Raw genomic sequence first — 67,426 nt, forward strand, 5'->3', positions numbered from 1 at the left:
GAGCATTGTGCGAGCCTGGCGTGAACAGCGGGCGGGAGTGTTTGCAAACAGGACTTTGGAGGCAGCCGTGGAGGTCTTCCAGAGGGAGAGGGCCGGTTGTGCTCAGAGGCCACACAGGCCAGGGGCAGGACCCAGCATGTCCCCTGCCCCTGGCCAGCCTTGCCCAGACCGTCCTGGCCTCCGGGGGTACTGCCCCACCAAGGGGCAGGCTGCGGGGACTGGGTCCAGACATGCCTGGGCGCCTCCCCAGGCTCATCCCCGCTGGTGCCTTTCCCCTGGGCATAGGCCTTGGTTGATGCCTCCGTGGAGAGGAGGTTGCTGGCAGGGGCTGTCTCCACACTGCAAGGTGCTGGAGCTCAGAGGGCCTCGTCAGCGGGAAGGGACCAGCAAGGGGCTGGATGCCCAAGACCTCTTTGGCCCAGCAGCCTCAGGGCAGCAGGGAGAGCAAGAGGCCCAACTTGCCCCTAGGTCGGCTCTGCCCCTTCCCACACAGGCAGCCAACCCAGCAGCTGCCTGATAGACTCTGGCTCCCCCGAGCTCTCTGCCGGTTCAGGGGTCAGGAACAGACGTGTGCATGTGGTTCTGCCTTGGTCTGGGAGTGTGGACCCACTGCCTGGACCCCAGGCTCAGGGGCAAGGGCCCGAAGAGACCACCACCCCGAAGCGCTTTTCTCCCGGGCTTGGGAGCATTGTGCGCGCCTGGCAGGAACAGTGGGCGGGAGTGCTTGCAAACCGGCCTTTGGAGGCAGCCGGGGAGGTCTTCCAGTGGGAGAGGGCCGGTTGTGCTCAGAGGCCCCACAGGCCAGGGGCAGGACCCAGCAGGTCCCCTGCCCCTGGCCAGCCTTGCCCAGACCTTCCTGGCCTCCGGGGGTACTGCCCCACCAAGGGGCAGGCTGCGGGGACAGGGTCCAGACATGCACGGGCGCCTCCCCTGTCTCAACCCCGCTGGTGCCTTTCCCCTGGGCCTAGGCCTCGGTTGAGGCCTCCTTGGAGAGGAGATTGCTGGCAGGGGCTGTCTCCACACTGCAAGGTGCTGGAGCTCAGAGGGCCTCGTCAGAGGGAAGGGACCAGCAAGGGGGTGGATGCCCAAGACCTCTTTGGCACAGCAGCCTCAGGGCAGCAGGGAGAGCAAGAGGCCCAACTTGCCCCTAGGTCGGCTCTGCCCCTTCCCACACAGGCGGCCAGCCCAGCAGCTGCCTGACAGACTCTGGCTCCCCCGAACTCTCTGCCGGTGCAGGGGTCAGGAACAGACGTGTGCATGTGGTTCTGCCTTGGTCTGGGAGTGTGGACCAACTGCCTGGCCCCCAGGCTCAGGGGCAAGGGCCCGAGGAGAGCACCACCCTGGAGCGCTTTTCTCCCGGGCTTGGGAGCATTGTGCGTGCCTGGCGGGAACAGCGGGCGGGAGTGTTGGCAAACTGGCCTTTGGAGGGAGCCGGGGAGTTCTTCCAGTGGGAGAGGGCCGGTTGTGCTCAGAGGCCCCACAGGCCAGGGGCAGGACCCAGCAGGGCCCCTGCCCCATGCCAGCCTTGCCCAGACCTTCCTGGCCTCCGGGGGTACTGCCCCACCAAGGGGCAGGCTGCGGGGACTGGGTCCAGACATGCCCGGGCGCCTCCCCAGGCTCATCCCCGCTGGTGCCTTTCCCCTGGGCCTAGGCCTCGGTTGAGGCCTCCTTGGAGAGGAGGTTGCTGGCAGGGGCTGTCTCCACACTGCAAGGTGCTGGAGCTCAGAGGGCCTCGTCAGAGGGAAGGGACCAGCAAGGGGCTGGATGCCCAAGACCTCTATGGCCCAGCAGCCTCAGGGCAGCAGGGAGAGCAAGAGGCCCAACTTGCCCCTAGGTCGGCTCTGCCACTTCCCACACAGGCGGCCAGCCCAGCAGCTGCCTGACAGACTCTGGCTCCCCCGAGCTCTCTGCCGGTGCAGGGGGCAGATCAGACGTGTGCATGTGGTTCTGCCTTGGCCTGGGAGTGTGGACACCCTGCCTTGCCCCCAGGCTCAGGGGCAAGGGCCCAGAGAGAGCACCACCCTGAAGCGCTTTTCTTCCGGGCTTAGGAGCATTGTGCCCGCCTGCTGGTAACAGTGGGCGGGAGCGCTTGCAAACCGGCCTTTGGAGGCAGCCGGGGAGGTCTTCCAGTGGGAGAGGGCCGGTTGTGCTCAGAGGCCCCACAGGCCAGGGGCAGGACCCAGCAGGGCCCCTGCCCCTGGCCAGCCTTACCCAGACCTTCCTGGCCTCCGGGGGTACTGCCCCACCAAGGGGCAGGCTGCGGGGACTGGGTCCAGACATGCTCGGGCGCCTCCCCTGGCTCATCCCCGCTGGTGCCTTTCCCCTGGGCCTAGGCCTCGGTTGAGGCCTCCTTGGAGAGGAGGTTGCTGGCAGGGGCTGTCTCCACACTGCAAGGTGCTGGAGCTCAGAGGGCCTCGTCAGAGGGAAGGGACCAGTAAGGGGCTGGATGCCCAAGACGTCTTTGGCCCAGCAGCCTCAGGGCAGCAGGGAGAGCAAGAGGCCCAACTTGCCCCTAGGGCGGCTCTGCCCCTTCCCACACAGGCGGCCAACCCAGCAGCTGCCTGACAGACTCTGGCTCCCCCAAGCTCTCTGCCGGTGCAGGGGACAGGAACAGACGTGGGCATGTGGTTCTGCCTTGGCCTGGGAGTGTGTTCCCCATGCCTTGCCCCCAGGCTCAGGGGCAAGGGCCCGGAGAGAGCACCACCCCGAAGCGCTTTTCTCCCGGGCTTGGGAGCATTGTGCAAGTCTGGCGTGAACAGCGGGTGGGAGTGTTGGCAAACAGAACTTTGGAGGCATCCGGGGAGGTCTTCCAGTGGGAGAGGGCCGGTTGTGCTCAGAGGCCCCACAGGCCAGGGGCAGGACCCAGCAGGTCCCCTGCCCCTGGCCAGCCTTTCCCAGACCTTCCTGGCCTCCGGGGGTACTGCCCCACCAAGGGGCAGGCTGCGGGGACTGGGTCCAGACATGCCCGGGCGCCTCCCCAGGCTCATCCCCGCTGGTGCCTTTCCCCTGGTCCTAGGTCTCGGTTGAGGCCTCCTTGGAGAGGAGGTTGCTGGCAGGGGCTGTCTCCACACTGCAAGGTGCTGGAGCTCAGAGGGCCTCGTCAGAGGGAAGGGACAAGCAAAGGGCTGGATGCCCAAGACCTCTTTGGCCCAGCAGCCTCAGGGCAGCAGGGAGAGCAAGAGGCCCAACTTGCCCCTAGGTCGGCTCTGCCCCTTCCCACAAAGGCGGCCAGCCCAGCAGCTGCCTGACAGACTCTGGCTCCCCCCAGCTCTCTGCCGGTGGAGGGGGCAGGAACAGACGTGTGCATGTGGTTCTGCCTTGGCCTGGGACTGTGGATCCCCTGCCTGGCCCCCAGGCTCAGGGGCAGGGGCCCGGAGAGACCACCACCCCGAAGCGCTTTTCTCCCGGGCTTGGGAGCATTGTGCGTGCCTGGCGGGAACAGTGGGCGGGAGTGCTTGCAAACCGGCCTTTGGAGGCAGCCGGGGAGGTCTTCCAGTGGGAGAGGGCCGGTTGTGCTCAGAGGCCCCACAGGCCAGGGGCAGGACCCAGCAGGGCCCCTGCCCCTGGCCAGCCTTGCCCAGACCTTCCTGGCCTCCGGGGGTACTGCCCCACCAAGGGGCAGGCTGCGGGGACAGGGTCCAGACATGCCCGGGCGCCTCCCCTGGATCAACCCCGCTGGTGCCTTTTCCCTGGGCCTAGGCCTCAGTTGAGGCCTCCTTGGAGAGGAGATTGCTGGCAGGTGCTGTCTCCACACTGCAAGGTGCTGGAGCTCAGAGGGCCTCGTCAGAGGGAAGGGACCAGTTAGGGGCTGGATGCCCAAGACCTCTTTGGCCCAGCAGCCTCAGGGCAGCAGGGAGAGCAAGAGGCCCAACTTGCCCCTAGGTCGGCTCTGCCCCTTCCCACACAGGCGGCCAGCCCAGCACCTGCCTGAGAGACTCTGGCTCCCCCGAGCTCTCTGCCGGTGCAGGGGACAGGAAGAGACGTGTGCATGTGGTTCTGCCTTGGTCTGGGAGTGTGTTCCCCCTGCCTTGCCCACAGGCTCAGGGGCAAGGGCCCGGAGAGAGCACCACCCTGAAGCGCTTTTCTCCTGGGCTTGGGAGCATTGTGCGTGCCTGGCGGGATCAGCGGGCAGGAGTGTTGGTAAACTAGCCTTTGGAGGCAGCCGGGGAGGTCTTCCAGCGGGAGAGGCCCGGTTGTGCTCAGAGGCCCTACAGGCCAGGGGCAGGACCCAGCAGGGCCCCTGCCCCTGGCCAGCCTTGCCCAGACCTTCCTGGCCTCCGGGGGTAATGCCCCACCAAGGGGCAGGCTGCGGGGACTGGGTCCAGACATGGCCGTGCGCCTCCACTGGTTCATCCCCGCTGGTGTCTTTCCCCTAGGCCTAGGCCTCGGTTGAGGCCTCCTTGGAGAGGAGGTTCCTGGCAGGGGCTGTCTCCATACTGCAAGGTGCTGGAGCTCAGAGGGCCTCATCAGAGGGAAGGGACCCGCAAGGGGCTGGATGCCCAAGACCTCTTTGGCCCAGCAGCCTCAGGGCAGCAGGGAGAGCAAGAGGCCCAACTTGCCCCTAGTTCGGCTCGGCCCCTTTCCACACAGGCCGCCAGCCCAGCAGCTGCCTGGCATACTCTGGCTCCCTCGAGCTCTCTGCCGGTGCAGGGACCAGGAACAGACGTGTGCATGTGGTTCTGCCTTGGCCTGGGAGTGTGTTCCCCCTGCATTGCCCCCAGGCTCAGGGGCAAGGGTCCGGTGAGAGCACCACCCCGAAGCGCTTTTTTCCCGGGCTTGGGAGCATTGTGCGTGCCTGGCGGGAACAGCGGGCGCGAGTGTTGGCAAATCGGCCTTTGGAGGCAGCCGGGGAGGTCTTCCAGCGGGAGAGGGCCGCTCATGCTCAGAGGCCCCACCGGCCAGGGGCAGGACCCAGCAGGGCCCCTGCCCCAGGCCAGCCTTGCCCAGACCTTCCTGGCCTCCGGAGGTACTGCCCCACCAAGGGGCAGGCTGCGGGGACTGGGTCCAGACATTCCCGGGCGCCTCCCCAGGTTCATCCCCGCTGGTGCCTTTCCCTGGGACTAGGCCTCGGTTGAGGCCTCCTTGGAGAGGAGGTTGCTGGCCGGGGCTGTCTCCACACTGCAAGGTGCTGGAGCTCAGAGGGCCTCCTCAGATGGAAGGGACCAGCAAGGGGCTGGATGTCCAAGACCTCTTTGGCCCAGCAGCCTCAGGGCAGCAGGGAGAGCAAGAGGCCCAACTTGCCCCTAGGTCGGCTCTGCCCCTTCCCACACAGGCGGCCAGCCCAGCAGCTGCCTGACAGACTCTGGCTCCCCCGAGCTCTCTTCCGGTGCAGGGGACAGGAACAGACGTGTGCATGTGGTTCTGACTTTGCCTGGGAGTGTGGACCCCCTGCCTGGCCCCGAGGCACAGGGGCAAGGGCCCGGAGAGAGCACCACCCCAAAATGTTTTTCTCCCGGGCTTGGGAGCATTTGCGTGGCTGTCGGGAACAGCTAGAGGGAATGCTTGCAAACCGGCCTTTGGGGGCAGCCGGGGAGGTCCTCCATGGGCCCGGAGAGAACACCACCCCGATGCGCTTTTCTCCCGGGCTTGGGAGCAGTGTGCGCGTGTGGCGGGAACAGCAGGCAGGAGTGCTTGCAAACCGGCCTTTGGAGGCAGGCGCGGAGGTCTTCCAAGGGCAAGGAGTGAGCACCACCAGAAAATGCTTTTCTCCCGTGCTTGGGAGCATTGTGCATAGCTGGTGGGAACAGCGGGCATGAGTGCTTGCATACCGCCCATTGGAGGCAGCCGGGGAGGTCTTCCAAGGGCCCGGAGAGAGCACCACCCCGAAGCGCTTTTCTCCCGGGCTTGGGAACATTGTGCGCGGCTGGCGGGAACAGCAGGCAGGACTGCTTGCAAACTGGCCTTTGGAGGCAGCCGGGGAGGTCTTCCAAGGGCCCGGAGTGAGCACCACCCCAAAATGCTTTTCTCCCGGGCTTGGGAGCATTGTGCGCGGCTGGTGGGAACAACGGGCATGAGTGCTTGCAAACCGGCCTTTGGAGGCAGCCGGGGATGTCTTCCAAGGGCCCGGAGAGAGCAGCACCCCGAAGCGCTTTTCTCCCGGGCTTGGGAGCATTGTGCGCGGCTGGCGGGAACAGCAGGCAGGACTGCTTGCAAACTGGCCTTTGGAGGCAGCCGGGGAGGTCTTCCAAGGGCCCGGAGTGAGCACCACCCCAAAATGCTTTTCTCCCGGGCTTGGGAGCATTGTGCGTGGCTGGCGGGAACAGCAGGAAGGAGTCCTTGCAAACGGGCCTTTGGAGGCAGCCGGGGAGGTCTTCCAAGGGCCTGTAGAGAGCACCACCCCGAAGCGCTTTTCTCCCGGGCTTGGGAGCATTGTGCGCGGGTGGCGGGAACAGCAGGCAGGAGTGCTTGAAAACCGTCCTTTGGAGGCAGCCGGGGAGGTCTTCCAGGGCCCGGTGTGAGCACCACCCCAAAATGCTTTTCTCCCGGGCTTGGGAGCATTGTGCGCGGATGGCGGGAACAGCAGGAAGGAGTCCTTGCAAACCGGCCTTTGGAGGCAGCCTGGGAGGTCTTCCAAGGGCCTGTAGAGAGCACCACCCCGAAGCGCTTTTCTCCCGGGCTTGGGAGCATTGTGCGCGGGTGGCGGGAACAGCAGGCAGGAGTGCTTGAAAACCGTCCTTTGGAGGCAGCCGGGGAGGTCTTCCAGGGCCCGGTGTGAGCACCACCCCAAAATGCTTTTCTCCCGGGCTTGGGGGCATTGTGCGTGGATGGCGGGAACAGCGAGTGGGAGTGCTTCCAAACCGGCCTTTGGGGGCACCCCGGGAGGTCTTCCATGGGCACGGAGAGAACACCACCCCGAAGCGCTTTTCTCCGGGGTTTTGGAGGATTGTGCGTGGCTGGCGGGAACAGCGAGTGGGAGTGCTTGCAAACCGGCCTTTGGGGGCAGCCAGGGAGGTCCTCCATTGGCACGGAGAGAACACCACCCCGAAGCGCTTTTCTCCCGGTCTTGGGAGCATTGTGCGAGGCTGGCGGGAACAGCGGGCGGGAGTGCTTGCAAACCGGCCTTTGGAGGCAGCTTGGGAGGTCTTCCAAGGGCCCGGAGAGAGCACCATCCCGAAGCACTTTTCTCACGGAATTGGGAGCATTGTTCGCGGCTGTCGGGAACAGAGGACATGAGTGCTTGCAAACCGGCCTTTAGAGGCAGCCGGGGAGTCTTCCAAGGGCCCGGAGAGAGACCACCCCAAAATGCTTTTCTCCCGGGCTTGGGAGCATTGTGTGTGGCTGGCGCGTCAGCGGGAGGGAGTTCTTGAAAACCAGCCTTTGGAGGCAGCCGGGGAGGTCTTCCAAGGGCCGGGAGAGAGCACCACCCCGAAGCGCTTTTCTCCCGGGCTTGGGAGCATTGTGCGCGGCTGGCGGGAACAGCGGGATTGAGTGCTTGCAAACCGGCCTTTGGAGGCAGCCGGGGAGGTCTTCCAAGGGCCGGGAGAGAGCACCACCCCGAAGCGCTTTTCTCCTAGGCTTGGGAGCATTGTGCGCGGCTGGCGGGAACAGCGGGCATGAGTGCTTGCAAACCGGCCTTTGGAGACAAACGGGGAGGTCTTCCAAGGGCCCGTAGAGAGCACCACCCCGAAGCGCTTTTCTCCCGTGATTGGGAGCATTGTGTGCGGCTGGCGGGACAGCGGGAGGGAGTACTTGAAATCCAGCCTTTGGAGGCAGCCGGGGAGGTCTTCCAAGGGCCGGGAGAGAGCACCACCCTGAAGGGCTTTTCTCCTGGGCTTGGAGCATTTGCACGGATGGCGGGAACAGCGAGTGGGAGTGCTTGCAAACCGGCATTTGGGGGCAGCCCGGGAGGTCTTTCTTGGGCCCAGAGAGAACACCACCCCGAAACGCTTTTCTCCCGGGCTTGGGAGCATTGTGCGCGGGTGGCGGGAACAGCAGGCAGAAGTGCTTGCAAACCGGCCTTGGAGGCAGCCGGGGAGGTCTTCCAAAGCCCGGAGTGAGCACCACCCCAAAATGCTTTTCTCCCGGGCTTGGGAGCATTGTGCGCAGCTGGCGTGAACAGCGGGATTGAGTGCTTGCAAACCAGCCTTTGGAGGCAGCCGGGGAGGTCTTCCAGCGGGAGAGTGCCAGTTGTTCTCAGAGGCCCCACAGGCCAGGGGCAGGACCCAGCAGTGTCCCTGCCTCTGGCAGCCTTGCCCAGACCTTCCTGGCCTCCGGGGGTACTACCCCACCAAGGGGCAGGCTGCGGGGCCTGGGTCCAGACATGCCCGGGCGCCTCCCCAGGCTCATCCCCGCTGGTGCCTTTCCCCTGGGCCTAGGCCTCGGTTGAGGCCTCCTTGGAGAGGAGGTTGCCGGCAGGGGCTGTCTGCACACTGCAAGGTGCTGGAGCTCAGAGGGCCTCGTCAGAGGGAAAGGACAGGCAAAGGGCTGGATGCCCAAGACCTCTCTGACCCAGCAGCCTCAGGGCAGCAGGGAGAGCAAGAGGCCCAACTTGCCCCTAGGTCGGCTCTACCCCGTCCCACACAGGCAGCCAGCCCAGCAGCACCCTGGCAGTCTCTGGCTCCCCCGAACTCTCTGCCGGTGTAGGGGGCAGGAACAGACGTGTGCATGTCATTCTGCCTTGGCCTGGGAGTGTGTTCCCCCTGCCTGTCCCCCAGGCTCAGGGGCAAGGGCCCGGAGAGAGCACCACCCCGAAGCGCTTTTCTCCCGGGCTTGGGAGCATTGTGCGTGCCTGGCGAGAACAGCGGGCGGGAGTGCTTGCAAACCGGCCTTTGGAGGCAGCCGGGGAGGTCTTCCAGCGGGAGAGTGCCGGTTGTGCTCAGACGCCCCACAGGCCAGGGGCAGGACCCAGCAGTGTTCCTGCCCCTGGCAGCCTTCCCCAGACCCTCCTGGCCTCCGGGGGTACTGCCCCACCAAGGGGCAGGCTGCGGGGACTGGGTCCAGACATGGCCGGGCGCCTCCCCAGGCTCATCCCCGCTGGTGCCTTTCCCCTGGGCCTAGGCCTCGGTTGAGGCCTCCTTGGAGAGGAGGTTGCTGGCAGGGGCTGTCTCCACACTGCAAGGTGCTGGAGCTCAGAGGGCCTCGTCAGAGGGAAGGGACCAGCAAGGGGCTGGATGCCCAAGACCTCTTTGGCCCAGCAGCCTCAGGGCAGCAGGGAGAGGAAGAGGCCCAACTTGCCCCTAGGTCGGCTCTGCCCCTTCCCACACAGGCGGCCAGCCCAGCAGCTGCCTGACAGACTCTGGCTCCCCCGAGCTCTCTGCCGGTGCAGGGGTCAGAAACAGACGTGTGCATGTGGTTCTGCGTTGGTCTGGGAGTGTGGTCCCACTGCCTCGCCCCCACACTCAGGGGCAAGGGCCCGGAGAGAGCAACACCCCGAATCGCTTTTCTCCCGGGCTTGGGAGAATTGTGCGTGCCTGGCGGGAACAGCGGGCGGGAGTGTTGGCAAACCGGCCTTTGGAGGCAGCCGGGGAAGTCTTCCAGTGGGAGAGGGCCGGTTGTGCTCAGAGGCCCCACAGGCCAGGGGCAGGACCCAGCAGGGCCCCTGCCCGTGGCCAGCCTTGCCCAGACCTTCCTGGCCTCCGGGGGTACTGCCCCACCAAGGGGCAGGCTGCGGGGACTGGGTCCAGACATGCCCGGGCGCCTCCCCAGGCTCATCCCCGCTGGTGCCTTTCCCCTGGGCCTAGGCCTCGGTTGAGGCCTCCTTGGAGAGGAGGTTGCTGGCAGGGGCTGTCTCCACACTGCAAGGTGCTGGAGCTCAGAGGGCCTCGTCAGAGGGAAGGGACAAGCAAGGGGCTGGATGCCCAAGATCTCTTTGGCCCAGCAGCCTCAGGGCAGCAGGGAGAGCAAGAGGCCCAACTTGCCCCTAGGTCGGCTCTGCCCCTTCCCACACAGGCGGCCAGCCCAGCAGCTGCCTGACAGACTCTGGCTCCCCCGAGCTCTCTGCCGGTGCATGGGGCAGGAACAGACGTGTGCATGTCGTTCTGCCTTGGCCTGGGAGTGTGGACCCCCTTCCTGGCCCCCAGGCTCAGGGGAAAGGGCCCGGAGAGAGCACCACCCCGAGGCGATTTTCTCCCGGGCTTGGGAGCGTTGTGCGCCCTTGGTTGGAACAGTGGGCGGGAGTGCTTGCAAACCGGCCTTTCGAGGCAGCCGGGGACGTCTTCCAGTGGGAGAGAGCCGGTTGTGCTCAGAGGCCCCACAGGCCAGGGGCAGGACCCAGCAGGGCCCCAGCCCCTGGCCAGACTTGCCCAGACCTTCCTGGCTTCCGGGGGTACTGCCCCACCAAGGGGCAGGCTGCGGAGACTGGGTCCAGACATGTCCGTGCGCCTCCCCAGGATCATCCCCGCTGGTGCCTTTCCCCTGGGTTTAGTCCTCGGTTGAGGCCTCTTTGGAGAGGAGGTTGCTGGCAGGGGCTGTCTCCACACTGCAAGGTGCTGGAGCTCAGAGGGCCTCGTCAGAGGGAAGGCACCAGCAAAGGGCTGGATGCCCAAGACCTCTTTGACCCAGCAGCCTCAGGGCAGCAGGGAGAGCAAGAGGCCCAACTTGCCCCTAGGTCGGCTCTGCCCCGTCCCACACAGGCAGCCAGCCCAGCAGCAGCCTGGCAGTCTCTGGCTCCCCCGAGCTCTCTGCCGGTGTAGGGGGCAGATCAGACGTGTGCATGTGGTTCTGCCTTGTCCTGGGAGTGTGGACACCCTGCCTTGCCCCCAGGCTCAGGGGCAAGGGCCCGGAGAGAGCACCACCCTGAAGCGCTTTTCTCCCGGGCTTGGGAGCATTGTGCACGCCTGCTGGGAACAGTGGGCGGGAGCGCTTGCAAACCGGCCTTTGGAGGCAGCCGGGGAGGTCTTCCAGTGGGAGAGGGCCGGTTGTGCTCAGAGGCCCCACAGGCCAGGGGCAGGACGCAGCAGGGCCCCTGCCCCTGGCCAGCCTTGCCCAGACCTTCCTGGCCTCCGGGGGTACTGCCCCACCAAGGGGCAGGCTGCGGGGCCTGGGTCCAGACATGCCCGGGCGCCTCCCCAGGCTCATCCCCGCTGGTGCCTTTCCCCTGGGCCTAGGCCTCGGTTGAGGCCTCCTTGGAGAGGAGGTTGCTGGCAGGGGCTGTCTCCACACTGCAAGGTGCTGGAGCTCAGAGGGCCTCGTCAGAGGGAAGGGACCAGTAAGGGGCTGGATGCCCAAGACGTCTTTGGCCCAGCAGCCTCAGGGCAGCAGGGAGAGCAAGAGGCCCAACTTGCCCCTAGGGCGGCTCTGCCCCTTCCCACACAGGCGGCCAACCCAGCAGCTGCCTGACAGACTCTGGCTCCCCCAAGCTCTCTGCCGGTGCAGGGGACAGGAACAGACGTGGGCATGTGGTTCTGCCTTGGCCTGGGAGTGTGTTCCCCCTGCCTTGCCCCCAGGCTCAGGGGCAAGGGCCCGGAGAGAGCACCACCCCAATGCGCTTTTCTCCCGGGCTTGGGAGCATTGTGCGAGCCTGGCGTGAACAGCGGGCGGGAGTGTTTGCAAACAGGACTTTGGAGGCAGCCTCGGAGGTCTACCAGTGGGAGAGGGCCGGTTGTGCTCAGAGGCCCCACAGGCCAGGGGCAGGACCCAGCAGGGCCCCTGCCCCTGGCCAGCCTTGCCCAGACCTTCCTGGCCTCCGGGGGTACTGCCCCACCAAGGGGCAGGCTGCGGGGACAGGGTCCAGACATGCCCGGGCGCCTCCCCTGGCTCAACCCCGCTGGTGCCTTTCCCCTGGGCCTAGGCCTCGGTTGAGGCCTCCTTGGAGAGGAGATTGCTGGCAGGGGCTGTCTCCACACTGCAAGGTGCTGGAGCTCAGAGGGCCTCGTCAGAGGGAAGGGACCAGTAAGGGGCTGGAGGCCCAAGACGTCTTTGGCCCTGCAGCCTCAGGGCAGCAGGGAGAGCAAGAGGCCCAACTTGCCCCTAGGTCGGCTCTGCCCCTTCCCACACAGGCGGCCAGCCCAGCACCTGCCTGAGAGACTCTGGCTCCCCCGAGCTCTCTGCCGGTGCCGGGGACAGGACCAGACGTGTGCATGTGTTTCTGCCTTGGTCTGGGAGTGTGTTCCCCCTGCCTTGCCCACAGGCTCAGGGGCAAGGGCCCGGAGAGAGCACCACCACGAAGCGCTTTTCTCCCGGGCTTGGGAGCATTGTGCGTGCCTGGCGGGAAGAGCGGGCAGGAGTGTTGGCAAACTGGCCTTTGGAGGCAGCCGGGGAGGTCTTCCAGTGGGAGAGGGCCGGTTGTGCTCAGAGGCCCCACAGGCCATGGGGAGGACCCAGCAGTGCCCCTGCCCCTGGCCAGCCTTGCCCAGACCTTCCTGGCCTCCGGGGGTACTGCCCCACCAAGGGGCAGGCTGCGGGGACTGGGTCCAGACATGCCCGGGCGCCTCCCCTGGCTCATCCCCGCTGGTGCCTTTCCCCTGGGCCTAGGCCTCGGTTGAGGCCTCCTTGGAGAGGAGGTTGCTGGCAGGGGCTGTCTCCACACTGCAAGGTGCTGGAGCTCAGAGGGCCTCGTCAGAGGGAAGGGACCAGCAAGGGGCTGGATGCCCAAGACCTCTTTGGCCCAGCAGCCTCAGGGCAGCAGGGAGAGCAAGAGGCCCAACTTGCCCCTAGGTCGGCTCTGCCCCTTCCCACACAGGCGGCCAGCCCAGCAGCTGCCTGACAGACTCTGGCTCCCCCGAGCTCTCTGCCGGTGCAGGGGGCAGATCAGACGTGTGCATGTGGTTCTGCCTTGGCCTGGGAGTGTGTTCCCCATGCCTTGCCCCCAGGCTCAGGGGCAAGGGCCCGGAGAGAGCACCACCCCGAAGCGCTTTTCTCCCGGGCTTGGGAGCATTGTGCAAGTCTGGCGTGAACAGCGGGTGGGAGTGTTGGCAAACAGGACTTTGGAGGCAGCTGGGGAGGTCTTCCAGTGGGAGAGGGCCGGGTGTGCTCAGAGGCCCCACAGCCCAGGGGCAGGACCCAGCAGGTCCCCTGCCCCTGGCCAGCATTTCCCAGACCTTCCTGGCCTCCGGGGGTACTGCCCCACCAAGGGGCAGGCTGCGGGGACTGGGTCCAGACATGCCCGGGCGCCTCCCCAGGCTCATCCCCGCTGGTGCCTTTCCCCTGGTCCTAGGTCTCGGTTGAGGCCTCCTTGGAGAGGAGGTTGCTGGCAGGGGCTGTCTCCACACTGCAAGGTGCTGGAGCTCAGAGGGTCTCGTCAGAGGGAAGGGACAAGCAAAGGGCTGGATGCCCAAGACCTCTTTGGCCCAGCAGCCTCAGGGCAGCAGGGAGAGCAAGAGGCCCAACTTGCCCCTAGGGCGGCTCTGCCCCTTCCCACAAAGGCGGCCAGCCCAGCAGCTGCCTGACAGACTCTGGCTCCCCCAAGCTCTCTGCCGGTGCAGGGGACAGGAACAGACGTGGGCATGTGGTTCTGCCTTGGCCTGGGAGTGTGTTCCCTCTGCCTTGCCCCCAGGCTCAGGGGCAAGGGCCCGGAGAGAGCACCACCCCGAAGCGCTTTTCTCCCGGGCTTGGGAGCATTGTGCGAGCCTGGCGTGAACAGCGGGCGGGAGTGTTTGCAAACAGGACTTTGGAGGCAGCCGTGGAGGTCTTCCAGTGGGAGAGGGCCGGTTGTGCTCAGAGGCCACACAGGCCAGGGGCAGGACCCAGCATGTCCCCTGCCCCTGGCCAGCCTTGCCCAGACCTTCCTGGCCTCCGGGGGTACTGCCCCACCAAGGGGCAGGCTGCGGGGACTGGGTCCAGACATGCCTGGGCGCCTCCCCAGGCTCATCCCCGCTGGTGCCTTTCCCCTGGGCATAGGCCTCGGTTGATGCCTCCTTGGAGAGGAGGTTGCTGGCAGGGGCTGTCTCCACACTGCAAGGTGCTGGAGCTCAGAGGGCCTCGTCAGCGGGAAGGGACCAGCAAGGGGCTGGATGCCCAAGACCTCTTTGGCCCAGCAGCCTCAGGGCAGCAGGGAGAGCAAGAGGCCCAACTTGCCCCTAGGTCGGCTCTGCCCCTTCCCACACAGGCAGCCAACCCAGCAGCTGCCTGATAGACTCTGGCTCCCCCGAGCTCTCTGCCGGTTCAGGGGTCAGGAACAGACGTGTGCATGTGTTTCTGCCTTGGTCTGGGAGTGTGGACCCACTGCCTGGACCCCAGGCTCAGGGGCAAGGGCCCGAAGAGACCACCACCCCGAAGCGCTTTTCTCCCGGGCTTGGGAGCATTGTGCGCGCCTGGCAGGAACAGTGGGCGGGAGTGCTTGCAAACCGGCCTTTGGAGGCAGCCGGGGAGGTCTTCCAGTGGGAGAGGGCCGGTTGTGCTCAGAGGCCCCACAGGCCAGGGGCAGGACCCAGCAGGTCCCCTGCCCCTGGCCAGCCTTGCCCAGACCTTCCTGGCCTCCGGGGGTACTGCCCCACCAAGGGGCAGGCTGCGGGGACAGGGTCCAGACATGCACGGGCGCCTCCCCTGGCTCAACCCCGCTGGTGCCTTTCCCCTGGGCCTAGGCCTCGGTTGCGGCCTCCTTGGAGAGGAGATTGCTGGCAGGGGCTGTCTCCACACTGCAAGGTGCTGGAGCTCAGAGGGCCTCGTCAGAGGGAAGGGACCAGCAAGGGGGTGGATGCCCAAGACCTCTTTGGCACAGCAGCCTCAGGGCAGCAGGGAGAGCAAGAGGCCCAACTTGCCCCTAGGTCGGCTCTGCCCCTTCCCACACAGGCGGCCAGCCCAGCAGCTGCCTGACAGACTCTGGCTCCCCCGAACTCTCTGCCGGTGCAGGGGTCAGTAACAGACGTGTGCATGTGGTTCTGCCTTGGTCTGGGAGTGTGGACCAACTGCCTGGCACCCAGGCTCAGGGGCAAGGGCCCGAGGAGAGCACCACCCTGGAGCGCTTTTCTCCCGGGCTTGGGAGCATTGTGCGTGCCTGGCGGGAACAGCGGGCGGGAGTGTTGGCAAACTGGCCTTTGGAGGGAGCCGGGGAGTTCTTCCAGTGGGAGAGGGCCGGTTGTGCTCAGAGGCCCCACAGGCCAGGGGCAGGACCCAGCAGGGCCCCTGCCCCTGGCCAGCCTTGCCCAGACCTTCCTGGCCTCCGGGGGTACTGCCCCACCAAGGGGCAGGCTGCGGGGACTGGGTCCAGACATGCCCGGGCGCCTCCCCAGGCTCATCCCCGCTGGTGCCTTTCCCCTGGGCCTAGGCCTCGGTTGAGGCCTCCTTGGAGAGGAGGTTGCTGGCAGGGGCTGTCTCCACACTGCAAGGTGCTGGAGCTCAGAGGGCCTCGTCAGAGGGAAGGGACCAGCAAGGGGCTGGATGCCCAAGACCTCTATGGCCCAGCAGCCTCAGGGCAGCAGGGAGAGCAAGAGGCCCAACTTGCCCCTAGGTCGGCTCTGCCACTTCCCACACAGGCGGCCAGCCCAGCAGCTGCCTGACAGACTCTGGCTCCCCCGAGCTCTCTGCCGGTGCAGGGGGCAGATCAGACGTGTGCATGTGGTTCTGCCTTGGCCTGGGAGTGTGGACACCCTGCCTTGCCCCCAGGCTCAGGGGCAAGGGCCCAGAGAGAGCACCACCCTGAAGCGCTTTTCTTCCGGGCTTAGGAGCATTGTGCCCGCCTGCTGGTAACAGTGGGCGGGAGCGCTTGCAAACCGGCCTTTGGAGGCAGCCGGGGAGGTCTTCCAGTGGGAGAGGGCCGGTTGTGCTCAGAGGCCCCACAGGCCAGGGGCAGGACCCAGCGCTGTCCCTGCCCCTGGCCAGCCTTTCCCAGACCTTCCTGGCCTCCGGGGGTACTGCCCCACCAAGGGGCAGGCTGCGGGGACTGGGTCCAGACATGCCCGGGCGCCTCCCCAGGCTCATCCCCGCTGGTGCCTTTCCCCTGGTCCTAGGTCTCGGTTGAGGCCTCCTTGGAGAGGAGGTTGCTGGCAGGGGCTGTCTCCACACTGCAAGGTGCTGGAGCTCAGAGGGCCTCGTCAGAGGGAAGGGACAAGCAAAGGGCTGGATGCCCAAGACCTCTTTGGCCCAGCAGCCTCAGGGCAGCAGGGAGAGCAAGAGGCCCAACTTGCCCCTAGGTCGGCTCTGCCCCTTCCCACAAAGGCGGCCAGCCCAGCAGCTGCCTGACAGACTCTGGCTCCCCCGAGCTCTCTGCCGGTGCAGGGGTCAGGAACAGACGTGTGCATGTGGTTCTGCCTTGGCCTGGGACAGTGGACCTCCTGCCTGGCCCCCAGGCTCAGGGGCAAGGGCCCGGAGAGAGCACCACCCCGAAGCGCTTTTCTCCCGGGCTTGGGAGCATTGTGCGCGCTTGGTGGGAAGAGTGGGCGGGAGTGCGTGCAAAACGGCCTTTGGAGGCAGCCGGGGAGGTCTTCCAGTGGGAGAGGGCCGGTTGTGCTCAGAGGCCCCACAGGCCAGGGGCAGGACCCAGCAGGTCCCCTGCCCCTGGTCAGCCTTGCCCAGACCTTCCCTGCCTCCAGGGGTACTGCCCCACCAAGGGGCAGGCTACGGGGACTGGGTCCAGACATGCCCGGGCGCCTCCCCAGGCTCATCCCCGCTGGTGCCTTTCCCCTGGGCCTAGGCCTCGGTTGAGGCCTCCTTGGAGAGGAGATTGCTGGCAGGGGCTGTCTCCACACTGCAAGGTGCTGGAGCTCAGAGGGCCTCGTCAGAGGGAAGGGACCAGCAAAGGGCTGGATGCCCAAGACTTCTTTGGCCCAGCAGCCTCAGGGCAGCAGGGAGAGCAAGAGGTCCAACTTGCCCCTAGGTCGGCTCTGCCCCGTCCCACACAGGCGGCCAGCCCAGCAGCAGCCTGGCAGTCTCTGGCTCCCCCGAGCTCTCTGCCGGTGTACGGGGCAGGAACAGACCTGTGCATGTCGTTCTGCCTTGGCCTGGGAGTGTGTTCCCCCTGCCTGGCCCCCAGGCTCAGGGGCAAGGGCCCGGTGAGAGCACCACCCCGAAGCGCTTTTCTCCCGGGCATGGGAGCATTGTGCGTGCCTGGCGGGAACAGCGGGAGGGAGTGCTTGCAAACCGGCCTTTCGAGGCAGACGGGGAGGTCGTCCAGCGGGAGAGTGCCGGTTGTGCTCAGACGCCCCACAGGCCAGGGGCAGGACCCAGCAGTGTCCCTGCCCCTGGCAGCCTTGCCCAGACCTTCCTGGCCTCCGGGGGTACTGCCCCACCAAGGGGCAGGCTGCGGGGACTGGGTCCAGACATGCCCGGGCGCCTCCCCAGGCTCATCCCCGCTGGTGCCTTTCCCCTGGGCCTAGGCCTCGGTTGAGGCCTCCTTGGAGAGGAGGTTGCTGGCAGGGGCTGTTTCCACACTGCAAGGTGCTGGAGCTCAGAGGGCCTCGTCAGAGGGAAGGGACCAGCAAGGGGCTGGATGCCCAAGACCTCTTTGGCCCAGCAGCCTCAGGGCAGCAGGGAGAGCAAGAGGCCCAACTTGCCCCTAGGTCGGCTCTGCCCCTTCCCACACAGGCGGCCAGCCCAGCAGCTGCCTGACAGACTCTGGCTCCCCCGAGCTCTCTGCCGGTGCAGGGGTCAGGAACAGACGTGTGCATGTGGTTCTGCCTTGGTCTGGGAGTGTGGACCCCCTTCCTGGCCCCCAGGCTCAGGGGCAAGGGCCCGGAGAGAGCACCACCCCGAAGCGCTTTTCTCCCGGGCTTGGGAGCATTGTGCGCGCTTGGTGGGAACAGTGGGCGGAGGTGCGTGCAAAACGGCCTTTGGAGGCAGCCGGGGAGGTCTTCCAGTGGGAGAGGGCCGGTTGTGCTCAGAGGCCCCACAGGCCAGGGGCAGGACCCAGCAGGTCCCCTGCCCCTGGTCAGCCTTGCCCAGACCTTCCTGGCCTCCAGGGGTACTGCCCCACCAAGGGGCAGGCTGCGGGGACTGGGTCCAGACATGCCCGGGCGCCTCCCCAGGCTCATCCCCGCTGGTGCCTTTCCCCTGGGCCTAGGCCTCGGTTGAGGCCTCCTTGGAGAGGAGGTTGCTGGCAGGGGCTGTCTCCACACTGCAAGGTGCTGGAGCTCAGAGGGCCTCGTCAGAGGGAAGGGACCAGTTAGGGGCTGGATGCCCAAGACCTCTTTGGCCCAGCAGCCTCAGGGCAGCAGGGAGAGGAAGAGGCCCAACTTGCCCCTAGGTCGGCTCTGCCCCTTCCCACACAGGCGGCCAGCCCAGCACCTGCCTGAGAGACTCTGGCTCCCCCGAGCTCTCTGCCGGTGCAGGGGACAGGAACAGACGTGGGCATGTGGTTCTGCCTTGGCCAGGGAGTGTGTTCCCCGTGCCTTGCCCCCAGGCTCAGGGGCAAGGGCCCGGAGAGAGAACCACCCCAATGCGCTTTTCTCCCGGGCTTGGGAGCATTGTGCGAGCCTGGCGTGAACAGCGGGCGGGAGTGTTTGCAAACAGGACTTTGGAGGCAGCCGGGGAGGTCTTCCAGTGGGAGAGGGCCGGTTGTGCTCAGAGGCCCCACAGGCCAGGGGCAGGACCCAGCAGGGCCCCTGACCCTGGCCAGCCTTCCCCAGATCTTCCTGGCCTCCGGGGGTACTGCCCCACCAAGGGGCAGGCTGCGGGGACTGGGTCCAGACATGCCCGGGCGCCTCCCCAGGCTCATCCCCGCTGGTGCCTTTCCCCTGGGCCTAGGCCTCGGTTGAGGCCTCCTTGGAGAGGAGGTTGCTGGCAGGGGCTGTCTCCACACTGCAAGGTGCTGGAGCTCAGAGGGCCTCGTCAGAGGGAAGGGACCAGCAAGGGGCTGGATGCCCAAGACGTCTTTGGCCCAGCAGCCTCAGGGCAGCAGGGAGAGGAAGAGGCCCAACTTGCCCCTAGGTCGGCTCTGCCCCTTCCCACACAGGCAGCCAACCCAGCAGCTGCCTGACAGACTCTGGCTCCCCCGAGCTCTCTGCCGGTGCAGGGGTCAGGAACAGACGTGTGCATGTGGTTCTGCCTTGGTCTGGGAGTGTGGACCCACTGCCTGGACACCAGGCTCAGGGGCAAGGGCCCGGAGAGGGCAACACCCTGAAGCGCTTTTCTCCCGGGTTTGGGAGCATTGTGCGTGCCTGGCGGGAACAGCGGGCGGGAGTGCTTGCAAACCGGCCTTTCGAGGCAGACTGGGTGGTCTTCCAGCGGGAGAGTGCCGGTTGTGCTCAGACGCCCCACAGGCCAGGGGCAGGACCCAGCAGTGTCCCTGCCCCTGGCAGCCTTGCCCAGACCTTCCTGGCCTCCGGGGGTACTGCCCCACCAAGGGGCAGGCTGCGGGGACTGGGTCCAGACATTCCCGGGCGCCTCCCCAGGCTCATCCCCGCTGGTGCCTTTCCCCTGGGCCTAGGCCTCGGTTGAGGCCTCCTTGGAGAGGAGGTTGCTGGCAGGGGCTGTCTCCACACTGCAAGGTGCTGGAGCTCAGAGGGCCTCGTCAGAGGGAAGGGACCAGCAAGGGGCTGGATGCCCAAGACCTCTTTGGCCCAGCAGCCTCAGGGCAGCAGGGAGAGCAAGAGGCCCAACTTGCCCCTAGGTCGGCTCTGCCCTTCCCACACAGGCGGCCAGCCCAGCAGCTGCCTGACAGACTCTGGCTCCCCCGAGCTCTCTGCCGGTGCAGGGGGCAGATCAGACGTGTGCATGTGGTTCTGCCTTTGTCTGGGAGTGTGGACCCACTGCCTTGCCCCCAGGCTCAGGGGCAAGGGCCCGGAGAGAGCACCACCCTGAAGCGCTTTTCTCCCGGGCTTGGGAGCATTGTGCACGCCTGCTGGGAACAGTGGGCGGGAGCGCTTGCAAACCGGCCTTTGGAGGCAGCCGGGGAGGTCTTCCAGTGGGAGAGGGCCGGTTGTGCTCAGAGGACCCACAGGCCAGGGGCAGGACGCAGCAGGGCCCCTGCCCCTGGCCAGCCTTGCCCAGACCTTCCTGGCCTCCGGGGGTACTGCCCCACCAAGGGGCAGGCTGCGGGGCCTGGGTCCAGACATGCCCGGGCGCCTCCCCAGGCTCATCCCCGCTGGTGCCTTTCCCCTGGGCCTAGGCCTCGGTTGAGGCCTCCTTGGAGAGGAGGTTGCTGGCAGGGGCTGTCTCCACACTGCAAGGTGCTGGAGCTCAGAGGGCCTCGTCAGAGGGAAGGGACCAGTAAGGGGCTGGATGCCCAAGACGTCTTTGGCCCAGCAGCCTCAGGGCAGCAGGGAGAGCAAGAGGCCCAACTTGCCCCTAGGGCGGCTCTGCCCCTTCCCACACAGGCGGCCAACCCAGCAGCTGCCTGACAGACTCTGGCTCCCCCAAGCTCTCTGCCGGTGCAGGGGACAGGAACAGACGTGGGCATGTGGTTCTGCCTTGGCCTGGGAGTGTTTTCCCCCTGCCTTGCCCCCAGGCTCAGGGGCAAGGGCCCGGAGAGAGCACCACCCCAATGCGCTTTTCTCCCGGGCTTGGGAGCATTGTGCGAGCCTGGCGTGAACAGCGGGCGGGAGTGTTTGCAAACAGGACTTTGGAGGCAGCCGTGGAGGTCTACCAGTGGGAGAGGGCCGGTTGTGCTCAGAGGCCTCACAGGCCAGGGGCAGGACCCAGCAGGTCCCCTGCCCCTGGCCAGCCTTGCCCAGACCTTCCTGGCCTCCGGGGGTACTGCCCCACCAAGGGGCAGGCTGCGGGGACTGGGTCCAGACATGCCTGGGCGCCTCCCCAGGCTCATCCCCGCTGGTGCCTTTCCCCTGGGCATAGGCCTCGGTTGATGCCTCCTTGGAGAGGAGGTGGCTGGCAGGGGCTGTCTCCACACTGCAAGGTGCTGGAGCTCAGAGGGCCTCGTCAGCGGGAAGGGACCAGCAAGGGGCTGGATGCCCAAGACCTCTTTGGCCCAGCAGCCTCAGGGCAGCAGGGAGAGCAAGAGGCCCAACTTGCCCCTAGGTCGGCTCTGCCCCTTCCCACACAGGCAGCCAACCCAGCAGCTGCCTGACAGACTCTGGCTCCCCCGAGCTCTCTGCCGGTGCAGGGGTCAGGAACAGACGTGTGCATGTGGTTCTGCCTTGGTCTGGGAGTGTGGACCCCCTTCCTGGCCCCCAGGCTCAGGGGCAAGGGCCCGGAGAGAGCACCACCCCGAAGCGCTTTTCTCCCGGGCTTGGGAGCATTGTGCGCGCCTGGCAGGAACAGTGGGCGGGAGTGCTTGCAAACCGGCCTTTGGAGGCAGCCGGGGAGGTTTTCCAGTGGGAGAGGGCCGGTTGTGCTCAGAGGCCCCACAGGCCAGGGGCAGGACCCAGCAGGTCCCCTGCCCCTGGCCAGCCTTGCCCAGACCTTCCTGGCCTCCGGGGGTACTGCCCCACCAAGGGGCAGGCTGCGGGGACAGGGTCCAGACATGCACGGGCGCCTCCCCTGGCTCAACCCCGCTGGTGCCTTTCCCCTGGGCCTAGGCCTCGGTTGCGGCCTCCTTGGAGAGGAGATTGCTGGCAGGGGCTGTCTCCACACTGCAAGGTGCTGGAGCTCAGAGGGCCTCGTCAGAGGGAAGGGACCAGCAAGGGGGTGGATGCCCAAGACCTCTTTGGCACAGCAGCCTCAGGGCAGCAGGGAGAGCAAGAGGCCCAACTTGCCCCTAGGTCGGCTCTGCCCCTTCCCACACAGGCGGCCAGCCCAGCAGCTGCCTGACAGACTCTGGCTCCCCCGAACTCTCTGCCGGTGCAGGGGTCAGTAACAGACGTGTGCATGTGGTTCTGCCTTGGTCTGGGAGTGTGGACCAACTGCCTGGCACCCAGGCTCAGGGGCAAGGGCCCGAGGAGAGCACCACCCTGGAGCGCTTTTCTCCCGGGCTTGGGAGCATTGTGCGTGCCTGGCGGGAACAGCGGGCGGGAGTGTTGGCAAACTGGCCTTTGGAGGGAGCCGGGGAGTTCTTCCAGTGGGAGAGGGCCGGTTGTGCTCAGAGGCCCCACAGGCCAGGGGCAGGACCCAGCAGGGCCCCTGCCCCTGGCCAGCCTTGCCCAGACCTTCCTGGCCTCCGGGGGTACTGCCCCACCAAGGGGCAGGCTGCGGGGACTGGGTCCAGACATGCCCGGGCGCCTCCCCAGGCTCATCCCCGCTGGTGCCTTTCCCCTGGGCCTAGGCCTCGGTTGAGGCCTCCTTGGAGAGGAGGTTGCTGGCAGGGGCTGTCTCCACACTGCAAGGTGCTGGAGCTCAGAGGGCCTCGTCAGAGGGAAGGGACCAGCAAGGGGCTGGATGCCCAAGACCTCTATGGCCCAGCAGCCTCAGGGCAGCAGGGAGAGCAAGAGGCCCAACTTGCCCCTAGGTCGGCTCTGCCACTTCCCACACAGGCGGCCAGCCCAGCAGCTGCCTGACAGACTCTGGCTCCCCCGAGCTCTCTGCCGGTGCAGGGGGCAGATCAGACGTGTGCATGTGGTTCTGCCTTGGCCTGGGAGTGTGGACACCCTGCCTTGCCCCCAGGCTCAGGGGCAAGGGCCCAGAGAGAGCACCACCCTGAAGCGCTTTTCTTCCGGGCTTAGGAGCATTGTGCCCGCCTGCTGGTAACAGTGGGCGGGAGCGCTTGCAAACCGGCCTTTGGAGGCAGCCGGGGAGGTCTTCCAGTGGGAGAGGGCCGGTTGTGCTCAGAGGCCCCACAGGCCAGGGGCAGGACCCAGCAGGTCCCCTGCCCCTGGCCAGCCTTTCCCAGACCTTCCTGGCCTCCGGGGGTACTGCCCCACCAAGGGGCAGGCTGCGGGGACTGGGTCCAGACATGCCCGGGCGCCTCCCCAGGCTCATCCCCGCTGGTGCCTTTCCCCTGGTCCTAGGTCTCGGTTGAGGCCTCCTTGGAGAGGAGGTTGCTGGCAGGGGCTGTCTCCACACTGCAAGGTGCTGGAGCTCAGAGGGCCTCGTCAGAGGGAAGGGACAAGCAAAGGGCTGGATGCCCAAGACCTCTTTGGCCCAGCAGCCTCAGGGCAGCAGGGAGAGCAAGAGGCCCAACTTGCCCCTAGGTCGGCTCTGCCCCTTCCCACAAAGGCGGCCAGCCCAGCAGCTGCCTGACAGACTCTGGCTCCCCCGAGCTCTCTGCCGGTGCAGGGGTCAGGAACAGACGTGTGCATGTGGTTCTGCCTTGGCCTGGGACAGTGGACCCCCTGCCTGGCCCCCAGGCTCAGGGGCAAGGGCCCGGAGAGAGCACCACCCCGAAGCGCTTTTCTCCCGGGCTTGGGAGCATTGTGCGCGCTTGGTGGGAAGAGTGGGCGGGAGTGCGTGCAAAACGGCCTTTGGAGGCAGCCGGGGAGGTCTTCCAGTGGGAGAGGGCCGGTTGTGCTCAGAGGCCCCACAGGCCAGGGGCAGGACCCAGCAGGTCCCCTGCCCCTGGTCAGCCTTGCCCAGACCTTCCCTGCCTCCAGGGGTACTGCCCCACCAAGGGGCAGGCTACGGGGACTGGGTCCAGACATGCCCGGGCGCCTCCCCAGGCTCATCCCCGCTGGTGCCTTTCCCCTGGGCCTAGGCCTCGGTTGAGGCCTCCTTGGAGAGGAGATTGCTGGCAGGGGCTGTCTCCACACTGCAAGGTGCTGGAGCTCAGAGGGCCTCGTCAGAGGGAAGGGACCAGCAAAGGGCTGGATGCCCAAGACTTCTTTGGCCCAGCAGCCTCAGGGCAGCAGGGAGAGCAAGAGGTCCAACTTGCCCCTAGGTCGGCTCTGCCCCGTCCCACACAGGCGGCCAGCCCAGCAGCAGCCTGGCAGTCTCTGGCTCCCCCGAGCTCTCTGCCGGTGTAGGGGGCAGGAACAGACCTGTGCATGTCGTTCTGCCTTGGCCTGGGAGTGTGTTCCCCCTGCCTGGCCCCCAGGCTCAGGGGCAAGGGCCCGGTGAGAGCACCACCCCGAAGCGTTTTTCTCCTGGGCATGGGAGCATTGTGCGTGCCTGGCGGGAACAGCGGGCGGGAGTGCTTGCAAACCGGCCTTTCGAGGCAGACGGGGAGGTCGTCCAGCGGGAGAGTGCCGGTTGTGCTCAGACGCCCCACAGGCCAGGGGCAGGACCCAGCAGTGTCCCTGCCCCTGGCAGCCTTGCCCAGACCTTCCTGGCCTCCGGGGGTACTGCCCCACCAAGGGGCAGGCTGCGGGGACTGGGTCCAGACATGCCCGGGCGCCTCCCCAGGCTCATCCCCGCTGGTGCCTTTCCCCTGGGCCTAGGCCTCGGTTGAGGCCTCCTTGGAGAGGAGGTTGCTGGCAGGGGCTGTTTCCACACTGCAAGGTGCTGGAGCTCAGAGGGCCTCGTCAGAGGGAAGGGACCAGCAAGGGGCTGGATGCCCAAGACCTCTTTGGCCCAGCAGCCTCAGGGCAGCAGGGAGAGCAAGAGGCCCAACTTGCCCCTAGGTCGGCTCTGCCCCTTCCCACACAGGCGGCCAGCCCAGCAGCTGCCTGACAGACTCTGGCTCCCCCGAGCTCTCTGCCGGTGCAGGGGGCAGATCAGACGTGTGCATGTGGTTCTGCCTTCTCCTGGGAGTGTGGACACCCTGCCTTGCCCCCAGGCTCAGGGGCAAGGGCCCGGAGAGAGCACCACCCCAATGCGCTTTTCTCCCGGGCTTGGGAGCATTGTGCGAGCCTGGCGTGAACAGCGGGCGGGAGTGTTTGCAAACAGGACTTTGGAGGCAGCCGTGGAGGTCTACCAGTGGGAGAGGGCCGGTTGTGCTCAGAGGCCTCACAGGCCAGGGGCAGGACCCAGCAGGTCCCCTGCCCCTGGCCAGCCTTGCCCAGACCTTCCTGGCCTCCGGGGGTACTGCCCCACCAAGGGGCAGGCTGCGGGGACTGGCTCCAGACATGCCTGGGCGCCTCCCCAGGCTCATCCCCGCTGGTGCCTTTCCCCTGGGCATAGGCCTCGGTTGATGCCTCCTTGGAGAGGAGGTGGCTGGCAGGGGCTGTCTCCACACTGCAAGGTGCTGGAGCTCAGAGGGCCTCGTCAGCGGGAAGGGACCAGCAAGGGGCTGGATGCCCAAGACCTCTTTGGCCCAGCAGCCTCAGGGCAGCAGGGAGAGCAAGAGGCCCAACTTGCCCCTAGGTCGGCTCTGCCCCTTCCCACACAGGCAGCCAACCCAGCAGCTGCCTGACAGACTCTGGCTCCCCCGAGCTCTCTGCCGGTGCAGGGGTCAGGAACAGACGTGTGCATGTGGTTCTGCCTTGGTCTGGGAGTGTGGACCCCCTTCCTGGCCCCCAGGCTCAGGGGCAAGGGCCCGGAGAGAGCACCACCCCGAAGCGCTTTTCTCCCGGGCTTGGGAGCATTGTGCGCGCTTGGTGGGAACAGTGGGCGGAGGTGCGTGCAAAACGGCCTTTGGAGGCAGCCGGGGAGGTCTTCCAGTGGGAGAGGGCCGGTTGTGCTCAGAGGCCCCACAGGCCAGGGGCAGGACCCAGCAGGTCCCCTGCCCCTGGTCAGCCTTGCCCAGACCTTCCTGGCCTCCAGGGGTACTGCCCCACCAAGGGGCAGGCTGCGGGGACTGGGTCCAGACATGCCCGGGCGCCTCCCCAGGCTCATCCCCGCTGGTGCCTTTCCCCTGGGCCTAGGCCTCGGTTGAGGCCTCCTTGGAGAGGAGGTTGCTGGCAGGGGCTGTCTCCACACTGCAAGGTGCTGGAGCTCAGAGGGCCTCGTCAGAGGGAAGGGACCAGTTAGGGGCTGGATGCCCAAGACCTCTTTGGCCCAGCAGCCTCAGGGCAGCAGGGAGAGGAAGAGGCCCAACTTGCCCCTAGGTCGGCTCTGCCCCTTCCCACACAGGCGGCCAGCCCAGCACCTGCCTGAGAGACTCTGGCTCCCCCGAGCTCTCTGCCGGTGCAGGGGACAGGAACAGACGTGGGCATGTGGTTCTGCCTTGGCCAGGGAGTGTGTTCCCCGTGCCTTGCCCCCAGGCTCAGGGGCAAGGGCCCGGAGAGAGAACCACCCCAATGCGCTTTTCTCCCGGGCTTGGGAGCATTGTGCGAGCCTGGCGTGAACAGCGGGCGGGACTGTTTGCAAACAGGACTTTGGAGGCAGCCGGGGAGGTCTTCCAGTGGGAGAGGGCCGGTTGTGCTCAGAGGCCCCACAGGCCAGGGGCAGGACCCAGCAGGGCCCCTGACCCTGGCCAGCCTTCCCCAGACCTTCCTGGCCTCCGGGGGTACTGCCCCACCAAGGGGCAGGCTGCGGGGACTGGGTCCAGACATGCCCGGGCGCCTCCCCAGGCTCATCCCCGCTGGTGCCTTTCCCCTGGGCCTAGGCCTCGGTTGAGGCCTCCTTGGAGAGGAGGTTGCTGGCAGGGGCTGTCTCCACACTGCAAGGTGCTGGAGATCAGAGGGCCTCGTCAGAGGGAAGGGACCAGCAAAGGGCTGGATGCCCAAGACCTCTTTGACCCAGCAGCCTCAGGGCAGCAGGGAGAGCAAGAGGCCCAACTTGCCCCTAGGTCGGCTCTGCCCCGTCCCACACAGGCGGCCACCCCAGCAGCAGCCTGGCAGTCTCTGGGTCCCCCGAGCTCTCTGCCGGTGTAGGGGGCAGGAACAGACCTGTGCATGTCGTTCTGCCTTGGCCTGGGAGTGTGTTCCCCCTGCCTGGCCCCCAGGCTCAGGGGCAAGGGCCCGGTGAGAGCACCACCCCGAAGCGCTTTTCTCCCGGGCTTGGGAGCATTGTGCGTGCCTGGCGGGAACAGCGGGCGGGAGTGCTTGCAAACCGGCCTTTCGAGGCAGACGGGGAGGTCTTCCAGCGGGAGAGTGCCGGTTGTGCTCAGACGCCCCACAGGCCAGAGGCAGGACCCAGCAGTGTCCCTGCCCCTGGCAGCCTTGCCCAGACCTTCCTGGCCTCCGGGGGTACTGCCCCACCAAGGGGCAGGCTGCGGGGCCTGGGTCCAGACATGCCCGGGCGCCTCCCCAGGCTCATCCCCGCTGGTGCCTTTCCCCTGGGCCTAGGCCTCGGTTGAGGCCTCCATGGAGAGGAGGTTGCTGGCAGGGGCTGTCTCCACACTGCAAGGTGCTGGAGCTCAGAGGGCCTCGTCAGAGGGAAGGGACCAGTAAGGGGCTGGATGCCCAAGACGTCTTTGGCCCAGCAGCCTCAGGGCAGCACGGAGAGCAAGAGGCCCAACTTGCCCCTAGGGCGGCTCTGCCCCTTCCCACACAGGCGGCCAACCCAGCAGCTGCCTGACAGACTCTGGCTCCCCCAAGCTCTCTGCCGGTGCAGGGGACAGGAACAGACGTGGGCATGTGGTTCTGCCTTGGCCTGGGAGTGTGTTCCCCCTGCCTTGCCCCCAGGCTCAGGGGCAAGGGCCCGGAGAGAGCACCACCCCGAAGCGCTTTTCTCCCGGGCTTGGGAGCATTGTGCGAGCCTGGCGTGAACAGCGGGCGGGAGTGTTTGCAAACAGGACGTTGGAGGCAGCCGTGGAGGTCTTCCAGTGGGAGAGGGCCGGTTGTGCTCAGAGGCCTCACAGGCCAGGGGCAGGACCCAGCAGGTCCCCTGCCCCTGGCCAGCCTTGCCCAGACCTTCCTGGCCTCCGGGGGTACTGCCCCACCAAGGGGCAGGCTGCGGGGACTGGGTCCAGACATGCCTGGGCGCCTCCCCAGGCTCATCCCCGCTGGTGCCTTTCCCCTGGGCATAGGCCTCGGTTGATGCCTCCTTGGAGAGGAGGTTGCTGGCAGGGGCTGTCTCCACACTGCAAGGTGCTGGAGCTCAGAGGGCCTCGTCAGCGGGAAGGGACCAGCAAGGGGCTGGATGCCCAAGACGTCTTTGTCCCAGCAGCCTCAGGGCAGCAGGGAGAGCAAGAGGCCCAAGTTGCCCCTAGGTCGGCTCTGCCCCTTCCCACACAGGCAGCCAACCCAGCAGCTGCCTGACAGACTCTGGCTCCCCCGAGCTCTCTGCCGGTGCAGGGGTCAGGAACAGACGTGTGCATGTGGTTCTGCCTTGGTCTGGGAGTGTGGACCCACTGCCTGGACCCCAGGCTCAGGGGCAAGGGCCCGGAGAGAGCAACACCCCGAAGCGCTTTTCTCCTGGCCTTGGGAGCGTTGTGCGTGCCTGGCGGGAACAGCGGGCGGGAGTGTTGGCAAACCCGCCTTTGGAGGCAACCGGGGAGGTCTTCCAGTGGGAGAGGGCCGGTTGTGCTCAGAGGCCCCACAGGCCAGGGGCAGGACCCAGCAGGGACCCTGCCCCTGGCCAGCCTTGCCCAGACCTTCCTGGCCTCCGGGGGTACTGCCCCACCAAGGGGCAGGCTGCGGGGACTGGGTCCTGATATGCCCGTGCGCCTCCCCTGGCTCATCCCCGCTGGTGCCTTTCCCCTGGGCCTAGGCCTCGGTTGAGGCCTCCTTGGAGAGGAGGTTGCTGGCAGGGGCTGTCTCCACACTGCAAGGTGCTGGAGCTCAGAGGGCCTCGTCAGAGGGAAGGGACCAGCAAGGGGCTGGATGCCCAAGACCTCTTTGGCCCAGCAGCCTCAGGGCAGCAGGGAGAGCAAGAGGCCCAACTTGCCCCTAGGTCGGCTCTGCCCCTTCCCACACAGGCGGCCAGCCCAGCAGCTGCCTGACAGACTCTGGCTCCCCCGAGCTCTCTGCCGGTGTAGGGGGCAGGAACAGACGTGTGCATGTCGTTCTGCCTTGGCCTGGGAGTGTGTTCCCCCTGCCTGGCCCCCAGGCTCAGGGGCAAGGGCCCGGTGAGAGCACCACCCCGAAGCGCTTTTCTCCCGGGCTTGGGAGCATTGTGCGTGCCTGGCGGGAACAGCGGGCGGGAGTGCTTGCAAACCGGCCTTTCGAGGCAGACGGGGAGGTCTTCCAGCGGGAGAGTGCCGGTTGTGCTCAGACGCCCCACAGGCCAGGGGCAGGACCCAGCAGTGTCCCTGCCCCTGGCAGCCTTGCCCAGACCTTCCTGGCCTCCGGGGGTACTGCCCCACCAAGGGGCAGGCTGCGGGGCCTGGGTCCAGACATGCCCGGGCGCCTCCCCAGGCTCATCCCCGCTGGTGCCTTTCCCCTGGGCATAGGCCTCGGTTGATGCCTCCTTGGAGAGGAGGTTGCTGGCAGGGGCTGTCTCCACACTGCAAGGTGCTGGAGCTCAGAGGGCCTCGTCAGCGGGAAGGGACCAGCAAGGGGCTGGATGCCCAAGACCTCTTTGGCCCAGCAGCCTCAGGGCAGCAGGGAGAGCAAGAGGCCCAACTTGCCCCTAGGTCGGCTCTGCCCCTTCCCACACAGGCAGCCAACCCAGCAGCTGCCTGACAGACTCTGGCTCCCCCGAGCTCTCTGCCGGTGCAGGGGTCAGGAACAGACGTGTGCATGTGGTTCTGCCTTGGTCTGGGAGTGTGGACCCCCTTCCTGGCCCCCAGGCTCAGGGGCAAGGGCCCGGAGAGAGCACCACCCCGAAGCGCTTTTCTCCCGGGCTTGGGAGCATTGTGCGCGCTTGGTGGGAACAGTGGGCGGAGGTGCGTGCAAAACGGCCTTTGGAGGCAGCCGGGGAGGTCTTCCAGTGGGAGAGGGCCGGTTGTGCTCAGAGGCCCCACAGGCCAGGGGCAGGACCCAGCAGGTCCCCTGCCCCTGGTCAGCCTTGCCCAGCCCTTCCTGGCCTCCAGGGGTACTGCCCCACCAAGGGGCAGGCTGCGGGGACTGGGTCCAGACATGCCCGGGCGCCTCCCCAGGCTCATCCCCGCTGGTGCCTTTCCCCTGGGCCTAGGCCTCGGTTGAGGCCTCCTTGGAGAGGAGGTTGCTGGCAGGGGCTGTCTCCACACTGCAAGGTGCTGGAGCTCAGAGGGCCTCGTCAGAGGGAAGGGACCAGTTAGGGGCTGGATGCCCAAGACCTCTTTGGCCCAGCAGCCTCAGGGCAGCAGGGAGAGCAAGAGGCCCAACTTGCCCCTAGGTCGGCTCTGCCCCTTCCCACATAGGCGGCCAGCCCAGCACCTGCCTGAGAGACTCTGGCTCCCCCGAGCTCTCTGCCGGTGCAGGGGACAGGAACAGACGTGGGCATGTGGTTCTGCCTTGGCCAGGGAGTGTGTTCCCCGTGCCTTGCCCCCAGGCTCAGGGGCAAGGGCCCGGAGAGAGAACCACCACAATGCGCTTTTCTCCCGGGCTTGGGAGCATTGTGCGAGCCTGGCGTGAACAGCGGGCGGGAGTGTTTGCAAACAGGACTTTGGAGGCAGCCGGGGAGGTCTTCCAGTGGGAGAGGGCCGGTTGTGCTCAGAGGCCCCACAGGCCAGGGGCAGGACCCAGCAGGGCCCCTGACCCTGGCCAGCCTTGCCCAGACCTTCCTGGCCTCCGGGGGTACTGCCCCACCAAGGGGCAGGCTGCGGGGACTGGGTCCAGACATGCCCGGGTGCCTCCCTAGGCTCATCCCCGCTGGTGCCTTTCCCCTGGGCCTAGGCCTCGGTTGAGGCCTCCTTGGAGAGGAGGTTGCTGGCAGGGGCTGTCTCCACACTGCAAGGTGCTGGAGATCACAGGGCCTCGTCAGAGGGAAGGGACCAGCAAAGGGCTGGATGCCCAAGACCTCTTTGACCCAGCAGCCTCAGGGCAGCAGGGAGAGCAAGAGGTCCAACTTGCCCCTAGGTCGGCTCTGCCCCGTCCCACACAGGCGGCCAGCCCAGCAGCAGCCTGGCAGTCTCTGGCTCCCCCGAGCTCTCTGCCGGTGTAGGGGGCAGGAACAGACCTGTGCATGTCGTTCTGCCTTGGCCTGGGAGTGTGTTCCCCCTGCCTGGCCCCCAGGCTCAGGGGCAAGGGCCCGGTGAGAGCACCACCCCGAAGCGCTTTTCTCCCGGGCATGGGAGCATTGTGCGTGCCTGGCGGGAACAGCGGGCGGGAGTGCTTGCAAACCGGCCTTTCGAGGCAGACGGGGAGGTCTTCCAGCGGGAGAGTGCCGGTTGTGCTCAGACGCCCCACAGGCCAGGGGCAGGACCCAGCAGTGTCCCTGCCCCTGGCAGCCTTGCCCAGACCTTCCTGGCCTCCGGGGGTACTGCCCCACCAAGGGGCAGGCTGCGGGGACTGGGTCCAGACATGCCCGGGCGCCTCCCCAGGCTCATCCCCGCTGGTGCCTTTCCCCTGGGCCTAGGCCTCGGTTGAGGCCTCCTTGGAGAGGAGGTTGCTGGCAGGGGCTGTTTCCACACTGCAAGGTGCTGGAGCTCAGAGGGCCTCGTCAGAGGGAAGGGACCAGCAAGGGGCTGGATGCCCAAGACCTCTTTGGCCCAGCAGCCTCTGGGCAGCAGGGAGAGCAAGAGGCCCAACTTGCCCCTAGGTCGACTCTGCCCCTTCCCACACAGGCGGCCAGCCCAGCAGCTGCCTGACAGACTCTGGCTCCCCCGAGCTCTCTGCCGGTGCAGGGGGCAGATCAGACGTGTGCATGTGGTTCTGCCTTGTCCTGGGAGTGTGGACACCCTGCCTTGCCCCCAGGCTCAGGGGCAAGGGCCCGGAGAGAGCACCACCCTGAAGCGCTTTTCTCCCGGGCTTGGGAGCATTGTGCACGCCTGCTGGGAACAGTGGGCGGGAGCGCTTGCAAACCGGCCTTTGGAGGCAGCCGGGGAGGTCTTCCAGTGGGAGAGGGCCGGTTGTGCTCAGAGGACCCACAGGCCAGGGGCAGGACGCAGCAGGGCCCCTGCCCCTGGCCAGCCTTGCCCAGACCTTCCTGGCCTCCGGGGGTACTGCCCCACCAAGGGGCAGGCTGCGGGGCCTGGGTCCAGACATGCCCGGGCGCCTCCCCAGGCTCATCCCCGCTGGTGCCTTTCCCCTGGGCCTAGGCCTCGGTTGAGGCCTCCTTGGAGAGGAGGTTGCTGGCAGGGGCTGTCTCCACACTGCAAGGTGCTGGAGCTCAGAGGGCCTCGTCAGAGGGAAGGGACCAGTAAGGGGCTGGATGCCCAAGACGTCTTTGGCCCAGCAGCCTCAGGGCAGCAGGGAGAGCAAGAGGCCCAACTTGCCCCTAGGGCGGCTCTGCCCCTTCCCACACAGGCGGCCAACCCAGCAGCTGCCTGACAGACTCTGGCTCCCCCAAGCTCTCTGCCGGTGCAGGGGACAGGAACAGACGTGGGCATGTGGTTCTGCCTTGGCCTGGGAGTGTTTTCCCCCTGCCTTGCCCCCAGGCTCAGGGGCAAGGGCCCGGAGAGAGCACCACCCCAATGCGCTTTTCTCCCGGGCTTGGGAGCATTGTGCGAGCCTGGCGTGAACAGCGGGCGGGAGTGTTTGCAAACAGGACTTTGGAGGCAGCCGTGGAGGTCTACCAGTGGGAGAGGGCCGGTTGTGCTCAGAGGCCTCACAGGCCAGGGGCAGGACCCAGCAGGTCCCCTGCCCCTGGCCAGCCTTGCCCAGACCTTCCTGGCCTCCGGGGGTACTGCCCCACCAAGGGGCAGGCTGCGGGGACTGGGTCCAGACATGCCTGGGCGCCTCCCCAGGCTCATCCCCGCTGGTGCCTTTCCCCTGGGCATAGGCCTCGGTTGATGCCTCCTTGGAGAGGAGGTGGCTGGCAGGGGCTGTCTCCACACTGCAAGGTGCTGGAGCTCAGAGGGCCTCGTCAGCGGGAAGGGACCAGCAAGGGGCTGGATGCCCAAGACCTCTTTGGCCCAGCAGCCTCAGGGCAGCAGGGAGAGCAAGAGGCCCAACTTGCCCCTAGGTCGGCTCTGCCCCTTCCCACACAGGCAGCCAACCCAGCAGCTGCCTGACAGACTCTGGCTCCCCCGAGCTCTCTGCCGGTGCAGGGGTCAGGAACAGACGTGTGCATGTGGTTCTGCCTTGGTCTGGGAGTGTGGACCCCCTTCCTGGCCCCCAGGCTCAGGGGCAAGGGCCCGGAGAGAGCACCACCCCGAAGCGCTTTTCTCCCGGGCTTGGGAGCATTGTGCGCGCTTGGTGGGAACAGTGGGCGGAGGTGCGTGCAAAACGGCCTTTGGAGGCAGCCGGGGAGGTCTTCCAGTGGGAGAGGGCCGGTTGTGCTCAGAGGCCCCACAGGCCAGGGGCAGGACCCAGCAGGTCCCCTGCCCCTGGTCAGCCTTGCCCAGACCTTCCTGGCCTCCAGGGGTACTGCCCCACCAAGGGGCAGGCTGCGGGGACTGGGTCCAGACATGCCCGGGCGCCTCCCCAGGCTCATCCCCGCTGGTGCCTTTCCCCTGGGCCTAGGCCTCGGTTGAGGCCTCCTTGGAGAGGAGGTTGCTGGCAGGGGCTGTCTCCACACTGCAAGGTGCTGGAGCTCAGAGGGCCTCGTCAGAGGGAAGGGACCAGTTAGGGCCTGGATGCCCAAGACCTCTTTGGCCCAGCAGCCTCAGGGCAGCAGGGAGAGGAAGAGGCCCAACTTGCCCCTAGGTCGGCTCTGCCCCTTCCCACACAGGCGGCCAGCCCAGCACCTGCCTGAGAGACTCTGGCTCCCCCGAGCTCTCTGCCGGTGCAGGGGACAGGAACAGACGTGGGCATGTGGTTCTGCCTTGGCCAGGGAGTGTGTTCCCCGTGCCTTGCCCCCAGGCTCAGGGGCAAGGGCCCGGAGAGAGAACCACCCCAATGCGCTTTTCTCCCGGGCTTGGGAGCATTGTGCGAGCCTGGCGTGAACAGCGGGCGGGAGTGTTTGCAAACAGGACTTTGGAGGCAGCCGGGGAGGTCTTCCAGTGGGAGAGGGCCGGTTGTGCTCAGAGGCCCCACAGGCCAGGGGCAGGACCCAGCAGGGCCCCTGACCCTGGCCAGCCTTCCCCAGACCTTCCTGGCCTCCGGGGGTACTGCCCCACCAAGGGGCAGGCTGCGGGGACTGGGTCCAGACATGCCCGGGCGCCTCCCCAGGCTCATCCCCGCTGGTGCCTTTCCCCTGGGCCTAGGCCTCGGTTGAGGCCTCCTTGGAGAGGAGGTTGCTGGCAGGGGCTGTCTCCACACTGCAAGGTGCTGGAGATCAGAGGGCCTCGTCAGAGGGAAGGGACCAGCAAAGGGCTGGATGCCCAAGACCTCTTTGACCCAGCAGCCTCAGGGCAGCAGGGAGAGCAAGAGGCCCAACTTGCCCCTAGGTCGGCTCTGCCCCGTCCCACACAGGCGGCCACCCCAGCAGCAGCCTGGCAGTCTCTGGGTCCCCCGAGCTCTCTGCCGGTGTAGGGGGCAGGAACAGACCTGTGCATGTCGTTCTGCCTTGGCCTGGGAGTGTGTTCCCCCTGCCTGGCCCCCAGGCTCAGGGGCAAGGGCCCGGTGAGAGCACCACCCCGAAGCGCTTTTCTCCCGGGCTTGGGAGCATTGTGCGTGCCTGGCGGGAACAGCGGGCGGGAGTGCTTGCAAACCGGCCTTTCGAGGCAGACGGGGAGGTCTTCCAGCGGGAGAGTGCCGGTTGTGCTCAGACGCCCCACAGGCCAGAGGCAGGACCCAGCAGTGTCCCTGCCCCTGGCAGCCTTGCCCAGACCTTCCTGGCCTCCGGGGGTACTGCCCCACCAAGGGGCAGGCTGCGGGGCCTGGGTCCAGACATGCCCGGGCGCCTCCCCAGGCTCATCCCCGCTGGTGCCTTTCCCCTGGGCCTAGGCCTCGGTTGAGGCCTCCTTGGAGAGGAGGTTGCTGGCAGGGGCTGTCTCCACACTGCAAGGTGCTGGAGCTCAGAGGGCCTCGTCAGAGGGAAGGGACCAGTAAGGGGCTGGATGCCCAAGACGTCTTTGGCCCAGCAGCCTCAGGGCAGCACGGAGAGCAAGAGGCCCAACTTGCCCCTAGGGCGGCTGTGCCCCTTCCCACACAGGCGGCCAACCCAGCAGCTGCCTGACAGACTCTGGCTCCCCCAAGCTCTCTGCCGGTGCAGGGGACAGGAACAGACGTGGGCATGTGGTTCTGCCTTGGCCTGGGAGTGTGTTCCCCCTGCCTTGCCCCCAGGCTCAGGGGCAAGGGCCCGGAGAGAGCACCACCCCGAAGCGCTTTTCTCCCGGGCTTGGGAGCATTGTGCGAGCCTGGCGTGAACAGCGGGCGGGAGTGTTTGCAAACAGGACGTTGGAGGCAGCCGTGGAGGTCTTCCAGTGGGAGAGGGCCGGTTGTGCTCAGAGGCCTCACAGGCCAGGGGCAGGACCCAGCAGGTCCCCTGCCCCTGGCCAGCCTTGCCCAGACCTTCCTGGCCTCCGGGGGTACTGCCCCACCAAGGGGCAGGCTGCGGGGACTGGGTCCAGACATGCCTGGGCGCCTCCCCAGGCTCATCCCCGCTGGTGCCTTTCCCCTGGGCATAGGCCTCGGTTGATGCCTCCTTGGAGAGGAGGTTGCTGGCAGGGGCTGTCTCCACACTGCAAGGTGCTGGAGCTCAGAGGGCCTCGTCAGCGGGAAGGGACCAGCAAGGGGCTGGATGCCCAAGACGTCTTTGTCCCAGCAGCCTCAGGGCAGCAGGGAGAGCAAGAGGCCCAAGTTGCCCCTAGGTCGGCTCTGCCCCTTCCCACACAGGCAGCCAACCCAGCAGCTGCCTGACAGACTCTGGCTCCCCCGAGCTCTCTGCCGGTGCAGGGGTCAGGAACAGACGTGTGCATGTGGTTCTGCCTTGGTCTGGGAGTGTGGACCCACTGCCTGGACCCCAGGCTCAGGGGCAAGGGCCCGGAGAGAGCAACACCCCGAAGCGCTTTTCTCCTGGCCTTGGGAGCGTTGTGCGTGCCTGGCGGGAACAGCGGGCGGGAGTGTTGGCAAACCCGCCTTTGGAGGCAACCGGGGAGGTCTTCCAGTGGGAGAGGGCCGGTTGTGCTCAGAGGCCCCACAGGCCAGGGGCAGGACCCAGCAGGGACCCTGCCCCTGGCCAGCCTTGCCCAGACCTTCCTGGCCTCCGGGGGTACTGCCCCACCAAGGGGCAGGCTGCGGGGACTGGGTCCTGATATGCCCGTGCGCCTCCCCTGGCTCATCCCCGCTGGTGCCTTTCCCCTGGGCCTAGGCCTCGGTTGAGGCCTCCTTGGAGAGGAGGTTGCTGGCAGGGGCTGTCTCCACACTGCAAGGTGCTGGAGCTCAGAGGGCCTCGTCAGAGGGAAGGGACCAGCAAGGGGCTGGATGCCCAAGACCTCTTTGGCCCAGCAGCCTCAGGGCAGCAGGGAGAGCAAGAGGCCCAACTTGCCCATAGGTCGGCTCTGCCCCTTCCCACACAGGCGGCCAGCCCAGCAGCTGCCTGACAGACTCTGGCTCCCCCCAGCTCTCTGCCAGTGGAGGGGGCAGGAACAGACGTGTGCATGTGGTTCTGCCTTGGTCTGGGAGTGTGGATCCCCTGCCTGGCCCCCAGGCTCAGGGGCAAGGGCCCGGAGAGACCACCACCCCGAAGCGCTTTTCTCCCGGGCTTGGGAGCATTGTGCGCGCCTGGCGGGAACAGTGGGCGGGAGTGCTTGCAAACCGGCCTTTGGAGGCAGCCGGGGAGGTCTTCCAGTGGGAGAGGGCCGGTTGTGCTCAGAGGACCCACAGGCCAGGGGCAGGACCCAGCAGGTCCCCTGCCCCTGGCCAGCCTTTCCCAGACCTTCCTGGCCTCCGGGGGTACTGCCCCACCAAGGGGCAGGCTGCGGGGACTGGGTCCAGACATGCCCGGGCGCCTCCCCAGGCTCATCCCCGCTGGTGCCTTTCCCCTGGGCCTAGGTCTCGGTTGAGGCCTCCTTGGAGAGGAGGTTGCTGGCAGGGGCTGTCTCCACACTGCAAGGTGCTGGAGCTCAGAGGGCCTCGTCAGAGGGAAGGGACAAGGAAAGGGCTGGATGCCCAAGACCTCTTTGGCCCAGCAGCCTCAGGGCAGCAGGGAGAGCAAGAGGCCCAACTTGCCCCTAGGTCGGCTCTGCCCCTTCCCACAAAGGCGGCCAGCCCAGCAGCTGCCTGACAGACTCTGGCTCCCCCGAGCTCTCTGCCGGTGCATGGGTCAGGAACAGACGTGTGCATGTGGTTCTGCCTTGCCCTGGGAGTGTGGACCCCCTGCCTGGCCCCCAGGCTCAGGGGCAAGGGCCCGGAGAGAGCACCACCACGAAGCGCTTTTCTCCCGGGCTTGGGAGCATTGTGCGCGCTTGGTGGGAACAGTGGGCGGGAGTGCATGCAAAACGGCCTTTGGAGGCAGCCGGGGAGGTCTTCCAGTGGGAGAGGGCCGGTTGTGCTCAGAGGCCCCACAGGCCAGGGGCAGGACCCAGCAGGTCCCCTGCCCCTGGTCAGCCTTGCCCAGACCTTCCTGGCCTCCAGGGGTACTGCCCCACCAAGGGGCAGGCTGCGGGGACTGGGTCCAGACATGCCCGGGCGCCTCCCCAGGCTCATCCCCGCTGGTGCCTTTCCCCTGGGCCTAGGCCTCGGTTGAGGCCTCCTTGGAGAGGAGATTGCTGGCAGGTGCTGTCTCCACACTGCAAGGTGCTGGAGCTCAGAGGGCCTCGTCAGAGGGAAGGGACCAGCAAAGGGCTGGATGCCCAAGACGTCTTTGGCCCAGCAGACTCAGGGCAGCAGGGAGAGCAAGAGGCCCAACTTGCCCCTAGGTCGGCTCTGCCCCTTCCCACACAGGCGGCCAGCCCAGCACCTGCCTGAGAGACTCTGGCTCCCCCGAGCTCTCTGCCGGTGTAGGGGGCAGGAACAGACATGTTCATGTCGTTCTGTCTTGGCCTGGGAGTGTGTTCCCCCTGCCTGGCCCGCAGGCTTAGGGGCAATGGCCCGGAGAGAGCACCACCCCGAAGCGCTTTTCTCCCGGGCTTGGGAGCATTGTGCGTGCCTGGCGGGAACAGCGGGCGGGAGTGCTTGCAAACCGGCCTTTGGAGGCAGACGGGGAGGTCTTCCAGCGGGAGAGTGCCGGTTGTGCTCAGACGTCCCACAGGCCAGGGGCAGGACCCAGCGCTGTCCCTGCCCCTGGCAGCCTTGCACAGACCTTCCTGGCCTCCGGGGGTACTGCCCCACCAAGGGGCAGGCTGCGGGGACTGGGTCCAGACATGCCCGGGCGCCTCCCCAGGCTCATCCCCGCTGGTGCCTTTCCCCTGGGCCTAGGCCTCGGTTGAGGCCTCCTTGGAGAGGAGGTTGCTGGCAGGGGCTGTCTCCACACTGCAAGGTGCTGGAGCTCAGAGGGCCTCGTCAGAGGGAAGGGACCAGCAAGGGGCTGGATACCCAAGACCTCTTTGGCCCAGCAGCCTCAGGGCAGCAGGGAGAGGAAGAGGCCCAACTTGCCCCTAGGTCGGCTCTGCCCCTTCCCACACAGGCGGCCAGCCCAGCACCTGCCTGACAGACTCTGGCTCCCCCGAGCTCTCTGCCGGTGCAGGGGTCAGGAACAGACGTGTGCATGTGGTTCTGCCTTGGTCTGGGAGTGTGGACCCACTGCCTGGCCCCCAGGCTCAGGGGCAAGGGCCCGGAGAGAGCACCACCCCGAAGCGCTTTTCTCCCGGGCTTGGGAGCATTGTGCGAGCCTGGCGTGAACAGCGGGCGGGAGTGTTTGCAAACAGGACTTTGGAGGCAGCTGGGGAGGTCTTCCAGTGGGAGAGGGCCGGTTGTGCTCAGAGGCCTCACAGGCCAGGGGCAGGACCCAGCAGGGCCCCTGCCCCTGGCCAGCCTTGCCCAGACCTTCCTGGCCTCCGGGGGTACTGCCCCACCAAGGGGCAGGCTGCGGGGACTGGGTCCAGACATGTCCGTGCGCCTCCCCAGGATCATCCCCGCTGGTGCCTTTCCCCTGGGCGTAGGCCTCGGTTGAGGCCTCTTTGGAGAGGAGGTTGCTGGCAGGGGCTGTCTCCACACTGCAAGGTGCTGGAGCTCAGAGGGCCTCGTCAGAGGGAAGGGACCAGCAAGGGGCTGTATGCCCAAGACGTCTTTGGCCCAGCAGCCTCAGGGCAGCAGGGAGAGGAAGAGGCCCAACTTGCCCCTAGGTCGGCTCTGCCCCTTCCCACACAGGCAGCCAACCCAGCAGCTGCCTGACAGACTCTGGCTCCCCCGAGCTCTCTGCCGGTGCAGGGGTCAGGAACAGACGTGTGCATGTGGTTCTGCCTTGGTCTGGGAGTGTGGACCCACTGCCTGGACACCAGGCTCAGGGGCAAGGGCCCGGAGAGGGCAACACCCTGAAGCGCTTTTCTCCCGGGTTTGGGAGCATTGTGCGTGCCTGGCGGGAACAGCGGGCGGGAGTGCTTGCAAACCGGCCTTTCGAGGCAGACTGGGTGGTCTTCCAGCGGGAGAGTGCCGGTTGTGCTCAGACGCCCCACAGGCCAGGGGCAGGACCCAGCAGTGTCCCTGCCCCTGGCAGCCTTGCCCAGACCTTCCTGGCCTCCGGGGGTACTGCCCCACCAAGGGGCAGGCTGCGGGGACTGGGTCCAGACATTCCCGGGCGCCTCCCCAGGCTCATCCCCGCTGGTGCCTTTCCCCTGGGCCTAGGCCTCGGTTGAGGCCTCCTTGGAGAGGAGGTTGCTGGCAGGGGCTGTCTCCACACTGCAAGGTGCTGGAGCTCAGAGGGCCTCGTCAGAGGGAAGGGACCAGCAAGGGGCTGGATGCCCAAGACCTCTTTGGCCCAGCAGCCTCAGGGCAGCAGGGAGAGCAAGAGGCCCAACTTGCCCCTAGGTCGGCTCTGCCCTTCCCACACAGGCGGCCAGCCCAGCAGCTGCCTGACAGACTCTGGCTCCCCCGAGCTCTCTGCCGGTGCAGGGGGCAGATCAGACGTGTGCATGTGGTTCTGCCTTGGTCTGGGAGTGTGGACCCACTGCCTTGCCCCCAGGCTCAGGGGCAAGGGCCCGGAGAGAGCACCACCCCGAAGCGCTTTTCTCCCGGGCTTGGGAGCATTGTGCACGCCTGCTGGGAACAGTGGGCGGGAGCGCTTGCAAACCGGCCTTTGGAGGCAGCCGGGGAGGTCTTCCAGTGGGAGAGGGCCGGTTGTGCTCAGAGGACCCACAGGCCAGGGGCAGGACGCAGCAGGGCCCCTGCCCCTGGCCAGCCTTGCCCAGACCTTCCTGGCCTCCGGGGGTACTGCCCCACCAAGGGGCAGGCTGCGGGGCCTGGGTCCAGACATGCCCGGGCGCCTCCCCAGGCTCATCCCCGCTGGTGCCTTTCCCCTGGGCCTAGGCCTCGGTTGAGGCCTCCTTGGAGAGGAGGTTGCTGGCAGGGGCTGTCTCCACACTGCAAGGTGCTGGAGCTCAGAGGGCCTCGTCAGAGGGAAGGGACCAGTAAGGGGCTGGATGCCCAAGACGTCTTTGGCCCAGCAGCCTCAGGGCAGCAGGGAGAGCAAGAGGCCCAACTTGCCCCTAGGGCGGCTCTGCCCCTTCCCACACAGGCGGCCAACCCAGCAGCTGCCTGACAGACTCTGGCTCCCCCAAGCTCTCTGCCGGTGCAGGGGACAGGAACAGACGTGGGCATGTGGTTCTGCCTTGGCCTGGGAGTGTTTTCCCCCTGCCTTGCCCCCAGGCTCAGGGGCAAGGGCCCGGAGAGAGCACCACCCCAATGCGCTTTTCTCCCGGGCTTGGGAGCATTGTGCGAGCCTGGCGTGAACAGCGGGCGGGAGTGTTTGCAAACAGGACTTTGGAGGCAGCCGTGGAGGTCTACCAGTGGGAGAGGGCCGGTTGTGCTCAGAGGCCTCACAGGCCAGGGGCAGGACCCAGCAGGTCCCCTGCCCCTGGCCAGCCTTGCCCAGACCTTCCTGGCCTCCGGGGGTACTGCCCCACCAAGGGGCAGGCTGCGGGGACTGGGTCCAGACATGCCTGGGCGCCTCCCCAGGCTCATCCCCGCTGGTGCCTTTCCCCTGGGCATAGGCCTCGGTTGATGCCTCCTTGGAGAGGAGGTGGCTGGCAGGGGCTGTCTCCACACTGCAAGGTGCTGGAGCTCAGAGGGCCTCGTCAGCGGGAAGGGACCAGCAAGGGGCTGGATGCCCAAGACCTCTTTGGCCCAGCAGTCTCAGGGCAGCAGGGAGAGCAAGAGGCCCAACTTGCCCCTAGGTCGGCTCTGCCCCTTCCCACACAGGCAGCCAACCCAGCAGCTGCCTGACAGACTCTGGCTCCCCCGAGCTCTCTGCCGGTGCAGGGGTCAGGAACAGACGTGTGCATGTGGTTCTGCCTTGGTCTGGGAGTGTGGACCCCCTTCCTGGCCCCCAGGCTCAGGGGCAAGGGCCCGGAGAGAGCACCACCCCGAAGCGCTTTTCTCCCGGGCTTGGGAGCATTGTGCGCGCTTGGTGGGAACAGTGGGCGGAGGTGCGTGCAAAACGGCCTTTGGAGGCAGCCGGGGAGGTCTTCCAGTGGGAGAGGGCCGGTTGTGCTCAGAGGCCCCACAGGCCAGGGGCAGGACCCAGCAGGTCCCCTGCCCCTGGTCACCCTTGCCCAGACCTTCCTGGCCTCCAGGGGTACTGCCCCACCAAGGGGCAGGCTGCGGGGACTGGGTCCAGACATGCCCGGGCGCCTCCCCAGGCTCATCCCCGCTGGTGCCTTTCCCCTGGGCCTAGGCCTCGGTTGAGGCCTCCTTGGAGAGGAGGTTGCTGGCAGGGGCTGTCTCCACACTGCAAGGTGCTGGAGCTCAGAGGGCCTCGTCAGAGGGAAGGGACCAGTTAGGGGCTGGATGCCCAAGACCTCTTTGGCCCAGCAGCCTCAGGGCAGCAGGGAGAGGAAGAGGCCCAACTTGCCCCTAGGTCGGCTCTGCCCCTTCCCACACAGGCGGCCAGCCCAGCACCTGCCTGAGAGACTCTGGCTCCCCCGAGCTCTCTGCCGGTGCAGGGGACAGGAACAGACGTGGGCATGTGGTTCTGCCTTGGCCAGGGAGTGTGTTCCCCGTGCCTTGCCCCCAGGCTCAGGGGCAAGGGCCCGGAGAGAGAACCACCCCAATGCGCTTTTCTCCCGGGCTTGGGAGCATTGTGCGAGCCTGGCGTGAACAGCGGGCGGGAGTGTTTGCAAACAGGACTTTGGAGGCAGCCGGGGAGGTCTTCCAGTGGGAGAGGGCCGGTTGTGCTCAGAGGCCCCACAGGCCAGGGGCAGGACCCAGCAGGGCCCCTGACCCTGGCCAGCCTTCCCCAGACCTTCCTGGCCTCCGGGGGTACTGCCCCACCAAGGGGCAGGCTGCGGGGACTGGGTCCAGACATGCCCGGGCGCCTCCCCAGGCTCATCCCCGCTGGTGCCTTTCCCCTGGGCCTAGGCCTCGGTTGAGGCCTCCTTGGAGAGGAGGTTGCTGGCAGGGGCTGTCTCCACACTGCAAGGTGCTGGAGATCAGAGGGCCTCGTCAGAGGGAAGGGACCAGCAAAGGGCTGGATGCCCAAGACCTCTTTGACCCAGCAGCCTCAGGGCAGCAGGGAGAGCAAGAGGCCCAACTTGCCCCTAGGTCGGCTCTGCCCCGTCCCACACAGGCGGCCACCCCAGCAGCAGCCTGGCAGTCTCTGGGTCCCCCGAGCTCTCTGCCGGTGTAGGGGGCAGGAACAGACCTGTGCATGTCGTTCTGCCTTGGCCTGGGAGTGTGTTCCCCCTGCCTGGCCCCCAGGCTCAGGGGCAAGGGCCCGGTGAGAGCACCACCCCGAAGCGCTTTTCTCCCGGGCTTGGGAGCATTGTGCGTGCCTGGCGGGAACAGCGGGCGGGAGTGCTTGCAAACCGGCCTTTCGAGGCAGACGGGGAGGTCTTCCAGCGGGAGAGTGCCGGTTGTGCTCAGACGCCCCACAGGCCAGAGGCAGGACCCAGCAGTGTCCCTGCCCCTGGCAGCCTTGCCCAGACCTTCCTGGCCTCCGGGGGTACTGCCCCACCAAGGGGCAGGCTGCGGGGCCTGGGTCCAGACATGCCCGGGCGCCTCCCCAGGCTCATCCCCGCTGGTGCCTTTCCCCTGGGCCTAGGCCTCGGTTGAGGCCTCCTTGGAGAGGAGGTTGCTGGCAGGGGCTGTCTCCACACTGCAAGGTGCTGGAGCTCAGAGGGCCTCGTCAGAGGGAAGGGACCAGTAAGGGGCTGGATGCCCAAGACGTCTTTGGCCCAGCAGCCTCAGGGCAGCACGGAGAGCAAGAGGCCCAACTTGCCCCTAGGGCGGCTCTGCCCCTTCCCACACAGGCGGCCAACCCAGCAGCTGCCTGACAGACTCTGGCTCCCCCAAGCTCTCTGCCGGTGCAGGGGACAGGAACAGACGTGGGCATGTGGTTCTGCCTTGGCCTGGGAGTGTGTTCCCCCTGCCTTGCCCCCAGGCTCAGGGGCAAGGGCCCGGAGAGAGCACCACCCCGAAGCGCTTTTCTCCCGGGCTTGGGAGCATTGTGCGAGCCTGGCGTGAACAGCGGGCGGGAGTGTTTGCAAACAGGACGTTGGAGGCAGCCGTGGAGGTCTTCCAGTGGGAGAGGGCCGGTTGTGCTCAGAGGCCTCACAGGCCAGGGGCAGGACCCAGCAGGTCCCCTGCCCCTGGCCAGCCTTGCCCAGACCTTCCTGGCCTCCGGGGGTACTGCCCCACCAAGGGGCAGGCTGCGGGGACTGGGTCCAGACATGCCTGGGCGCCTCCCCAGGCTCATCCCCGCTGGTGCCTTTCCCCTGGGCATAGGCCTCGGTTGATGCCTCCTTGGAGAGGAGGTTGCTGGCAGGGGCTGTCTCCACACTGCAAGGTGCTGGAGCTCAGAGGGCCTCGTCAGCGGGAAGGGACCAGCAAGGGGCTGGATGCCCAAGACGTCTTTGTCCCAGCAGCCTCAGGGCAGCAGGGAGAGCAAGAGGCCCAAGTTGCCCCTAGGTCGGCTCTGCCCCTTCCCACACAGGCAGCCAACCCAGCAGCTGCCTGACAGACTCTGGCTCCCCCGAGCTCTCTGCCGGTGCAGGGGTCAGGAACAGACGTGTGCATGTGGTTCTGCCTTGGTCTGGGAGTGTGGACCCACTGCCTGGACCCCAGGCTCAGGGGCAAGGGCCCGGAGAGAGCAACACCCCGAAGCGCTTTTCTCCTGGCCTTGGGAGCGTTGTGCGTGCCTGGCGGGAACAGCGGGCGGGAGTGTTGGCAAACCCGCCTTTGGAGGCAACCGGGGAGGTCTTCCAGCGGGAGAGTGCCGGTTGTGCTCAGACGCCCCACAGGCCAGGGGCAGGACCCAGCAGTGTCCCTGCCCCTGGCAGCCTTGCCCAGACCTTCCTGGCCTCCGGGGGTACTGCCCCACCAAGGGGCAGGCTGCGGGGCCTGGGTCCAGACATGCCCGGGCGCCTCCCCAGGCTCATCCCCGCTGGTGCCTTTCCCCTGGGCATAGGCCTCGGTTGATGCCTCCTTGGAGAGGAGGTTGCTGGCAGGGGCTGTCTCCACACTGCAAGGTGCTGGAGCTCAGAGGGCCTCGTCAGCGGGAAGGGACCAGCAAGGGGCTGGATGCCCAAGACCTCTTTGGCCCAGCAGCCTCAGGGCAGCAGGGAGAGCAAGAGGCCCAACTTGCCCCTAGGTCGGCTCTGCCCCTTCCCACACAGGCAGCCAACCCAGCAGCTGCCTGACAGACTCTGGCTCCCCCGAGCTCTCTGCCGGTGCAGGGGTCAGGAACAGACGTGTGCATGTGGTTCTGCCTTGGTCTGGGAGTGTGGACCCCCTTCCTGGCCCCCAGGCTCAGGGGCAAGGGCCCGGAGAGAGCACCACCCCGAAGCGCTTTTCTCCCGGGCTTGGGAGCATTGTGCGCGCTTGGTGGGAACAGTGGGCGGAGGTGCGTGCAAAACGGCCTTTGGAGGCAGCCGGGGAGGTCTTCCAGTGGGAGAGGGCCGGTTGTGCTCAGAGGCCCCACAGGCCAGGGGCAGGACCCAGCAGGTCCCCTGCCCCTGGTCAGCCTTGCCCAGCCCTTCCTGGCCTCCAGGGGTACTGCCCCACCAAGGGGCAGGCTGCGGGGACTGGGTCCAGACATGCCCGGGCGCCTCCCCAGGCTCATCCCCGCTGGTGCCTTTCCCCTGGGCCTAGGCCTCGGTTGAGGCCTCCTTGGAGAGGAGGTTGCTGGCAGGGGCTGTCTCCACACTGCAAGGTGCTGGAGCTCAGAGGGCCTCGTCAGAGGGAAGGGACCAGTTAGGGGCTGGATGCCCAAGACCTCTTTGGCCCAGCAGCCTCAGGGCAGCAGGGAGAGCAAGAGGCCCAACTTGCCCCTAGGTCGGCGCTGCCCCTTCCCACATAGGCGGCCAGCCCAGCACCTGCCTGAGAGACTCTGGCTCCCCCGAGCTCTCTGCCGGTGCAGGGGACAGGAACAGACGTGGGCATGTGGTTCTGCCTTGGCCAGGGAGTGTGTTCCCCGTGCCTTGCCCCCAGGCTCAGGGGCAAGGGCCCGGAGAGAGAACCACCACAATGCGCTTTTCTCCCGGGCTTGGGAGCATTGTGCGAGCCTGGCGTGAACAGCGGGCGGGAGTGTTTGCAAACAGGACTTTGGAGGCAGCCGGGGAGGTCTTCCAGTGGGAGAGGGCCGGTTGTGCTCAGAGGCCCCACAGGCCAGGGGCAGGACCCAGCAGGGCCCCTGACCCTGGCCAGCCTTGCCCAGACCTTCCTGGCCTCCGGGGGTACTGCCCCACCAAGGGGCAGGCTGCGGGGACTGGGTCCAGACATGCCCGGGTGCCTCCCTAGGCTCATCCCCGCTGGTGCCTTTCCCCTGGGCCTAGGCCTCGGTTGAGGCCTCCTTGGAGAGGAGGTTGCTGGCAGGGGCTGTCTCCACACTGCAAGGTGCTGGAGATCACAGGGCCTCGTCAGAGGGAAGGGACCAGCAAAGGGCTGGATGCCCAAGACCTCTTTGACCCAGCAGCCTCAGGGCAGCAGGGAGAGCAAGAGGTCCAACTTGCCCCTAGGTCGGCTCTGCCCCGTCCCACACAGGCGGCCAGCCCAGCAGCAGCCTGGCAGTCTCTGGCTCCCCCGAGCTCTCTGCCGGTGTAGGGGGCAGGAACAGACCTGTGCATGTCGTTCTGCCTTGGCCTGGGACTGTGTTCCCCCTGCCTGGCCCCCAGGCTCAGGGGCAAGGGCCCGGTGAGAGCACCACCCCGAAGCGCTTTTCTCCCGGGCATGGGAGCATTGTGCGTGCCTGGCGGGAACAGCGGGCGGGAGTGCTTGCAAACCGGCCTTTCGAGGCAGACGGGGAGGTCTTCCAGCGGGAGAGTGCCGGTTGTGCTCAGACGCCCCACAGGCCAGGGGCAGGACCCAGCAGTGTCCCTGCCCCTGGCAGCCTTGCCCAGACCTTCCTGGCCTCCGGGGGTACTGCCCCACCAAGGGGCAGGCTGCGGGGACTGGGTCCAGACATGCCCGGGCGCCTCCCCAGGCTCATCCCCGCTGGTGCCTTTCCCCTGGGCCTAGGCCTCGGTTGAGGCCTCCTTGGAGAGGAGGTTGCTGGCAGGGGCTGTTTCCACACTGCAAGGTGCTGGAGCTCAGAGGGCCTCGTCAGAGGGAAGGGACCAGCAAGGGGCTGCATGCCCAAGACCTCTTTGGCCCAGCAGCCTCAGGGCAGCAGGGAGAGCAAGAGGCCCAACTTGCCCCTAGGTCGGCTCTGCCCCTTCCCACACAGGCGGCCAGCCCAGCAGCTGCCTGACAGACTCTGGCTCCCCCGAGCTCTCTGCCGGTGCAGGGGGCAGATCAGACGTGTGCATGTGGTTCTGCCTTTTCCTGGGAGTGTGGACACCCTGCCTTGCCCCCAGGCTCAGGGGCAAGGGCCCGGAGAGAGCACCACCCTGAAGCGCTTTTCTCCCGGGCTTGGGAGCATTGTGCACGCCTGCTGGGAACAGTGGGCGGGAGCGCTTGCAAACCGGCCTTTGGAGGCAGCCGGGGAGGTCTTCCAGTGGGAGAGGGCCGGTTGTGCTCAGAGGACCCACAGGCCAGGGGCAGGACGCAGCAGGGCCCCTGCCCCTGGCCAGCCTTGCCCAGACCTTCCTGGCCTCCGGGGGTACTGCCCCACCAAGGGGCAGGCTGCGGGGCCTGGGTCCAGACATGCCCGGGCGCCTCCCCAGGCTCATCCCCGCTGGTGCCTTTCCCCTGGGCCTAGGCCTCGGTTGAGGCCTCCTTGGAGAGGAGGTTGCTGGCAGGGGCTGTCTCCACACTGCAAGGTGCTGGAGCTCAGAGGGCCTCGTCAGAGGGAAGGGACCAGTAAGGGGCTGGATGCCCAAGACGTCTTTGGCCCAGCAGCCTCAGGGCAGCAGGGAGAGCAAGAGGCCCAACTTGCCCCTAGGGCGGCTCTGCCCCTTCCCACACAGGCGGCCAACCCAGCAGCTGCCTGACAGACTCTGGCTCCCCCAAGCTCTCTGCCGGTGCAGGGGACAGGAACAGACGTGGGCATGTGGTTCTGCCTTGGCCTGGGAGTGTTTTCCCCCTGCCTTGCCCCCAGGCTCAGGGGCAAGGGCCCGGAGAGAGCACCACCCCAATGCGCTTTTCTCCCGGGCTTGGGAGCATTGTGCGAGCCTGGCGTGAACAGCGGGCGGGAGTGTTTGCAAACAGGACTTTGGAGGCAGCCGTGGAGGTCTACCAGTGGGAGAGGGCCGGTTGTGCTCAGAGGCCTCACAGGCCAGGGGCAGGACCCAGCAGGTCCCCTGCCCCTGGCCAGCCTTGCCCAGACCTTCCTGGCCTCCGGGGGTACTGCCCCACCAAGGGGCAGGCTGCGGGGACTGGGTCCAGACATGCCTGGGCGCCTCCCCAGGCTCATCCCCGCTGGTGCCTTTCCCCTGGGCATAGGCCTCGGTTGATGCCTCCTTGGAGAGGAGGTGGCTGGCAGGGGCTGTCTCCACACTGCAAGGTGCTGGAGCTCAGAGGGCCTCGTCAGCGGGAAGGGACCAGCAAGGGGCTGGATGCCCAAGACCTCTTTGGCCCAGCAGCCTCAGGGCAGCAGGGAGAGCAAGAGGCCCAACTTGCCCCTAGGTCGGCTCTGCCCCTTCCCACACAGGCAGCCAACCCAGCAGCTGCCTGACAGACTCTGGCTCCCCCGAGCTCTCTGCCGGTGCATGGGTCAGGAACAGACGTGTGCATGTGGTTCTGCCTTGCCCTGGGAGTGTGGACCCCCTGCCTGGCCCCCAGGCTCAGGGGCAAGGGCCCGGAGAGAGCACCACCACGAAGCGCTTTTCTCCCGGGCTTGGGAGCATTGTGCGCGCTTGGTGGGAACAGTGGGCGGGAGTGCATGCAAAACGGCCTTTGGAGGCAGCCGGGGAGGTCTTCCAGTGGGAGAGGGCCGGTTGTGCTCAGAGGCCCCACAGGCCAGGGGCAGGACCCAGCAGGTCCCCTGCCCCTGGTCAGCCTTGCCCAGAACTTCCTGGCCTCCAGGGGTACTGCCCCACCAAGGGGCAGGCTGCGGGGACTGGGTCCAGACATGCCCGGGCGCCTCCCCAGGCTCATCCCCGCTGGTGCCTTTCCCCTGGGCCTAGGCCTCGGTTGAGGCCTCCTTGGAGAGGAGATTGCTGGCAGGTGCTGTCTCCACACTGCAAGGTGCTGGAGCTCAGAGGGCCTCGTCAGAGGGAAGGGACCAGCAAAGGGCTGGATGCCCAAGACGTCTTTGGCCCAGCAGACTCAGGGCAGCAGGGAGAGCAAGAGGCCCAACTTGCCCCTAGGTCGGCTCTGCCCCTTCCCACACAGGCGGCCAGCCCAGCACCTGCCTGAGAGACTCTGGCTCCCCCGAGCTCTCTGCCGGTGTAGGGGGCAGGAACAGACATGTTCATGTCGTTCTGTCTTGGCCTGGGAGTGTGTTCCCCCTGCCTGGCCCGCAGGCTTAGGGGCAATGGCCCGGAGAGAGCACCACCCCGAAGCGCTTTTCTCCCGGGCTTGGGAGCATTGTGCGTGCCTGGCGGGAACAGCGGGCGGGAATGCTTGCAAACCGGCCTTTGGAGGCAGACGGGGAGGTCTTCCAGCGGGAGAGTGCCGGTTGTGCTCAGACGTCCCACAGGCCAGGGGCAGGACCCAGCGCTGTCCCTGCCCCTGGCAGCCTTGCACAGACCTTCCTGGCCTCCGGGGGTACTGCCCCACCAAGGGGCAGGCTGCGGGGACTGGGTCCAGACATGCCCGGGCGCCTCCCCAGGCTCATCCCCGCTGGTGCCTTTCCCCTGGGCCTAGGCCTCGGTTGAGGCCTCATTGGAGAGGAGGTTGCTGGCAGGGGCTGTCTCCACACTGCAAGGTGCTGGAGCTCAGAGGGCCTCGTCAGAGGGAAGGGACCAGCAAGGGGCTGGATACCCAAGACCTCTTTGGCCCAGCAGCCTCAGGGCAGCAGGGAGAGGAAGAGGCCCAACTTGCCCCTAGGTCGGCTCTGCCCCTTCCCACACAGGCGGCCAGCCCAGCACCTGCCTGACAGACTCTGGCTCCCCCGAGCTCTCTGCCGGTGCAGGGGTCAGGAACAGACGTGTGCATGTGGTTCTGCCTTGGTCTGGGAGTGTGGACCCACTGCCTGGCCCCCAGGCTCAGGGGCAAGGGCCCGGAGAGAGCACCACCCCGAAGCGCTTTTCTCCCGGGCTTGGGAGCATTGTGCGAGCCTGGCGTGAACAGCGGGCGGGAGTGTTTGCAAACAGGACTTTGGAGGCAGCTGGGGAGGTCTTCCAGTGGGAGAGGGCCGGTTGTGCTCAGAGGCCTCACAGGCCAGGGGCAGGACCCAGCAGGGCCCCTGCCCCTGGCCAGCCTTGCCCAGACCTTCCTGGCCTCCGGGGGTACTGCCCCACCAAGGGGCAGGCTGCGGGGACTGGGTCCAGACATGTCCGTGCGCCTCCCCAGGATCATCCCCGCTGGTGCCTTTCCCCTGGGCGTAGGCCTCGGTTGAGGCCTCTTTGGAGAGGAGGTTGCTGGCAGGGGCTGTCTCCACACTGCAAGGTGCTGGAGCTCAGAGGGCCTCGTCAGAGGGAAGGGACCAGCAAGGGGCTGGATGCCCAAGACGTCTTTGGCCCAGCAGCCTCAGGGCAGCAGGGAGAGGAAGAGGCCCAACTTGCCCCTAGGTCGGCTCTGCCCCTTCCCACACAGGCAGCCAACCCAGCAGCTGCCTGACAGACTCTGGCTCCCCCGAGCTCTCTGCCGGTGCAGGGGTCAGGAACAGACGTGTGCATGTGGTTCTGCCTTGGTCTGGGAGTGTGGACCCACTGCCTGGACACCAGGCTCAGGGGCAAGGGCCCGGAGAGGGCAACACCCTGAAGCGCTTTTCTCCCGGGTTTGGGAGCATTGTGCGTGCCTGGCGGGAACAGCGGGCGGGAGTGCTTGCAAACCGGCCTTTCGAGGCAGACTGGGTGGTCTTCCAGCGGGAGAGTGCCGGTTGTGCTCAGACGCCCCACAGGCCAGGGGCAGGACCCAGCAGTGTCCCTGCCCCTGGCAGCCTTGCCCAGACCTTCCTGGCCTCCGGGGGTACTGCCCCACCAAGGGGCAGGCTGCGGGGACTGGGTCCAGACATTCCCGGGCGCCTCCCCAGGCTCATCCCCGCTGGTGCCTTTCCCCTGGGCCTAGGCCTCGGTTGAGGCCTCCTTGGAGAGGAGGTTGCTGGCAGGGGCTGTCTCCACACTGCAAGGTGCTGGAGCTCAGAGGGCCTCGTCAGAGGGAAGGGACCAGCAAGGGGCTGGATGCCCAAGACCTCTTTGGCCCAGCAGCCTCAGGGCAGCAGGGAGAGCAAGAGGCCCAACTTGCCCCTAGGTCGGCTCTGCCCTTCCCACACAGGCGGCCAGCCCAGCAGCTGCCTGACAGACTCTGGCTCCCCCGAGCTCTCTGCCGGTGCAGGGGGCAGATCAGACGTGTGCATGTGGTTCTGCCTTGGTCTGGGAGTGTGGACCCACTGCCTTGCCCCCAGGCTCAGGGGCAAGGGCCCGGAGAGAGCACCACCCCGAAGCGCTTTTCTCCCGGGCTTGGGAGCATTGTGCACGCCTGCTGGGAACAGTGGGCGGGAGCGCTTGCAAACCGGCCTTTGGAGGCAGCCGGGGAGGTCTTCCAGTGGGAGAGGGCCGGTTGTGCTCAGAGGACCCACAGGCCAGGGGCAGGACGCAGCAGGGCCCCTGCCCCTGGCCAGCCTTGCCCAGACCTTCCTGGCCTCCGGGGGTACTGCCCCACCAAGGGGCAGGCTGCGGGGCCTGGGTCCAGACATGCCCGGGCGCCTCCCCAGGCTCATCCCCGCTGGTGCCTTTCCCCTGGGCCTAGGCCTCGGTTGAGGCCTCCTTGGAGAGGAGGTTGCTGGCAGGGGCTGTCTCCACACTGCAAGGTGCTGGAGCTCAGAGGGCCTCGTCAGAGGGAAGGGACCAGTAAGGGGCTGGATGCCCAAGACGTCTTTGGCCCAGCAGCCTCAGGGCAGCAGGGAGAGCAAGAGGCCCAACTTGCCCCTAGGGCGGCTCTGCCCCTTCCCACACAGGCGGCCAACCCAGCAGCTGCCTGACAGACTCTGGCTCCCCCAAGCTCTCTGCCGGTGCAGGGGACAGGAACAGACGTGGGCATGTGGTTCTGCCTTGGCCTGGGAGTGTTTTCCCCCTGCCTTGCCCCCAGGCTCAGGGGCAAGGGCCCGGAGAGAGCACCACCCCAATGCGCTTTTCTCCCGGGCTTGGGAGCATTGTGCGAGCCTGGCGTGAACAGCGGGCGGGAGTGTTTGCAAACAGGACTTTGGAGGCAGCCGTGGAGGTCTACCAGTGGGAGAGGGCCGGTTGTGCTCAGAGGCCTCACAGGCCAGGGGCAGGACCCAGCAGGTCCCCTGCCCCTGGCCAGCCTTGCCCAGACCTTCCTGGCCTCCGGGGGTACTGCCCCACCAAGGGGCAGGCTGCGGGGACTGGGTCCAGACATGCCTGGGCGCCTCCCCAGGCTCATCCCCGCTGGTGCCTTTCCCCTGGGCATAGGCCTCGGTTGATGCCTCCTTGGAGAGGAGGTGGCTGGCAGGGGCTGTCTCCACACTGCAAGGTGCTGGAGCTCAGAGGGCCTCGTCAGCGGGAAGGGACCAGCAAGGGGCTGGATGCCCAAGACCTCTTTGGCCCAGCAGTCTCAGGGCAGCAGGGAGAGCAAGAGGCCCAACTTGCCCCTAGGTCGGCTCTGCCCCTTCCCACACAGGCAGCCAACCCAGCAGCTGCCTGACAGACTCTGGCTCCCCCGAGCTCTCTGCCGGTGCAGGGGTCAGGAACAGACGTGTGCATGTGGTTCTGCCTTGGTCTGGGAGTGTGGACCCCCTTCCTGGCCCCCAGGCTCAGGGGCAAGGGCCCAGAGAGAGCACCACCCCGAAGCGCTTTTCTCCCGGGCTTGGGAGCATTGTGCGCGCTTGGTGGGAACAGTGGGCGGAGGTGCGTGCAAAACGGCCTTTGGAGGCAGCCGGGGAGGTCTTCCAGTGGGAGAGGGCCGGTTGTGCTCAGAGGCCCCACAGGCCAGGGGCAGGACCCAGCAGGTCCCCTGCCCCTGGTCAGCCTTGCCCAGACCTTCCTGGCCTCCAGGGGTACTGCCCCACCAAGGGGCAGGCTGCGGGGACTGGGTCCAGACATGCCCGGGCGCCTCCCCAGGCTCATCCCCGCTGGTGCCTTTCCCCTGGGCCTAGGCCTCGGTTGAGGCCTCCTTGGAGAGGAGGTTGCTGGCAGGGGCTGTCTCCACACTGCAAGGTGCTGGAGCTCAGAGGGCCTCGTCAGAGGGAAGGGACCAGTTAGGGGCTGGATGCCCAAGACCTCTTTGGCCCAGCAGCCTCAGGGCAGCAGGGAGAGGAAGAGGCCCAACTTGCCCCTAGGTCGGCTCTGCCCCTTCCCACACAGGCGGCCAGCCCAGCACCTGCCTGAGAGACTCTGGCTCCCCCGAGCTCTCTGCCGGTGCAGGGGACAGGAACAGACGTGGGCATGTGGTTCTGCCTTGGCCAGGGAGTGTGTTCCCCGTGCCTTGCCCCCAGGCTCAGGGGCAAGGGCCCGGAGAGAGAACCACCCCAATGCGCTTTTCTCCCGGGCTTGGGAGCATTGTGCGAGCCTGGCGTGAACAGCGGGCGGGAGTGTTTGCAAACAGGACTTTGGAGGCAGCCGGGGAGGTCTTCCAGTGGGAGAGGGCCGGTTGTGCTCAGAGGCCCCACAGGCCAGGGGCAGGACCCAGCAGGGCCCCTGACCCTGGCCAGCCTTCCCCAGACCTTCCTGGCCTCCGGGGGTACTGCCCCACCAAGGGGCAGGCTGCGGGGACTGGGTCCAGACATGCCCGGGCGCCTCCCCAGGCTCATCCCCGCTGGTGCCTTTCCCCTGGGCCTAGGCCTCGGTTGAGGCCTCCTTGGAGAGGAGGTTGCTGGCAGGGGCTGTCTCCACACTGCAAGGTGCTGGAGATCAGAGGGCCTCGTCAGAGGGAAGGGACCAGCAAAGGGCTGGATGCCCAAGACCTCTTTGACCCAGCAGCCTCAGGGCAGCAGGGAGAGCAAGAGGCCCAACTTGCCCCTAGGTCGGCTCTGCCCCGTCCCACACAGGCGGCCACCCCAGCAGCAGCCTGGCAGTCTCTGGGTCCCCCGAGCTCTCTGCCGGTGTAGGGGGCAGGAACAGACCTGTGCATGTCGTTCTGCCTTGGCCTGGGAGTGTGTTCCCCCTGCCTGGCCCCCAGGCTCAGGGGCAAGGGCCCGGTGAGAGCACCACCCCGAAGCGCTTTTCTCCCGGGCTTGGGAGCATTGTGCGTGCCTGGCGGGAACAGCGGGCGGGAGTGCTTGCAAACCGGCCTTTCGAGGCAGACGGGGAGGTCTTCCAGCGGGAGAGTGCCGGTTGTGCTCAGACGCCCCACAGGCCAGAGGCAGGACCCAGCAGTGTCCCTGCCCCTGGCAGCCTTGCCCAGACCTTCCTGGCCTCCGGGGGTACTGCCCCACCAAGGGGCAGGCTGCGGGGACTGGGTCCAGACATGCCCAGGCGCCTCCCCAGGCTCATCCCCGCTGGTGCCTTTCCCCTGGGCCTAGGCCTCGGTTGAGGCCTCCTTGGAGAGGAGGTTGCTGGCAGGGGCTGTCTCCACACTGCAAGGTGCTGGAGCTCAGAGGGCCTCGTCAGAGGGAAGGGACCAGTAAGGGGCTGGATGCCCAAGACGTCTTTGGCCCAGCAGCCTCAGGGCAGCACGGAGAGCAAGAGGCCCAACTTGCCCCTAGGGCGGCTCTGCCCCTTCCCACACAGGCGGCCAACCCAGCAGCTGCCTGACAGACTCTGGCTCCCGCAAGCTCTCTGCCGGTGCAGGGGACAGGAACAGACGTGGGCATGTGGTTCTGCCTTGGCCTGGGAGTGTGTTCCCCCTGCCTTGCCCCCAGGCTCAGGGGCAAGGGCCCGGAGAGAGCACCACCCCGAAGCGCTTTTCTCCCGGGCTTGGGAGCATTGTGCGAGCCTGGCGTGAACAGCGGGCGGGAGTGTTTGCAAACAGGACGTTGGAGGCAGCCGTGGAGGTCTTCCAGTGGGAGAGGGCCGGTTGTGCTCAGAGGCCTCACAGGCCAGGGGCAGGCCCAGCAGGTCCCCTGCCCCTGGCCAGCCTTGCCCAGACCTTCCTGGCCTCCGGGGGTACTGCCCCACCAAGGGGCAGGCTGCGGGGACTGGGTCCAGACATGCCTGGGCGCCTCCCCAGGCTCATCCCCGCTGGTGCCTTTCCCCTGGGCATAGGCCTCGGTTGATGCCTCCTTGGAGAGGAGGTTGCTGGCAGGGGCTGTCTCCACACTGCAAGGTGCTGGAGATCAGAGGGCCTCGTCAGAGGGAAGGGACCAGCAAAGGGCTGGATGCCCAAGACCTCTTTGACCCAGCAGCCTCAGGGCAGCAGGGAGAGCAAGAGGCCCAACTTGCCCCTAGGTCGGCTCTGCCCCGTCCCACACAGGCGGCCACCCCAGCAGCAGCCTGGCAGTCTCTGGGTCCCCCGAGCTCTCTGCCGGTGTAGGGGGCAGGAACAGACCTGTGCATGTCGTTCTGCCTTGGCCTGGGAGTGTGTTCCCCCTGCCTGGCCCCCAGGCTCAGGGGCAAGGGCCCGGTGAGAGCACCACCCCGAAGCGCTTTTCTCCCGGGCTTGGGAGCATTGTGCGTGCCTGGCGGGAACAGCGGGCGGGAGTGCTTGCAAACCGGCCTTTCGAGGCAGACGGGGAGGTCTTCCAGCGGGAGAGTGCCGGTTGTGCTCAGACGCCCCACAGGCCAGAGGCAGGACCCAGCAGTGTCCCTGCCCCTGGCAGCCTTGCCCAGACCTTCCTGGCCTCCGGGGGTACTGCCCCACCAAGGGGCAGGCTGCGGGGACTGGGTCCAGACATGCCCAGGCGCCTCCCCAGGCTCATCCCCGCTGGTGCCTTTCCCCTGGGCCTAGGCCTCGGTTGAGGCCTCCTTGGAGAGGAGGTTGCTGGCAGGGGCTGTCTCCACACTGCAAGGTGCTGGAGCTCAGAGGGCCTCGTCAGAGGGAAGGGACCAGTAAGGGGCTGGATGCCCAAGACGTCTTTGGCCCAGCAGCCTCAGGGCAGCACGGAGAGCAAGAGGCCCAACTTGCCCCTAGGGCGGCTCTGCCCCTTCCCACACAGGCGGCCAACCCAGCAGCTGCCTGACAGACTCTGGCTCCCCCAAGCTCTCTGCCGGTGCAGGGGACAGGAACAGACGTGGGCATGTGGTTCTGCCTTGGCCTGGGAGTGTGTTCCCCCTGCCTTGCCCCCAGGCTCAGGGGCAAGGGCCCGGAGAGAGCACCACCCCGAAGCGCTTTTCTCCCGGGCTTGGGAGCATTGTGCGAGCCTGGCGTGAACAGCGGGCGGGAGTGTTTGCAAACAGGACGTTGGAGGCAGCCGTGGAGGTCTTCCAGTGGGAGAGGGCCGGTTGTGCTCAGAGGCCTCACAGGCCAGGGGCAGGCCCAGCAGGTCCCCTACCCCTGGCCAGCCTTGCCCAGACCTTCCTGGCCTCCGGGGGTACTGCCCCACCAAGGGGCAGGCTGCGGGGACTGGGTCCAGACATGCCTGGGCGCCTCCCCAGGCTCATCCCCGCTGGTGCCTTTCCCCTGGGCATAGGCCTCGGTTGATGCCTCCTTGGAGAGGAGGTTGCTGGCAGGGGCTGTCTCCACACTGCAAGGTGCTGGAGCTCAGAGGGCCTCGTCAGCGGGAAGGGACCAGCAAGGGGCTGGATGCCCAAGACGTCTTTGTCCCAGCAGCCTCAGGGCAGCAGGGAGAGCAAGAGGCCCAAGTTGCCCCTAGGTCGGCTCTGCCCCTTCCCACACAGGCAGCCAACCCAGCAGCTGCCTGACAGACTCTGGCTCCCCCGAGCTCTCTGCCGGTGCAGGGGTCAGGAACAGACGTGTGCATGTGGTTCTGCCTTGGTCTGGGAGTGTGGACCCACTGCCTGGACCCCAGGCTCAGGGGCAAGGGCCCGGAGAGAGCAACACCCCGAAGCGCTTTTCTCCTGGCCTTGGGAGCGTTGTGCGTGCCTGGCGGGAACAGCGGGCGGGAGTGTTGGCAAACCCGCCTTTGGAGGCAACCGGGGAGGTCTTCCAGTGGGAGAGGGCCGGTTGTGCTCAGAGGCCCCACAGGCCAGGGGCAGGACCCAGCAGGGACCCTGCCCCTGGCCAGCCTTGCCCAGACCTTCCTGGCCTCCGGGGGTACTGCCCCACCAAGGGGCAGGCTGCGGGGACTGGGTCCTGATATGCCCGTGCGCCTCCCCTGGCTCATCCCCGCTGGTGCCTTTCCCCTGGGCCTAGGCCTCGGTTGAGGCCTCCTTGGAGAGGAGGTTGCTGGCAGGGGCTGTCTCCACACTGCAAGGTGCTGGAGCTCAGAGGGCCTCGTCAGAGGGAAGGGACCAGCAAGGGGCTGGATGCCCAAGACCTCTTTGGCCCAGCAGCCTCAGGGCAGCAGGGAGAGCAAGAGGCCCAACTTGCCCCTAGGTCGGCTCTGCCCCTTCCCACACAGGCGGCCAGCCCAGCAGCTGCCTGACAGACTCTGGCTCCCCCGAGCTCTCTGCCGGTGTAGGGGGCAGGAACAGACGTGTGCATGTCGTTCTGCCTTGGCCTGGGAGTGTGTTCCCCCTGCCTGGCCCCCAGGCTCAGGGGCAAGGGCCCGGTGAGAGCACCACCCCGAAGCGCTTTTCTCCCGGGCTTGGGAGCATTGTGCGTGCCTGGCGGGAACAGCGGGCGGGAGTGCTTGCAAACCGGCCTTTCGAGGCAGACGGGGAGGTCTTCCAGCGGGAGAGTGCCGGTTGTGCTCAGACGCCCCACAGGCCAGGGGCAGGACCCAGCAGTGTCCCTGCCCCTGGCAGCCTTGCCCAGACCTTCCTGGCCTCCGGGGGTACTGCCCCACCAAGGGGCAGGCTGCGGGGCCTGGGTCCAGACATGCCCGGGCGCCTCCCCAGGCTCATCCCCGCTGGTGCCTTTCCCCTGGGCATAGGCCTCGGTTGATGCCTCCTTGGAGAGGAGGTTGCTGGCAGGGGCTGTCTCCACACTGCAAGGTGCTGGAGCTCAGAGGGCCTCGTCAGCGGGAAGGGACCAGCAAGGGGCTGGATGCCCAAGACTTCTTTGGCCCAGCAGCCTCAGGGCAGCAGGGAGAGCAAGAGGCCCAACTTGCCCCTAGGTCGGCTCTGCCCCTTCCCACACAGGCAGCCAACCCAGCAGCTGCCTGACAGACTCTGGCTCCCCCGAGCTCTCTGCCGGTGCAGGGGTCAGGAACAGACGTGTGCATGTGGTTCTGCCTTGGTCTGGGAGTGTGGACCCCCTTCCTGGCCCCCAGGCTCAGGGGCAAGGGCCCGGAGAGAGCACCACCCCGAAGCGCTTTTCTCCCGGGCTTGGGAGCATTGTGCGCGCTTGGTGGGAACAGTGGGCGGAGGTGCGTGCAAAACGGCCTTTGGAGGCAGCCGGGGAGGTCTTCCAGTGGGAGAGGGCCGGTTGTGCTCAGAGGCCCCACAGGCCAGGGGCAGGACCCAGCAGGTCCCCTGCCCCTGGTCAGCCTTGCCCAGCCCTTCCTGGCCTCCAGGGGTACTGCCCCACCAAGGGGCAGGCTGCGGGGACTGGGTCCAGACATGCCCGGGCGCCTCCCCAGGCTCATCCCCGCTGGTGCCTTTCCCCTGGGCCTAGGCCTCGGTTGAGGCCTCCTTGGAGAGGAGGTTGCTGGCAGGGGCTGTCTCCACACTGCAAGGTGCTGGAGCTCAGAGGGCCTCGTCAGAGGGAAGGGACCAGTTAGGGGCTGGATGCCCAAGACCTCTTTGGCCCAGCAGCCTCAGGGCAGCAGGGAGAGCAAGAGGCCCAACTTGCCCCTAGGTCGGCTCTGCCCCTTCCCACATAGGCGGCCAGCCCAGCACCTGCCTGAGAGACTCTGGCTCCCCCGAGCTCTCTGCCGGTGCAGGGGACAGGAACAGACGTGGGCATGTGGTTCTGCCTTGGCCAGGGAGTGTGTTCCCCGTGCCTTGCCCCCAGGCTCAGGGGCAAGGGCCCGGAGAGAGAACCACCACAATGCGCTTTTCTCCCGGGCTTGGGAGCATTGTGCGAGCCTGGCGTGAACAGCGGGCGGGAGTGTTTGCAAACAGGACTTTGGAGGCAGCCGGGGAGGTCTTCCAGTGGGAGAGGGCCGGTTGTGCTCAGAGGCCCCACAGGCCAGGGGCAGGACCCAGCAGGGCCCCTGACCCTGGCCAGCCTTGCCCAGACCTTCCTGGCCTCCGGGGGTACTGCCCCACCAAGGGGCAGGCTGCGGGGACTGGGTCCAGACATGCCCGGGTGCCTCCCTAGGCTCATCCCCGCTGGTGCCTTTCCCCTGGGCCTAGGCCTCGGTTGAGGCCTCCTTGGAGAGGAGGTTGCTGGCAGGGGCTGTCTCCACACTGCAAGGTGCTGGAGATCACAGGGCCTCGTCAGAGGGAAGAGACCAGCAAAGGGCTGGATGCCCAAGACCTCTTTGACCCAGCAGCCTCAGGGCAGCAGGGAGAGCAAGAGGTCCAACTTGCCCCTAGGTCGGCTCTGCCCCGTCCCACACAGGCGGCCAGCCCAGCAGCAGCCTGGCAGTCTCTGGCTCCCCCGAGCTCTCTGCCGGTGTAGGGGGCAGGAACAGACCTGTGCATGTCGTTCTGCCTTGGCCTGGGAGTGTGTTCCCCCTCCCTGGCCCCCAGGCTCAGGGGCAAGGGCCCGGTGAGAGCACCACCCCGAAGCGCTTTTCTCCCGGGCATGGGAGCATTGTGCGTGCCTGGCGGGAACAGCGGGCGGGAGTGCTTGCAAACCGGCCTTTCGAGTCAGACGGGGAGGTCTTCCAGCGGGAGAGTGCCGGTTGTGCTCAGACGCCCCACAGGCCAGGGGCAGGACCCAGCAGTGTCCCTGCCCCTGGCAGCCTTGCCCAGACCTTCCTGGCCTCCGGGGGTACTGCCCCACCAAGGGGCAGGCTGCGGGGACTGGGTCCAGACATGCCCGGGCGCCTCCCCAGGCTCATCCCCGCTGGTGCCTTTCCCCTGGGCCTAGGCCTCGGTTGAGGCCTCCTTGGAGAGGAGGTTGCTGGCAGGGGCTGTTTCCACACTGCAAGGTGCTGGAGCTCAGAGGGCCTCGTCAGAGGGAAGGGACCAGCAAGGGGCTGCATGCCCAAGACCTCTTTGGCCCAGCAGCCTCAGGGCAGCAGGGAGAGCAAGAGGCCCTACTTGCCCCTAGGTCGGCTCTGCCCCTTCCCACACAGGCGGCCAGCCCAGCAGCTGCCTGACAGACTCTGGCTCCCCCGAGCTCTCTGCCGGTGCAGGGGGCAGATCAGACGTGTGCATGTGGTTCTGCCTTGTCCTGGGAGTGTGGACACCCTGCCTTGCCCCCAGGCTCAGGGGCAAGGGCCCGGAGAGAGCACCACCCTGAAGCGCTTTTCTCCCGGGCTTGGGAGCATTGTGCACGCCTGCTGGGAACAGTGGGCGGGAGCGCTTGCAAACCGGCCTTTGGAGGCAGCCGGGGAGGTCTTCCAGTGGGAGAGGGCCGGTTGTGCTCAGAGGACCCACAGGCCAGGGGCAGGACGCAGCAGGGCCCCTGCCCCTGGCCAGCCTTGCCCAGACCTTCCTGGCCTCCGGGGGTACTGCCCCACCAAGGGGCAGGCTGCGGGGCCTTGGTCCAGACATGCCCGGGCGCCTCCCCAGGCTCATCCCCGCTGGTGCCTTTCCCCTGGGCCTAGGCCTCGGTTGAGGCCTCCTTGGAGAGGAGGTTGCTGGCAGGGGCTGTCTCCACACTGCAAGGTGCTGGAGCTCAGAGGGCCTCGTCAGAGGGAAGGGACCAGTAAGGGGCTGGATGCCCAAGACGTCTTTGGCCCAGCAGCCTCAGGGCAGCAGGGAGAGCAAGAGGCCCAACTTGCCCCTAGGGCGGCTCTGCCCCTTCCCACACAGGCGGCCAACCCAGCAGCTGCCTGACACACTCTGGCTCCCCCAAGCTCTCTGCCGGTGCAGGGGACAGGAACAGACGTGGGCATGTGGTTCTGCCTTGGCCTGGGAGTGTTTTCCCCCTGCCTTGCCCCCAGGCTCAGGGGCAAGGGCCTGGAGAGAGCACCACCCCAATGCGCTTTTCTCCCGGGCTTGGGAGCATTGTGCGAGCCTGGCGTGAACAGCGGGCGGGAGTGTTTGCAAACAGGACTTTGGAGGCAGCCGTGGAGGTCTACCAGTGGGAGAGGGCCGGTTGTGCTCAGAGGCCTCACAGGCCAGGGGCAGGACCCAGCAGGTCCCCTGCCCCTGGCCAGCCTTGCCCAGACCTTCCTGGCCTCCGGGGGTACTGCCCCACCAAGGGGCAGGCTGCGGGGACTGGGTCCAGACATGCCTGGGCGCCTCCCCAGGCTCATCCCCGCTGGTGCCTTTCCCCTGGGCATAGGCCTCGGTTGATGCCTCCTTGGAGAGGAGGTGGCTGGCAGGGGCTGTCTCCACACTGCAAGGTGCTGGAGCTCAGAGGGCCTCGTCAGCGGGAAGGGACCAGCAAGGGGCTGGATGCCCAAGACCTCTTTGGCCCAGCAGCCTCAGGGCAGCAGGGAGAGCAAGAGGCCCAACTTGCCCCTAGGTCGGCTCTGCCCCTTCCCACACAGGCAGCCAACCCAGCAGCTGCCTGACAGACTCTGGCTCCCCCGAGCTCTCTGCCGGTGCAGGGGTCAGGAACAGACGTGTGCATGTGGTTCTGCCTTGGTCTGGGAGTGTGGACCCCCTTCCTGGCCCCCAGGCTCAGGGGCAAGGGCCCGGAGAGAGCACCACCCCGAAGCGCTTTTCTCCCGGGCTTGGGAGCATTGTGCGCGCTTGGTGGGAACAGTGGGCGGAGGTGCGTGCAAAACGGCCTTTGGAGGCAGCCGGGGAGGTCTTCCAGTGGGAGAGGGCCGGTTGTGCTCAGAGGCCCCACAGGCCAGGGGCAGGACCCAGCAGGTCCCCTGCCCCTGGTCAGCCTTGCCCAGAACTTCCTGGCCTCCAGGGGTACTGCCCCACCAAGGGGCAGGCTGCGGGGACTGGGTCCAGACATGCCCGGGCGCCTCCCCAGGCTCATCCCCGCTGGTGCCTTTCCCCTGGGCCTAGGCCTCGGTTGAGGCCTCCTTGGAGAGGAGGTTGCTGGCAGGGGCTGTCTCCACACTGCAAGGTGCTGGAGCTCAGAGGGCCTCGTCAGAGGGAAGGGACCAGTTAGGGGCTGGATGCCCAAGACCTCTTTGGCCCAGCAGCCTCAGGGCAGCAGGGAGAGGAAGAGGCCCAACTTGCCCCTAGGTCGGCTCTGCCCCTTCCCACACAGGCGGCCAGCCCAGCACCTGCCTGAGAGACTCTGGCTCCCCCGAGCTCTCTGCCGGTGCAGGGGACAGGAACAGACGTGGGCATGTGGTTCTGCCTTGGCCAGGGAGTGTGTTCCCCGTGCCTTGCCCCCAGGCTCAGGGGCAAGGGCCCGGAGAGAGAACCACCCCAATGCGCTTTTCTCCCGGGCTTGGGAGCATTGTGCGAGCCTGGCGTGAACAGCGGGCGGGAGTGTTTGCAAACAGGACTTTGGAGGCAGCCGGGGAGGTCTTCCAGTGGGAGAGGGCCGGTTGTGCTCAGAGGCCCCACAGGCCAGGGGCAGGACCCAGCAGGGCCCCTGACCCTGGCCAGCCTTCCCCAGACCTTCCTGGCCTCCGGGGGTACTGCCCCACCAAGGGGCAGGCTGCGGGGACTGGGTCCAGACATGCCCGGGCGCCTCCCCAGGCTCATCCCCGCTGGTGCCTTTCCCCTGGGCCTAGGCCTCGGTTGAGGCCTCCTTGGAGAGGAGGTTGCTGGCAGGGGCTGTCTCCACACTGCAAGGTGCTGGAGATCAGAGGGCCTCGTCAGAGGGAAGGGACCAGCAAAGGGCTGGATGCCCAAGACCTCTTTGACCCAGCAGCCTCAGGGCAGCAGGGAGAGCAAGAGGCCCAACTTGCCCCTAGGTCGGTTCTGCCCCGTCCCACACAGGCGGCCACCCCAGCAGCAGCCTGGCAGTCTCTGGGTCCCCCGAGCTCTCTGCCGGTGTAGGGGGCAGGAACAGACCTGTGCATGTCGTTCTGCCTTGGCCTGGGAGTGTGTTCCCCCTGCCTGGCCCCCAGGCTCAGGGGCAAGGGCCCGGTGAGAGCACCACCCCGAAGCGCTTTTCTCCCGGGCTTGGGAGCATTGTGCGTGCCTGGCGGGAACAGCGGGCGGGAGTGCTTGCAAACCGGCCTTTCGAGGCAGACGGGGAGGTCTTCCAGCGGGAGAGTGCCGGTTGTGCTCAGACGCCCCACAGGCCAGAGGCAGGACCCAGCAGTGTCCCTGCCCCTGGCAGCCTTGCCCAGACCTTCCTGGCCTCCGGGGGTACTGCCCCACCAAGGGGCAGGCTGCGGGGCCTGGGTCCAGACATGCCCGGGCGCCTCCCCAGGCTCATCCCCGCTGGTGCCTTTCCCCTGGGCCTAGGCCTCGGTTGAGGCCTCCTTGGAGAGGAGGTTGCTGGCAGGGGCTGTCTCCACACTGCAAGGTGCTGGAGCTCAGAGGGCCTCGTCAGAGGGAAGGGACCAGTAAGGGGCTGGATGCCCAAGACCTCTTTGGCCCAGCAGCCTCAGGGCAGCAGGGAGAGGAAGAGGCCCAACTTGCCCCTAGGTCGGCTCTGCCCCTTCCCACACAGGCGGCCAGCCCAGCACCTGCCTGACAGACTCTGGCTCCCCCGAGCTCTCTGCCGGTGCAGGGGTCAGGAACAGACGTGTGCATGTGGTTCTGCCTTGGTCTGGGAGTGTGGACCCACTGCCTGGCCCCCAGGCTCAGGGGCAAGGGCCCGGAGAGAGCACCACCCCGAAGCGCTTTTCTCCCGGGCTTGGGAGCATTGTGCGAGCCTGGCGTGAACAGCGGGCGGGAGTGTTTGCAAACAGGACTTTGGAGGCAGCTGGGGAGGTCTTCCAGTGGGAGAGGGCCGGTTGTGCTCAGAGGCCTCACAGGCCAGGGGCAGGACCCAGCAGGGCCCCTGCCCCTGGCCAGCCTTGCCCAGACCTTCCTGGCCTCCGGGGGTACTGCCCCACCAAGGGGCAGGCTGCGGGGACTGGGTCCAGACATGTCCGTGCGCCTCCCCAGGATCATCCCCGCTGGTGCCTTTCCCCTGGGCGTAGGCCTCGGTTGAGGCCTCTTTGGAGAGGAGGTTGCTGGCAGGGGCTGTCTCCACACTGCAAGGTGCTGGAGCTCAGAGGGCCTCGTCAGAGGGAAGGGACCAGCAAGGGGCTGTATGCCCAAGACGTCTTTGGCCCAGCAGCCTCAGGGCAGCAGGGAGAGGAAGAGGCCCAACTTGCCCCTAGGTCGGCTCTGCCCCTTCCCACACAGGCAGCCAACCCAGCAGCTGCCTGACAGACTCTGGCTCCCCCGAGCTCTCTGCCGGTGCAGGGGTCAGGAACAGACGTGTGCATGTGGTTCTGCCTTGGTCTGGGAGTGTGGACCCACTGCCTGGACACCAGGCTCAGGGGCAAGGGCCCGGAGAGGGCAACACCCTGAAGCGCTTTTCTCCCGGGTTTGGGAGCATTGTGCGTGCCTGGCGGGAACAGCGGGCGGGAGTGCTTGCAAACCGGCCTTTCGAGGCAGACTGGGTGGTCTTCCAGCGGGAGAGTGCCGGTTGTGCTCAGACGCCCCACAGGCCAGGGGCAGGACCCAGCAGTGTCCCTGCCCCTGGCAGCCTTGCCCAGACCTTCCTGGCCTCCGGGGGTACTGCCCCACCAAGGGGCAGGCTGCGGGGACTGGGTCCAGACATTCCCGGGCGCCTCCCCAGGCTCATCCCCGCTGGTGCCTTTCCCCTGGGCCTAGGCCTCGGTTGAGGCCTCCTTGGAGAGGAGGTTGCTGGCAGGGGCTGTCTCCACACTGCAAGGTGCTGGAGCTCAGAGGGCCTCGTCAGAGGGAAGGGACCAGCAAGGGGCTGGATGCCCAAGACCTCTTTGGCCCAGCAGCCTCAGGGCAGCAGGGAGAGCAAGAGGCCCAACTTGCCCCTAGGTCGGCTCTGCCCTTCCCACACAGGCGGCCAGCCCAGCAGCTGCCTGACAGACTCTGGCTCCCCCGAGCTCTCTGCCGGTGCAGGGGGCAGATCAGACGTGTGCATGTGGTTCTGCCTTGGTCTGGGAGTGTGGACCCACTGCCTTGCCCCCAGGCTCAGGGGCAAGGGCCCGGAGAGAGCACCACCCCGAAGCGCTTTTCTCCCGGGCTTGGGAGCATTGTGCACGCCTGCTGGGAACAGTGGGCGGGAGCGCTTGCAAACCGGCCTTTGGAGGCAGCCGGGGAGGTCTTCCAGTGGGAGAGGGCCGGTTGTGCTCAGAGGACCCACAGGCCAGGGGCAGGACGCAGCAGGGCCCCTGCCCCTGGCCAGCCTTGCCCAGACCTTCCTGGCCTCCGGGGGTACTGCCCCACCAAGGGGCAGGCTGCGGGGCCTGGGTCCAGACATGCCCGGGCGCCTCCCCAGGCTCATCCCCGCTGGTGCCTTTCCCCTGGGCCTAGGCCTCGGTTGAGGCCTCCTTGGAGAGGAGGTTGCTGGCAGGGGCTGTCTCCACACTGCAAGGTGCTGGAGCTCAGAGGGCCTCGTCAGAGGGAAGGGACCAGTAAGGGGCTGGATGCCCAAGACGTCTTTGGCCCAGCAGCCTCAGGGCAGCAGGGAGAGCAAGAGGCCCAACTTGCCCCTAGGGCGGCTCTGCCCCTTCCCACACAGGCGGCCAACCCAGCAGCTGCCTGACAGACTCTGGCTCCCCCAAGCTCTCTGCCGGTGCAGGGGACAGGAACAGACGTGGGCATGTGGTTCTGCCTTGGCCTGGGAGTGTTTTCCCCCTGCCTTGCCCCCAGGCTCAGGGGCAAGGGCCCGGAGAGAGCACCACCCCAATGCGCTTTTCTCCCGGGCTTGGGAGCATTGTGCGAGCCTGGCGTGAACAGCGGGCGGGAGTGTTTGCAAACAGGACTTTGGAGGCAGCCGTGGAGGTCTACCAGTGGGAGAGGGCCGGTTGTGCTCAGAGGCCTCACAGGCCAGGGGCAGGACCCAGCAGGTCCCCTGCCCCTGGCCAGCCTTGCCCAGACCTTCCTGGCCTCCGGGGGTACTGCCCCACCAAGGGGCAGGCTGCGGGGACTGGGTCCAGACATGCCTGGGCGCCTCCCCAGGCTCATCCCCGCTGGTGCCTTTCCCCTGGGCATAGGCCTCGGTTGATGCCTCCTTGGAGAGGAGGTGGCTGGCAGGGGCTGTCTCCACACTGCAAGGTGCTGGAGCTCAGAGGGCCTCGTCAGCGGGAAGGGACCAGCAAGGGGCTGGATGCCCAAGACCTCTTTGGCCCAGCAGTCTCAGGGCAGCAGGGAGAGCAAGAGGCCCAACTTGCCCCTAGGTCGGCTCTGCCCCTTCCCACACAGGCAGCCAACCCAGCAGCTGCCTGACAGACTCTGGCTCCCCCGAGCTCTCTGCCGGTGCAGGGGTCAGGAACAGACGTGTGCATGTGGTTCTGCCTTGGTCTGGGAGTGTGGACCCCCTTCCTGGCCCCCAGGCTCAGGGGCAAGGGCCCGGAGAGAGCACCACCCCGAAGCGCTTTTCTCCCGGGCTTGGGAGCATTGTGCGCGCTTGGTGGGAACAGTGGGCGGAGGTGCGTGCAAAACGGCCTTTGGAGGCAGCCGGGGAGGTCTTCCAGTGGGAGAGGGCCGGTTGTGCTCAGAGGCCCCACAGGCCAGGGGCAGGACCCAGCAGGTCCCCTGCCCCTGGTCACCCTTGCCCAGACCTTCCTGGCCTCCAGGGGTACTGCCCCACCAAGGGGCAGGCTGCGGGGACTGGGTCCAGACATGCCCGGGCGCCTCCCCAGGCTCATCCCCGCTGGTGCCTTTCCCCTGGGCCTAGGCCTCGGTTGAGGCCTCCTTGGAGAGGAGGTTGCTGGCAGGGGCTGTCTCCACACTGCAAGGTGCTGGAGCTCAGAGGGCCTCGTCAGAGGGAAGGGACCAGTTAGGGGCTGGATGCCCAAGACCTCTTTGGCCCAGCAGCCTCAGGGCAGCAGGGAGAGGAAGAGGCCCAACTTGCCCCTAGGTCGGCTCTGCCCCTTCCCACACAGGCGGCCAGCCCAGCACCTGCCTGAGAGACTCTGGCTCCCCCGAGCTCTCTGCCGGTGCAGGGGACAGGAACAGACGTGGGCATGTGGTTCTGCCTTGGCCAGGGAGTGTGTTCCCCGTGCCTTGCCCCCAGGCTCAGGGGCAAGGGCCCGGAGAGAGAACCACCCCAATGCGCTTTTCTCCCGGGCTTGGGAGCATTGTGCGAGCCTGGCGTGAACAGCGGGCGGGAGTGTTTGCAAACAGGACTTTGGAGGCAGCCGGGGAGGTCTTCCAGTGGGAGAGGGCCGGTTGTGCTCAGAGGCCCCACAGGCCAGGGGCAGGACCCAGCAGGGCCCCTGACCCTGGCCAGCCTTCCCCAGACCTTCCTGGCCTCCGGGGGTACTGCCCCACCAAGGGGCAGGCTGCGGGGACTGGGTCCAGACATGCCCGGGCGCCTCCCCAGGCTCATCCCCGCTGGTGCCTTTCCCCTGGGCCTAGGCCTCGGTTGAGGCCTCCTTGGAGAGGAGGTTGCTGGCAGGGGCTGTCTCCACACTGCAAGGTGCTGGAGATCAGAGGGCCTCGTCAGAGGGAAGGGACCAGCAAAGGGCTGGATGCCCAAGACCTCTTTGACCCAGCAGCCTCAGGGCAGCAGGGAGAGCAAGAGGCCCAACTTGCCCCTAGGTCGGCTCTGCCCCGTCCCACACAGGCGGCCACCCCAGCAGCAGCCTGGCAGTCTCTGGGTCCCCCGAGCTCTCTGCCGGTGTAGGGGGCAGGAACAGACCTGTGCATGTCGTTCTGCCTTGGCCTGGGAGTGTGTTCCCCCTGCCTGGCCCCCAGGCTCAGGGGCAAGGGCCCGGTGAGAGCACCACCCCGAAGCGCTTTTCTCCCGGGCTTGGGAGCATTGTGCGTGCCTGGCGGGAACAGCGGGCGGGAGTGCTTGCAAACCGGCCTTTCGAGGCAGACGGGGAGGTCTTCCAGCGGGAGAGTGCCGGTTGTGCTCAGACGCCCCACAGGCCAGAGGCAGGACCCAGCAGTGTCCCTGCCCCTGGCAGCCTTGCCCAGACCTTCCTGGCCTCCGGGGGTACTGCCCCACCAAGGGGCAGGCTGCGGGGCCTGGGTCCAGACATGCCCGGGCGCCTCCCCAGGCTCATCCCCGCTGGTGCCTTTCCCCTGGGCCTAGGCCTCGGTTGAGGCCTCCTTGGAGAGGAGGTTGCTGGCAGGGGCTGTCTCCACACTGCAAGGTGCTGGAGCTCAGAGGGCCTCGTCAGAGGGAAGGGACCAGTAAGGGGCTGGATGCCCAAGACGTCTTTGGCCCAGCAGCCTCAGGGCAGCACGGAGAGCAAGAGGCCCAACTTGCCCCTAGGGCGGCTCTGCCCCTTCCCACACAGGCGGCCAACCCAGCAGCTGCCTGACAGACTCTGGCTCCCCCAAGCTCTCTGCCGGTGCAGGGGACAGGAACAGACGTGGGCATGTGGTTCTGCCTTGGCCTGGGAGTGTGTTCCCCCTGCCTTGCCCCCAGGCTCAGGGGCAAGGGCCCGGAGAGAGCACCACCCCGAAGCGCTTTTCTCCCGGGCTTGGGAGCATTGTGCGAGC

This window comes from Dama dama, chromosome 32 (assembly GCF_033118175.1).
Source record: "Dama dama isolate Ldn47 chromosome 32, ASM3311817v1, whole genome shotgun sequence".
NCBI classification, from domain to species: Eukaryota; Metazoa; Chordata; class Mammalia; order Artiodactyla; family Cervidae; genus Dama; species Dama dama.